The sequence below is a fragment of the Nuphar pumila genome, chromosome 14, assembly GCF_984573655.1.
Source record: "Nuphar pumila chromosome 14, dmNupPumi1.hap1.1, whole genome shotgun sequence".
NCBI classification, from domain to species: Eukaryota; Viridiplantae; Streptophyta; class Magnoliopsida; order Nymphaeales; family Nymphaeaceae; genus Nuphar; species Nuphar pumila.
In genome coordinates, this window is record NC_143262.1 from 84,966,300 (window position 1) to 85,038,388 (window position 72,089).

Below are 72,089 nucleotides of genomic sequence, written 5' to 3' on the forward strand. Positions count from 1 at the left end.
AGATTAGCATTTATGTGTTTGGATGCGAAGTTTTGAGCGATTGAAAATCAACGGCTTATTTTGCATCAAACCTTGGTTAAATAGAAATTGAGGTTTTTCATCAAATCAATTTTATTCAAGGCATGTTTTTTTTTAGTGAATAAGCAATGATGATCACATCTAGATTAGGATTAAGCAAAATACATGTGCAACTATATTTTTCAAAAGCATTTAAGATTGTTAAGGTCATAAACTGTTGAAGAGCTACTCTTTAAATATATATCTGATAAATATCCAAAAATTTATAAAAATTGATAGAATTCCAAACAAATTCTAAAAATTCATAGAAAATCATTATTTCACATGTAAATTCAGATGGGATAAGAGTAATAAGCTGACTTTGTACTCACCCATTTGAAATCTCTCTCTCTCTCTCTCTCTCTCTCTCTCTCTCTCTCTCTCTCTCTCTCTCTCTCTCTCTCTCTCTCTCTATATATATATATATATATATATATATATATATATATATATATATATAGCATGGTGCTAAATTAAACATGCTATTAGATTTCTAGTGTTTTTTTTGGCAATTCCAACACCATAGATGTGTTCAGCATGATTGATTTACTGACACTTGGATCATGCGTTTTGGATGAAAAAAATGGTATTTGGAGGCTTGAAGATTTATAAAAATTGTATGCCATTGATTTTTGAAATTTTATAAAAAAAAACTATCCATGCATAGGAATCAAATGCTTCAATAACTGATTTCTATAAAAAAAAAAAAGCATATAGATCACATTGTACCATCAGAATTTAGAAAACATACTCTAAAAATCTCATATAATGTTTCATTTAGCTCTACGTCCATTTAGCACTGATGCATTACTCTCTCTCTATATCTCTCTCTATATATATTATTTATTTATTTTAAAAAACAATATTTAGATCCTTCTCAATCTCCATGTTGTTGGACATTTGGGTTTGGGTTCAACCCATAGTGTGACCCAGTTTGATACTAATAAGGGGTTAGTGGGCTTTTATAGGCAACTAGTAGGATTTAGTAGGGTAGGGGTTACAAGAATGTGAAGGGGTTCACATTATGAAACCCCTCCCCTTATCCTCTACTATAAATATGAGGCTTGGCTACATGATGAGGGTAGCCTACAACTGAAAGCCTGCCTTTTGTTCGTATAATTTTTGTTGGGTTCAGGGTCCTGCTCACCATCTACTTGAAGGCCTGGGTGTCGATAGGCTGAGGAGAACGCCGAGTACCTGCACGTCGCATCGACTATGTGTTATATATATATAGGGTAAATATTGGATACTAATAAAGGTAAGGAGCTAATGAGTCAAAATCACTCTTTTCTTCAAAAAAAAATTTAATTTCGTGTAGATCAAATGTTACGGATGTGATCTACATGGTTTGTTTAGACGGAAACTTGTTTTGAATCATGTGATTATGACAAGTAATTTGGTTTTTAAAAAGGTCTAAAAATCAACGCCATAATGTGCCAAAATTTCATAACTCAAAAGATCACGTTTTTATATCGGAAAAAAGAATGATCCAAGGCTTGATTCTTAGCGAACAAACCATGCTGACCACATCTGTGGTTAGACTGAGCTGATACAACTTGCACCTACTATTTCTTGCTCATTAGATGCTCACCTTCATTAGTAACAAATATTTTCCCATATATGGATAAATATTGGCTACTAATGAAAGTAAGGAATTAATGAGTGAAAATCACTTTTTTTTTCAAAAAATTCTAATTTTCTGTAAATCAAATGCTACAGATGTGATCTACAGTTGGAAAGCCTTTTAACAACAGCGTGCTTGTTTCATACAAAATTGTGGGAAAGTGGCCGACTGTGAAACAAATGCTCACAAGGTGGGCACCACCATTTTTTGTAGGAAACAAAGCAGCTCCTCTGAAAGTGGATTCATGCATTTTCTCCTTGGGGTAAGCAGTCCTAACCAGACCATGAAACAAATGGGCCCTAATGGATTAGCCAAAGAACCATCTCTAGGCCTTGTTGGGTCCTTCTGTGATGAATATATTCCTCTGAGCTTTGAGAAGATCATTCAAAGATCCACATGATGCTGTTGGTTGACAAAATCTATGACTTCTGCTTAAAGATGAGCAGTGACACCAGTTGTACTGGTCTGGCTGTAATGGGAAACAATGAGAAACCACATGTAGTGACATTTGTTGGGACACCCTACTCTAGAGTACCACATTCAGAATCCCTAGTATCTGGACCTTTGGCCCAAGTCTCCTATTGTCCTTTTCTGCTCCTGGACTGATACCAACTTGTTCCAAAAAAGTTTCAAAATTTTGTAGACCACTGAATGGAGAGATTGATATTCTTAATGTCTGCTTAAAGTACAAATCCTTTCAATCATACAGTTTGGCTTTAGATTATTCTGTTTAACTTTTCAGGATAGAAGCTCTTGGATTCAAGATTTGATGTTGGTCCATTGTTGGACAGTGGCCACTTTTATGACTTCTCTTTGATTGTATTTGTTAGTAGGAAATTATTTTTATTTGCAAAAAGGAAAGGACATGAATATACATTATAAAAGAAACACATGCAAATGGTTAAGAAGCAAAACATGCACAAAATAAAATGGGGGCTTCCTTTCTGTCATATTGGCAGCTATAATCTTTTTCTTTTTTCTTTGGCAAGGCCAACAGAATATTCTCCAACTGACTGTACTCCAAGGTAAAACCCTTAAGGTCCCCCTACCCACCAGGAAGTACATTCAGCTTTGACCTTATGGCAAAAGATTTTGCATGGGTTTTGAACTCGTGACATCTCGTTACAAGTTGGCCCCTACCAGATGAGTGAGGCCCTTGTGGGCATATGGTCTAATTTGATCACTAAATTCAAAATTATAATGCTTCACCGCCAAAACGGTTTGTGTTTCTTAGGGATGTCAACAGGTTGGATATCAGATATCCAACCCGATAACGAATCCAATTAGTTGGAATAGGTTAAGAAAACTGAATCAAATTCGTAATTGGATTCGGATTCAACATAAGGATTTCATGTCCGAATCCAATGGAATTTTGAATCTGATTACATGTATTTTTTTCCAGACTTGGTATTAGCTTTTTTTCTATCTGAATCCAAATTTGAGTCCAATTAGTCAGATTTGGTATTGGTTATATGGGACCCAAACCCAAACCGTTTACATCCCTAGCTTTTCTCATAAATTTCATAGTTAGTAAAGTAACCCTTCGTGCCAAGATGGTTGACAGCTCCCATTGGAATTCGAACCTGAAACCCCTTTGTTTTAGTCTACTCCAGTTTTCTGGTTCTACCTCCCGCTGCACCTGATCTGCCATCCATTTTCTGTTGGGCCCCACAACTGACAGGTTATACCCCAGAGATGGAGGGCAGTCAGGTGCAGCAGCACACTCAAAGTGTGCAATGTGTGATTGCGCCTGATCCGTCCTCTTAAACTAAGGGGGAGTTTGAATCGCAGTACAAACCCGTGTGGGGAACAACACAGTCCCCTCGCACAGTGTGTACAGCATTTGAATCAAGCGGACAATGCACACTAAACGGGACACGCTGTGTCCCGTGCAGTGTAATTTGGTAGGACGCAACGTGTCCGGGGACAAACATCGTGCATTGGTGTTTGTCCCGCGAAGCAAACACCCCCTAAAGTTTCTGTTTGTGTTCACGAAGGGAAGAACAATTGATCATTCTATATTGCTTTGATGAAATGAAACAAGTACTGCAGAAAATGAACCAAAACATAATCGTAAAAACCAATTTCTCGGATATTAAATATCAAATGGCGTTGCTTGTATCATCCATGTTTATGTCTGGGCTTCCATCACATTGAGAAAGGATTGGTTATTCCTGTAGGGACCTTAATAACTGGTGTAATATGCAACTCCAAATACAACATGCAGAAATGCCTAATCCTGCTTGATGGCAAATGCAAGGGGATAGTTAGCCCCTTTGAAAAATCACAAAGTATAGAATATGGAAAACAGTGTGTGATTCAGGCCTATGAAAACAGAAAGTTTATAACACCTTCTAGTTGCTCATATATTTAGGGTAAGTGTGTAAAATAAAGGGATGTCACTTTAGTACTGTTTAACTGGTTTTTTAAATAAAATTATTATTCCTTCTAAAAAAGAAAATTCACTTCAAAGAGAATTGAAGGAACTCACACACTGAGAGAGAGAGAGGCAAACCACAGATGCACTTAGGGTGTGTTGGGCTTAAGGAAACTCCCTAAATCTAAACACATCACTAAATTCCCTCATACCAAACAGACCTTTAAGGTGTTCAATTCGGAGGCACAGCATACCTGACTTCCTTTGCTTGAACAAGCTAAAATATCTTGGCAAGCTTGATTATGGACAAGAACATGATCCTTAAGGATGACCTTGATGTAAACTAGCCCCAAGAAATTCAAAATTCTCCATTACCATAACATACTGATTATTTGGATTATATAAATGAAAATACTAATTTTTAGTATGATATTCATTTTTTTACAAGAATAACCGGGTCACTTAATGGGCCCACTCCCTTGCAAAGTTAACTCCGGGTGGGGTCACTGACACCCAAACCCTTATGGAGCCCACCAGTTAAAGGCACCTGCACACCCGGTCAGAGTCAAACCCGGGACAAAGGGGTCAGCATCTTCTCTCCAGGCCTACTGCTACTTAGGCGACACAGGCAGGTGTAGTATGGTATTCATTATTACGTAGGAATATAATTTCACAGATTGGTTAGTAATCCAGAACCCTGAGTACACGGCATTGGACACCCAAAGTTTGTTGCACCACTCACCATATTTGAAATCAGTAATAGCCTTAAATATAACTTGTATCTGGGCCAATATCGACTAGTTCTACTCTGTACCTGATTCAGTAGTTCATCACTGAGAATTTCTTAAGTTAAAGTAAACCTGTTTTAACCAAAACATGCTAGATCAACGTAGCCACTCATAACATCTCTTCCAGACAAAGAGGATCATTCTTTTCTACATGCTCTGACCACATTTTCTATAAGTCCTTTTCTTCTACAAGCTCTTATGAAAGAAGGGCCCTAAAAAAAGTATCAGCAGCAACTGCTTCTATTTTGAGATAGTTATAATATTCATATTAACCTATTATCTGCCCCTGCATCTAGGATTGAGTAAACCCTATACACTCAACTGTCACGGTACCAACTGTATCTTTTGCTTCATTTCTTGTTCTTCGGGAACCATCAGAAATCCCCTTTAGATCATAGATCTACTTATGGGATTTCATTCCCAATCTCAGCATTCAACACATTCCTGAATAACACACTATCGCTGATAGTAGTGTTGGTTGGGAAATCGCAGTGTGCTCGGGCAGGAGAGAGAGAGAGAGAGGTGTCTACTTTCATGGTTATGAGTAATAGGGTCCATAGATGGATGGTTGATTGGACTCTATATCCAACTCGAACACGTTCAGTTTTGGATCTAATTAGAATCATTAGATAGGTCTAGACACGATAGATGACAATGACCAACACAGTTGATCTGCCTGGACCTATCAACATTTTCAAACCTTATCAATCACCACATCTATAGATTAAGGCGTGAATCTTTAAAGGTTACTTTGAATGAAATAGATTGAGAGAACCGTACACACACAGGAGCTACACCATACACCATCACATGCACAAACCAAGGATTTTTAAGAACTTTGGCACTAAATACAAGTCCCTTCTCCTTTAGATCTAACTTGTTTAATTCACCTTTTCATTTTCTTGAAAATCCTATTTTACAGATTCATATGCAGGCATACAGGCTCATGCTTGGTAAGACAAGAATGAAGTAGGAGGTAGTTAAAAATAATCAGTTTATGCAATTTAAGCATTTTTCCTGATAAACCTGTCGGTTGGCTCTCATTTTGAAATAAACAAAAAATAGATCACAAGCTTTATGCGCATGAACCAAATCTAAGTGAGATAAGAAGACAGGAAGCAATGCCTATATGCATTTAATTTACATTCGTGTTAGTACTAGAAACAGGTCTCAACATGGAATGAGAAACACTAGGATTTGGAGGTGTAGAATTAACCACCACAGAAGCAACCGGTGCAGCTGGTGGAGGGTGCAACGCAGAGAGTGGAACACGAGGGCCAAAAGCAAACATTTGCTGCCGAGGCATGAAAGACATAGCCGGATGATTTACCTGGTGATTAAATGCAGGAACTGTTGGTGGTGGAGCAGAGGTTGGCATCACTGGCTGATTATTGGTTGTCATTGCTGCTGCTGCTGTAGGAAGAGGCGATGAGACAGTTCCAGCCAATCGCCCTGATAGCAGACGTGCACGGTCAGCTGCAATCCTCTGTCTAGCCCTATCAACCTGATCACATTCCTTTAACAGCAGAGTCTCGATTTCACCAATTTGCTTCAGCTTGAGCTCAATCCGTTTCAGCTGCATTAAGTCTCCATTGAATTAATAACAGGAGAAACAAAACCCATCAAAATAATTCATAGGCAAAACTTGGTATGGCTATTTTTAAGCACAGCAAAATTGAAGCCTGATGTAAGCAGAGTATGAGAAATCATCCTGTTGTATTTTTTCAAGGCATTGAATTCCATGTTCTTATTGTTACTTCATAGTCATGAATTTTACCAAATATTTATTTTAATTTTTTTGGATAGGCAAGCTGGGGTTAGGCAGACCCCTACCAGATTACAAGAGCTGATTCAAAACTCATAATCTACATATTTGAAGGAAACCAATCAGGTGGTTTGTCCTTCCAGCATTTACTAAACCAAGCACTCCTAATTTTTCAAGATTATCGGCAACATGAAGCTCGCCTTTAGGAGTCCAAACACATTTTAATTCCGGGAACCCGGAAAAGAATATGCTGAGCAACACGATAGTGAACAAACATAAAGGATAGTACTGTGATCATATTTCACTCTGATTGATGATTGTCTATATCGCTTATGACTTTCTAGCTCCAAGATATCTGCACTTGTCATCAAGTTTTGTTACAATATGCAAGTCCACAGTAAACATTATGGATCAGAATATTGCATGATGCAGAAAGCAAGTTAATTACTTACTAAGACAGATATATGCGAAAGAAAATTGTTAGAATAAATGATCAATCCAGATAATCCTGATGAAACAAATGCAGACTATCAGCAAAAAGGGAGTGTATCAGGTCTCGTACAGAGTCTGTAGAATGAATAGAAAGAAAGTAAATCCTTAAGGATCAAGAAAAGATTCATAGAACATGGCTCTTGAATTAATGGGGAAAGCAAACCACACGTAAACATGGATAGCAGACGTTGAAGACCAGTTGACATTTGAAGCCATCATGTGCATGCAGAGAGAGAGAGAGTTGTCCTCAATGGTTCCAAGCATCAGACACCAAGTTAAACAATGCAAGCACATCAAAGTGGAAATTGATGTTTTTTGTTCAAGGCATGCTTTGCCAATATGGGAACATGTCAGGTGGCACAGAAATGAATAGATTCATTATTTCATATTCATTGGCAGTACCATGTAAACAGTATAACATTTGAGGTGAAACAGCCAAATCTCGAACCCCAACATGCACAAAGCATCTCTCTCTCTCTCTCTCTCTCTCTCTCTCTCTCTCTCTCTCTCTCTCTCTCTCTCTCTCTCTCTCTCTCTCTCTCTATATATATATATATATATATATATATATATATATATAGAGAGAGAGAGAGAGAGAGAGAGAGAAATTGTTAGCTGCTCACACATTAGGTGCTAAATGATAACGTGTTAAATAGGTTTTTCTACCCTTCCGGTGTTTTTTTCGCAGCTCCGACCCCATAAATGTGTTGGGCATGATCGATTTACGAGGAATCCACACCTGGATCATGTGTTTTCGATGAATAAAATAATATTTAAAGCCTCAAAATTTTACAAAGATTTTAGACCATTGATTTTTCGAACCTTATAAAAACCCACCCATGTGTCGGAATTGAACGCTTCAACAGCTGATCCCTATAAAATCAAGTACATAGATCACATCTTCACGGTCAGAATTTATAAATAAAATGAAAAAAGACTGAAAAACCCATTTTTCATTTATCACATAATGTGTAAGCAGCTACCAATCACTCTATAGAGAGAGAGAGATTGGTAGCTGCTCACACGTTAGGTGCTAAATGATACGTGCTAAATGGGTTTTTTTGCCCTTCCAGTGTTTTTGTCGCAGTTCTGATCCCATAAATGTGTTGGGCATGGTCGATTTATGAGGAAGCCACACCTGAATCATGTGTTTTCGATGAAAAAAATGATATATGGAGCCTCAAAATTTTATAAAGATTTTGAACCGTTGATGTTTCAAACCTTATAAAAACCCACCCATGTGTTGGAATCGAACGCTTCAAGAGCTGATCCCTATAAAATCAAGTACATAGATCACATATGTACAGTCATAATTTATAAATAAAATGAAAAAAGACTGAAAAATCCATTTAGTACGTTCATTTAGCACCTAACATGTGAGCAGCAACCAATATATATATATATATATATATATATATATATATATATATATATATATATATAGACACACACACACACACACGTCCTCCTAGTGACTTGGAGAGGTAGATGAAGCAACACAAATTAAAAAAATAACCATGCACCCATATCCTTTTTTCTAGTCATCCCATCAAAATATAAAAAGAACAAGATTCTTTTAATTTCTTCATTCATCTTCTAATCTTTTCCTAGTATTTATTTAAGACAAGGAAATGATCAGATGCAATGCAGAGCATCTGAACTAAAATGTTCAACCAGTGATGTGGGTTTTCAGCACCAAGAGACCCACCACATGGATATCGAAAAGGAAACAAATATAATACTTTGGAGAAGATTAGGACACAGGAATGTGTCAAATTGAATAGAATAATTGATTAAAAAAGAAAAAATCCCTAATCTGTCTATTTTAGGGACTAATAGTCATTTGGTTGAAACAAGTGGACCCAATAAAAGATCTAGAAGTAAAGAAATCAAACACTTTTAAAACTTCAGAGAGAAAGAGAATTGCTGCAATTGCATATATAATGTCATATAAGAGAATCCATTGTTAAAATATGTATATATAGGGAAACTGGAATATGTTTACTGACCAAATATGTTTGCTGGTATAAAACGAGAATTTCATAAGTTTTTTTGCAAATCTAACCCTGCAGATGCATTCGGCATGATCAATTTGCTAGGAATCAAATGTTGGATCATCGTAATCGGATTAAGAAATGTGATTTTTTATGCTTGAATATTTATGAAAAATTTAAACCATTGATTTTCAACCCTTAAAAGATCATTTTTGTACAATTTAATAGGATGATCCAAGAGTCGGTTTCTATAAAACCAAACGTCTAGATCACATCCGTACTGTGAAATTTAAAAAAAAAAAAAAACTTATGAAAATCTTGGTTCACACCAGTAAACATGTTTCAGTTACCCATATAGGGATACTGGAACTATATATATTCGTAATATAATAAATTATATATATATATATATTTGTTGCAATAAGTAATGCCGATTAGGGGCATTTTAGTCTTTTTACTTTTGTATATAGGTCTGCCCTATAGGGACAGTTTTGTATTTTTTTTTGTTTTTTATATTTTTTGTAATTGTCTTAGTTTTTAAATTCATTGGATTATATAAACTATAAATCATCAAGTCACAAGAAGAGCCTAGGCCCAAATTCATATCATAGAATTATGGGCATTTATATATTTTTTGGGTCCTTCATTTGCACTTGTGAATGGTGTAACATTCTCATTTTGGAGAGTTTTGGACAAATAGTTAACATTTGGTTGTTAATGCTAATATGCATTTTCTTATGATGACATGATATTGAGAAATTTGATTATTAGTGATTTTGTTACTTAATTTTTTATTGAATGCTCATATTTTACTTCTTAGATACTTACATAGATCAAGTTGTTGTATTAATGTTACTTTTACATGTTAATCTCATATTTGTCGGTATTTATTTGAGATTTTTTATTTCTTATTGGTTGTTGCTTCATCAATAAATTATTTCTTTTATTTATTTATATTTTTAGATATTTTTTAAAGGATTTTTTTAAGTTTTAAAAAAAAATTAAGGCTTACGCTTTACACCTCACTTCAGTTTTTGGTAGAGCGCTACGCTACATCTCAACAGTTTTCACAACATTTTTTGAAGTCTTGTATATGCACTTTGTGCTTGTGTAGTGCCTTAGTGTTTTGTATTGTTCTTTATTGGACTTGTAATAGTGCTTGAGCACTTTGTATTCGTTTTTTCCCATATTCCATTACACCCATGTTGGATACTTGTATACTAGTGAGAGAGACTTCCCTATTCAATTTTAGTTATTTTTAATCTTTATCTAAATTATTTAAAAAGTTTTGACAAATGTAATATTAAACACTACTTTGATTGTGCTTGACATGGCCGACCACCATTGACTGAGTCAAACGAGGTTAAAATCATGTCCCAATCAAGTCATTTGAAGGTGCCCAGTGACAGTGGAACTATCAAGGCAACCTACTTATTTCTGGCTTATGTTGGATAAAATTTCCATCTTTCTCTCGGCTAATGCATCCAAACAGGGATGTAGGATTAGTATATCAAATTAAGGCTTGGGATATGCAGTGTGAGTTCATTGGTTTGTCAGGTAGTTTTCGTATCTTTGTGATAGCCTTATTCCTCTCCTTTTGTCCACCTTTATTTCTTGTTCTATTAGTTATCTTCTTTGAAACCTACTCACTCTTGTCATCTTCTTTTCTTCCCTTTTCCCTCTCTTCCTATGAAGGTTTTCCTCAGATCTCAACCGGATGCAGGATCAATATAACTTCGGTGCATTGCTAGAGGGAAAGCAAATCTTGATGTCATTATCCATTTTTCTTTTCCTTATTGTCTTATACTTTTTACACTGAACCACTAAAAACAGGATAAGGACAATCTTTTTGCAACATAAATACAGGATATGAGACCATTTTAAACACTATCAAGCAGCAACTTACCTGGTGGTTTATAATAGTGGCACTCATACGCTGAATATCACGCTCCTCATGATCAGCAAAGAGCTTTGCTTTCATTGCTGCAGCAGAAAGGCCAGCTATAGCAGCAGCTTTCACAATTTCTTGTGGTAAGAGTTCTGCAGTTTCATCGTTGTCAGCTTTTGTTTCTTCTGCATCCATCACAGAAACCAAAGTTGTAAAGAGTATTGTAACCTGTATCAGCCCAGCCCAAAATAAGATATGTATCATATCATAACTAAAAAAATGCACTTTTGATTACAAATTTCAAAAAATCTAAAAAAAATCATGACACAAGAAACAATAATGAATTGCACAGGATAAAACCATAATCTCACATATCAAACAATTATGAGTTACATAAGACATCGAACACCCAATAAATCCAATAATCAAGATAATATGCTACAAATGGCATGCATATTTCACAAGCTATGCAACATGGGCGCTTCTGTACTCCTGAAGCACCTGTGTCGACACTACTGGGTGCGGGTGCGGCACCCGACACAGCTGGGTGCGGGTCAACAAGTGTCAGGTGTGATCAACCTTGCACACGACCGTTTTCATCCAATTTTTAACTTGGTCAACTTTGACCAAGTCCAAAATTGTCTAAATTTGAAAAACTAACGTAAAAAACTAAAGAAACTTATACTTATGTGTGTGTATAGACTATGAATTTGCTAGTCGTTTGTACATGCAATCTAATAGAATTCACAAATTTTGTAAATTTAAGCTTACAAATGTTATCTATATAGTTTCTTTAGCAGATAACAAGTTTTACAACATTTTTTTGCAGAAAGTTGGTTTTTCAAGGGCTTTAAAAATCAATGGCCCAATACCAAAATTTCATGACTCAAGATCTTACTTTTACATCAAAAAAAATGATCCATAGCATGATGCACAGTAAACAAACCATGCTAAACCTAGGTTGTTTGTATTGTGCTGTATCGGTACGATACGTATCATTTTTCTGGGGGTTTACAATACGATACACACTTGTATCGTGATACGAGTGTGTATCGTACCTGTAGCGGGTGTATCATACGATACACCCAGGTATTGACCCGTATCGTACGATGTGGGTCTGGTGCACTTAAAAAGACCCCAAAGTCTATTTTTTCAATTTGGGTTTAAAAGCCCTCTTGAGGGCCGAGTTCTCCATATGTCTAGAGGTTGTTAGAAGGGAATCCATGCACCATATGTTCCGTGAGATCGATTTGTGAGCCGACTCCTACGCAAGAGAGAGGGCTTTTGCGATTTTCTCAAGAGTACATTTCACTCTTTTTTTTCACTCAAGGAAGTGGGTTAAGGTAAAAAAATCTTTATTTTTTACTTGTTATTGAGTGGTTTTTGAGAGAGATGGCATCAAAAGATCCGGCATGGGAATGGTGCACTCAAGTAACGAGTGAAAACCGATTAAAAATCAAATGCAACTATTGCCAAAATAATTTTTTGGGTGGTATCTCTCGATTGAAGCATCATTTAGATGGGACACATCTAATGTGCATGCATACATGTCAAGAAAATTGTCGGATAAAATGACAATGTCAATAATTATTTGATGATTTTAGAGAAAAAAAACAAGAAAGATAGATGAATGAAACAAAAATGGAGTATGAGGAACCTTGAGAAAATATGTATTACGAAGATGAGCTCCATACTTCTGATCCTGGAACCCATATCATAGGATCAAAAGTAGAAAGTTCTACAACAAAGGGAAAATGTGTGGCTGGTGTCAGTAGTAGTATTGTGACTGCCGTTGTGGGCACAAAAAGAAGAGAAGAGAGAGAGTTCTTCGAGAGAAGGACCAAGAGGTAGAGTTAAAGGCTCTATTAGGAGCTTTTTTCTCTCCTAGTACTGCCCCTGACATTCGTACTGCTATGACTCCTCAGCATTTAGTCGAGCAAGTGGATATCAGAGTTGGGAGATGGTTCTATGATACCTGCATTCCATAACAAAAGAATAAATAAATTGGAGCTCCAAAGGCTCAATGACCTCGTCCACATTTGGTACAACTTATGAATGAGGTAGAAGTATATAAAATTATAAAGTTTATTTGCCATTTTAATTCAAAACCCAACTAATTTTAATTTTTTCATGTCATCTTTTTAGGCAAATCGAAAAGTTATCAACAAGAAAGCACAAACAGCAATTTGATCCCATCAACTTGGAACATTTTGATGAATTGGATGCATGGGTTAAAAAAGAAGCAGATACGCTTTTAAATGAATAGGACATTCAGTGAATTAGCATAGAAGGAGAACAAGAGGTAGATGATGAAGACCCCACGTATCTTGGAGATACTATAGATGTCGAAGGAGGAGGCGAGGAAGGAAAAGATAATGATGATGAAGATAATTATGATTATTGATGTATCATGTTTTATTAAAAAACTTGTTCGATGATGTTTTTGTTTATGTAATATGAAAGTATGAGTCTAGTGGTATGTTCTTAATTGCAAGATATTTAATATTAGTTGATGTTTGATGATGTCTTATGTGCCTTATAGAGACATAAATGTTTCATATGTGATTTTATGATTGTATTATATGTAATTCATCACTATTTCATGTGATGTGATTTTTTAGGAATTTTACTAAAAAATTTAGACTTTTCTTGATAATTTTGAATTTTTTTTGGATTTTTTTATTTTTTTTATTAAAATTTTACAATACGATATGTGTTACTATTGGGTCGACCGATACAGGTAACAATACACTACTTACAACCTTGTGCTAAACAAACTGTATATACATACCTACATACATACATACATATATATAAGTGCCACCGATATCACCGATATTTTGAAAATATCGCGATATAATCGATATTTCAAGGTCAACCAATATTTTCCTGAGATTGTCTCAAGATTTTCTTGAGATTTTCAAAATATCGCCATAACTAAAAATATCATGATATTTTTGCAAGGTATTCTTGAGATTTTCAAAAAACATTTTTTTATATATTTTAAGTATCTTTTTTGTTTCTTTTATATTTTAAAAGTTTTTCTAATTGTTTCTTTATATTTTTGTAAGAAAAATACAATAAAAACCTATTATTTGTTGTCTTTTTATTATTCACTATATTTTTTCACTTTTAAAAGCTTTTGAGATCTTCCCAAGAAAAATCACATTTTGAAAATATCTCCAAGAAAAACCCTTGTTGATAAATTACCTTGAATGATATAAGTGACTATGATATATATATATGCACCCCCGCATCCAAATTTTTTGAAATTGTCATGTCGTACCCGCACCCGCACCTATGTGACATAGCTCATAAGAAAAATGTAAACTATGAAATGCATATTAAACAAATAAACAAAACTAATAGATAACAAGATTCATAATAGTATGTGTGTGTGTTAATATAAAAAAAATCACAAAGTGTTTTTCAGTACTTAAAAATTTTACATAGCCAATTATTTTAAAATTCAAACAAAAATGAACTAGCTAATGTCAATCATGACTATCATCTTCATCTTGTTTTTCTTGCGAGAACTCGCCCTAACATCACTCTCAACTCTCAAGGTCTTTAGGAATGAGTACGAAGCATAGTCACCTGTATTGTTAAAGGTAATTTCTTGGCGAGGGTGTTTCTCAGAGAGATTTTCAAAAGTTGATAAATCTCAAGAATATCTCATGAGTTTAAAAAATTGAAAAAAATATAAATAACAACAAAAAAGCTAAGAAAATAATAAGTTTTGCATTATTTTTCTTTCAAAAATATAAAGAAACATGTTATAAAGGTTTTAAAATATAAAAGAAACAAAAAATGGGAATGCAAAGTTAAAATAAATAAAAAAAAAATTTCTAAAAATATTGCCATAATATCACGATATTTTGTCTTCTGGCTTTGAAAATATTGCAAGATATTACCCTTACTATCGACTACCTTAAAATATCAGTTTTTCTCATGGTATTTTCAAAATATCGCTGATATCGGTGACACTGGTATGAAGTGGCTTTAAGGGGTCTTATATGTTTCAAAAAAAATCGAAATCAATGCAACTTAAATTGCATTAATTATGTATCGTAAGATACACGATGTATTGCAGGATACATCCTGTATCGGTGCAATATACACATGTATCGAGATGCAAGTAGGTATCATATCAAAAAACCTAAAAGATATGGTACACATTGTACTATGTCACATAGACACAGCGAAATAGGCCACGTATCCGTGTCGACACGATCCGACACACGTACGGGTACCGAGTGCGGCATGGGTATGTGGGTTGGGTCGGATCCAACTAAGACCTAACCCAAAACCCACAATCTCTCATTTTTTTGTTTTTTGTTTTTCTTCCTATCGAAACCCTCCCCCTTCCCACCCTCAATAGCAAGAGGGGAGGAGAAGAAGAAGAAGAAGAGAGAGGGAGAGAGAGGTACCACCTTCACTTTCTTCTTCTTCTTCTTCTTCTTCTTCTTCTTCTTCTTCTCTTACTAGCAGAGAGAGAGGGAGAGAGCTATATATGTATCATTATATATTTTTTCCCTTTTTTCTTTAAATTATATTTTACCCTTTTTCTATTAAATTATATTCTTTATATATATATATATACCGTGTCGTCGTACCCACATTTTTTGAAATTGCCATGTCGTACCCTCCGTACCCTTACCCACAGCCGCACCCGTGTGACATAGGTATTGTATCTTATGGTATGATACACTATGATACTTAACACTGACATTAACTAAAGATTGAATATCAGCAGCAAAACTAATTGAAAGACCATGCACACTACCAACCTTTATGGTGACCTAAGCTCCCCTGCATGCCGTCTTGATGCATATTTTCTGAACTTCCCCTTCAAAGAAAACAAAAGCTTAAGTGTTTTCAAATGCTAGGAAATGGACCTACGCATATGATAGCCGCAACTGAATAAAACAAGATGTATTACCAAAAAATGTAGCAGAAGAGAATATCATAAAAACATTTTGAGGAAGAACTAACAGTTAATAAGCTTACAGTACGCATGTTTAGTGCCACAATTAGAATAATAGCTATGATAAAACTTTAAGATTTGCTAAAGGGATAAACATGTAAGAACTGTGTCTCACCTATCACCTTGAGAAGAACAGTCCAACTGTAAGAGGCTATCGGTAGATACAAAATTGCTGTCTGCCTTGGATAACAGTGCAAGTGCTTCATGTGCAAAAGCAGCTGCAACCCGTGGACCTATGGCAGAGGCCAAGAATGACACCTAGAAAGCTTCAAATAATTAGATGAACAGCACATCAAATGCATTTTTAATCAAAATTTAGAACAAATTGAACGGCTATGGCTTAACGAAAATAAGTATGACAGAGCAGCCTCTTACATACCCCAGACTACACAAAACAAGACAAAATTACATTGTCTATCAAGAAAATTATTGACAAATCACAGTCATTGCCCATCAAAGACAGAAATTCAAAACTGTAAAAGAAAAATTGCAGTAACAATAGATAGCGTCATCAGTAATTTACTTGAGAATATTTAAGCAAAAGAAGTAACATTTGAATGTTTCTTATAGAGGGATTGTAACCCATCTTGATACCAAGTATGGAAAATATGAGGGCTGCCAAAGAGAGAAATCTTTATAGGGGTCAAGCATACAAACTCATAGATACTGAAGATCTATCTACTATCAGGTCCCTTCTTGGGGGTTAGTACAATATGTGTTGCAAAACTCTAGTTTTGCCAATTGCCACTAGTTGACAATAAAAATAGATCTTATAAAGCAATGGAAACTGAAGCAGTAGAAGGATGGAGAAATTAATTGATCACTAAAAGCCACCACATTACCAACTAATATAATCAAGCACATTTTGAGGAATATGTAGTAACTCTTTTAAGACCTTTTTCAGAGATGTATGCAATTGCAAACAGCTCTTTTAATATACAACAGATCAATTCAATGGTGCCATGATACAATGACTGTTGATTTAGGTAATGACAAAAACTCTTATAATAGGTAAGGTTGCCACCATCACAAGCACATGAGGTAAAAGAGAAGCTTCCAAATCCATCAGCAGCCTAAATGATCATTCCATTTGCAGAATGGGTAATATCTCGTAAATGTTCCCTATATTTTCAAGTTTGTAAATACAATTTTTAATTAAATAATTATATTTAATATGTATAAAATTAAAAATAATAAAATATTATATATGGGCTGACATCAATATGGGTCTGGACATGGTCCAGGGCCCATTGACAAGATCCATATATATAGATTGACATCGATATAGTTCTGGACTGGTCCAGGATCCAAATCGATTAAAAAAAACATGTATATATATATATAGGTTGATGTCAATATGCATCTGGACCTGATCCAGGATCCATATTGTCTAAAATCCCATGTGTGTGTGTGTGTATAAGGGGCTGATGTCAATATGGATCCGACCGAGCATGGTCCAGGATCCATATTGACAAATATCAATTAATATAAATACATATATAAGGGCCGAAATCCGAGTGGATTTGGGTCATGGTTCCATGTCAAATAGAACTCTATCCCAAACATAATTAGAAGGGAGGGGGGCATCTCCTCCTCCTCCTCCTCCTCTTCTTCTTCTTCTTCTTCTTCCTTCTTCTTCTTCTTCTTCTTCTTCCTTCTTCTTCCTTCTTTCTTCTTTCTTCTTTCTTGTTTCTTGTTTCTTCTTCTATTCTTTTCGTGTTTTGCAGCAGTAAAGTATGAGTTCTTCTCTTTTTCTTATAGAACGAGGGTTTTAAATGGCTTAAATCGTATGGGTTTAAGGAAAAATCATGTATGAAATTTTCTGCATGTATAATACATGTATTTTTAACGTTCTTGATGCTTAAATTCTAGTTTTTGCAACCCTAATCATGTCTGCAAATTTTTGCATGCTTAAATTCAATTTTCTGCATCTCTAATCATGTCTGCAAATTTCTGCATGCATACCATGTATATTTTTAGCGTTCTTGATGCTTAAATTCAATGTTCTGCATTCCTAATCATGTTTGCAAATTTCTGCATGAATACCATGTATATTTTTAGCGTTCTTGATGATTAAATTCAATTTTCTGCATCCTTAAACATGTCTGCAAATTTTTGCATGCATACCATGTATATTTTTAGTGTTTTTTATGCTTAAATCTGATTTTCTTTATCCCTGAACATGTCTATAAATTTTTTCATATATATCCCATGTATTTTTAGTGTTCTTGATGCTTAAAACTGGATTTTTGCATCCCTGAACATGTTTGCAAATTTCTGCATGTATAGCTCATGTATTTTTTGTATTCTTGATGCCTAAAACTGATTTTCTACGTCCCTGAACATGTCTGCAAATTTTGCATTTTTTGAGGGTTAGTTTGGGGTCGTTGATCATGCATAATTTTTATGCATATTATATATATTCTCTATGCATGATTATATATGAAACAAGATTAATAACCCTTGTTTAATCGATATTTGGCATGATCCTGCAGGGCACTTTTTATTTTTTTTAAAAAGAGAAAAAAATGAATAAGTTGAACCCATTTGAGTGTTTTTGAAAATTTTAATTTTTACTAACAGTGTTTTTAGAAAATAGTTTTGGAAATGGAGGCTATTTGAATTTATTGAAAATTTGAAGAGTTTTAGAAAATTTCTTAAAACACCTCCAAAACCTAATTCAACCTATAAATAATAGAGATTAGAAGATGGGGATGTCTTTTCCCTCTTGGAATTCATGCCCCCTCCCCTCTAATCCTCTCTCTCTCCTCCTGTCGGTTCCCTCTCTCTCCTCTCTTCTCCTTTCTTTTTCCCTCTTCTCTTCCTTTCTTCCCCTTCTCCTCGCCGTCCTCTTCTTCTTCTCTCGTGGGAGGGCAGCGTGACGTGTGCAATCATTGAAGAAGACTGCCATGTTCTCCCCATTCCGTCGAAGGCGACCCCATGTACGCTTCTCCCCCTTCTCTTTAAGTTCCTATTTCGCGTAGTTGCTGCATAGGTTAGATTCATTTTTTTTAGATTATTTTATGCACAATAGTTAATTGCTTTTACTTGTTGAAAAAGAAAATACCAATATATATATATATATATATGATTTTTTTTATTGCCGATTTGATCTACTGATCAGATCAAATCAAATCAGCCTTGTACTTGCTGCACGCAGCCTACTCAACAGGCACGTTGATCAGTCTGCTAGCGCAGACTAATCTGCGAAACAAGTTTTTTCGTCCGGTCTGATTTGCCGAACTGCAAAGGATCCAATCTGGGACTAAGCCCGACCTAATCTGATCAACAGTTTTTCCCAGACCAGATCAGGTCGACTAAGTCCGATCATTTTTTTTTTAGATCTGCCAGCAGCGGCAGATATGATCAGTTTGGTGTTGTACAAACCCAACAGCCTACTAGCCGACTCCAGTGTACCAACAGAACAGGCCTGATCTGCAATCAACAACAAAGCAGACTTAGTCTGCAATCTTTTTAATATAAAAATAAGTTGATCTGCGAGCTGGTTAGCCCAGTGCAGATGAGCCTATTAGGCCAGCAGGTTACCCAACTCATCTAAAAATAATAATTTTTTTAACAAGTCCGGTCTGATCGGCCAGCCTAAAGTAGGAAATCAGATCGATGGTCTGACAGGCCGAACCTGCGTGACAGCATACTAATCTGTTTGATCAGATTTGTCTACTCAGTTGGCAGGCCTGTCAAGTCAGCCCGCTTGTGGACTGTGTGAGTATGTGCTGACTGGTTTCAAACAAGGCTCCATTAAAGTATACTGTGTGATGTAGTTTTGCAAATATTGTTTTGTTATTATAGTGATAGATTAGTAAAGTAAATTTGTTTTCTTAGGCATTAGTTTAGTATAGTTAGTTTTCAGTTTGGCTACATTTTGAAGGATAAATTGAAAATGTGTTGGAAATCACGTTCTAGCAAACTGTGAGCTGAACCAATTTGTTTTGTCTAGATTTTTCTTTTCTTTAGAATTAGATATATTTAGATTTGTGGTTTGTGGGTTTAATTATTGTTTTCTTGCAACTAACTTTAACTAAATTAGATAGTCTAGGGTGTCGTTTGTTTTGTGGTTGTGTTTTGCAGGTAGGTTCATGATTGGTGATGAAAGCATGATAGCGAGAGTCGTGCCCGTGCGAACGAGGAAGGCTACATCACGAGGAAAAGAGCCCTGCAGATTTTTTTTTCTTTATTTTTAATTTTTTTAGGGCCACTGGCCAATTTAATTCATTGGGGTTGTAATAACTTTTGTTTTTGTTCGACCTTTTGTAATAGGGTAGAATGATTTATTTACATTTAATTTAAGGCAATAAAGTTTGTTATTGCGTGGAATACGAAAGTTTTAAACATGTTCCCTCTGTTCGACCCGGACTTCACCACTAGTGTGAACCGATAATTTAAAATTTAATGCAAGGTTTTCACAAACAATTTTTAATGAAAATCTCTTTTAAAATACCTTCAAGAAAAGTTGCATCAGTCGTTACAGAGTTCTCATAATTTTTTCCTATATTTTCAAGATCGTAAATGCAATTTTTAATTAAATAATTATATTTAATGTCTAAAATTGAAAATAATAAATTATTATATATGGGTTGACGTCAATATGGGTCTTGACATGGTTCAAGGCCCATTCACGAGATCTATCTATCTATCTATCTATCTATATCTATATATATATATATATATATATGTTGACGTCAATATGAATTTAGACCTGGTCCAGGATCCATATCAATTAAAAAGCCAATGTATAAATATATATATATATAGGTTGACATCAATATGGATCTAGACCTGCTCCAGGATCCATATCGACTAAAAAACCCATGTATATATATATAGGTTGACGTCAATATAGATCTGGACCTGGTCTAAGATCCATATTGATTAAAAACCCATGTATATATATATATGTATGTATATGCATATATAAGGGGTTGATGTCAATATGGATCTGGACATGGTTCAGATTCATATTGATCAACACCCATGAATATAAATACATATATATATGGGCTTAAATCTGAGTGGATTTGGGTCATGGGTCCAGCCCAGACGCATAGCCCATCTATAAATCCTTAAAACAAAAGAATGAACTTAAAACTTTAACATTATATATATATATATATATATTTATTTATTTATTTATTTTTTTAAATCATGGTAGTTAAGTTAGGGAAGAGTTCTATGTCAAATAGAACTCTAACCCAAACATAATTAGAAAGGGGAGGGGGGTGTCACCCCCAAGAAGAATCCTTCTTCTATAAAGAGAGAGGCTAAGCCACTCTCAAAACTGTTGGAAAAAATAATAGAGAGAAAGAGAGAGAAGGGTGTCACCTTCTTCTTCTTATATTCTTTTTGTGTTTTGCAGCAATAAAATATAGGTTCTAATTTTTTTTCGACAGAACAAGAGTTTAGCATGGCTTAAATCGTATGGGTTTAATGAAAAATTATGTCTGAAATTTTTTGCATGTATAATACATGTATTTTTAACGTTCTTGATGCTTAAATTCTATTTTCTGAATCCCTAATCATGTCTGCAAATTTCTGCATACATACCATGTATATTTTTAGCGTTCTTGATGCTTAAATTCAAATTTTTGCATCCCTAATCATGTCTGCAAATTTCTGCAAGCATACCATGTATATTTTTAGCATTCTTGATGCTTAAATTCAATTTTCTGCATCCTTAATCATCTCTGCAAATTTCTGCATACATACCATATATATTTTTAGCATTATTGATGCTTCAATTCAATTTTCTGCATCTCTAATCATGTCTGCAGTTTTCTGCATGCATACCATGAATATGTTTAGTGTTCTTGATGCTTAAATCTGATTTTCTGTATCCCTGAACATGTATGCAAATTTCTGCATATATATCCCATGTATTTTTAGTGTTCTTGATGCCTAAAACTGATTTTCTGCATCCCAAAACATGTCTGCAAATTTTTGCATTTTTTGAGGGTTAGTTTGGGGTCGTTACAGAATGTGTTTGATTATGCATATGATACCACCTTTTCCACAATCATGCTGGTCAAAACAAAAATGAAGCATGATATTGCTTCACTTCTACTAGAATTTAGAATAAAATGGTGGATCCTAACGTCTTTTTTTGCATGCCTCTCACTAAGTACACTTTATGTACAACAGCACGTAATGACTTTGATGTAATTAAAAAAAAAATAGTGTTAATGTGAACCCACCCATCCTTATAAACAGTGACCAAAATTGGCAAGCAATTTAAAAAAAAAATAAGAATGAAAATTATTTAGTTTGGATTTTGATTCAACTTCATTGGCAGTGAAAGAATCAAGAGATAAAGTGAGATAACAGGCATAAGAATGCAATATGACCTACCAAAGACATAACCAGGTTACCAGAATTTGCAAAAGGGAGTCGGTCTTCAGAATCAACTTCTTCATGATGAGAAGCTGAAACCAAAGGAAAACAAACCAAACCCCAAAAAAAAGGTCATGATCATGAGATGAAAGATTTCAGGAAAAAAGAGCTAACTCCTTGCTTAATAGGTAATCAGAAGACAAACAAACACATAAATACCTGAAGAATCTCCATTGGCAATTGGAAATTTATTAGCCTTTCCCTCATTTGCAACATCAGATGAAAATATTGAGGTAGGAAGCTCAATACTTTCGAGAAAACTATCCTCCATAGGCAGACGAACAAATTGAAGTATGCATTGTGCTTTTGATTTTGTCCCGATATGTTCTGCAATTTCATTCCAATTGTCATTATAAATTTCCAAAGCCTCAAGCAACAACAGAGTCTCGTGGTCAGTCCAGCTGTCACTGTCAAGATCACTTGAATCTCTTGTTGTGTCCATCTTCAAAAAATCTATACTTGAATTGCCGACAACAAATTTTCCATTGTGAAAGCAATCTGAGCACAGTATTGCATCAGCCTGTTCAAAAAAGCCAAACATTGTGATGAATAAGCTCAGTAACTAGGTGAATTATATCAAACCAAATCAAAAGCTCCGCGTTAACATGAAACATCAGCACGCAATCTGTTGCAGAATTGTTACTGCCTGTTTACCAGGAGCCAATCAATGATTAAAGAGCAAACAAAATTTTAACTGATTCAAGAACAGAAACCAAACAAGTTCATTATTGAAATAATATTAACTGAAAATCAGTGACTTTATGGCAGGGAACTAGGAAACAAATATATAACCACCATTTTCCCAAAATGTGGCAGCTATCGCAAGTTTTACCTCACGCTTTTGCTTATCAACAATTTGCAACTGCTGTTGCATTAAAATGGGGATGTGTGAGTGTGTGTGCGTGAGAGAGAGAGAGAGAGAGAGAGAGAGAGAGACTTTCACCATTAAGTAGCTATTAATTTGTCCTTATATGGTAGTGCAACAACTTAAATGTTCAGAGAAAAGGTAGCATCTAACATCAAGAAATCAAAAGTTTGAAGGTAGACAGAATTCAATTCACAAGCAAACATCAAACCTCTTTCTTTTCATGACAGGGAGAAACCATAATTTTGGTTTGGACATCCCATTACAGGTCAAGAGGTGCCACCTTGACCATAGCCCCTTTTTAAGAGTCTGCGCTGTAAAACTCCATGAATACTCCCATTGTGCCTACTGACCATAGCCCCTCTTCCCTCTTGCTACAACAGGTAATAGGGACCTTATATGCTCCAATAAGGGAGGTCTATCCCTTCCCCCGAGTTTTCAGTAAGGAGAACAACCAGGGAATAACATCATTTTGAATAATGCATGGAATGAGTAAGAAGACCCCCTGCTCTTCTTTTAACAGAATCTGATACAATGAAGCATTTCAGTGGGTCAAGGAAACAATTGAACCTAGATCAGATAAAAGCCAATCAAACTGTTATTCTGTTTTCCTCCGTGCAGAAATCAGCTTTGTGCCAAATCTAGCAGAAACTATACCTGGTGTCTGAAGTCAGATTGCCATCTAAAAGAAGTAGATCTCATCTGGTTTTAGTGAAAGACCAGTTCAAAACAGAGCTACCAGTATCAAATATTCAAATTAAGCTATTTTCTGCAAGGGTTTTTACTGGGAGGTTTTAAAAAAGTGGTTTTCCTATGGAAATTCTCAGCATTGAAAAACAATAAAATATAGAAGTAATACAAAAAACAGAATAGGTTTTAGAAATATTTCTTACAAATATAAAAAAGCAAATAACTTCTATGATGTTATTGTGATTGTAATGGAATATTTTCAACATGGTGATATTTGAATTTTAATGTAAACATAGGTTTTTTGTACATTTGTATCCTAGGGGCATTTTGGTCTTTTCACATGTACAAAATTAATATGTATTTTTAGCTTTTCTCATTTTTCCTTTTTATTTTTTTATTGTTGTAATTATTCCCAGCCTCAAGGGCTTATTGGGAATATCCCCAAAGGAGTCGTTGGACTCTACCCAACGGCTACATTTCGTTGGGTAGGTCCCAATGGCTCCTTTGAGCCTCTTCTTTGTGTATAAATATGGGGCTAACCCCCATCCATTGTATATGTTCTCATCCCATAAGTGGCTTTCTCTTGTGTTTTCATGTGGCAACCCATAAGAGGTCATATTCTCAAGTATTCACGTGCCCATTATTAAGACTGACTGGATCATTGTACCCATTACGGGTTTGGGTCTGGACCCGAAATCCATGTATTTATCCCAAAGTCATTGTATTGTTTGTATTGGGTCTGAATCTGATGTAACATAATGTAATATCCAGACCCAATCTAATTTCAATATAAATATAACATATAGGGCACGATCCTGGTTGGTGAGGATCGTACCACTTGTTGCTGCAGCCTCCCTCTTTCTCACAGGCATCTTCTCCCTCCTTAGCATCAACCGAACGTCGGTGGATAAATTCTTTCATGGTATCAGAGCGGGATCACATCTGACTTCAGTTCAAGGGCGTGAATCCGATTCCAGAAAGTGTCTCGAGAGATTCGTCTTCTGTTCCAGGTTAGTAAAACAACAAAAAAAAATTTATTGTTAACTCAATATGGTTGTTGGTTGATGCCTCCCTTTATGTAATGTGAGGCTCTATCACCTCCTCTTGTATCTTCATGCTTTTCTAAAGCATTTGATGCGCCTTAATACAAATATCTTTTTTGTTATGCTCTCGCGAGCTTTATGCTTTTGTGATCTTGTGGATTTCATATTTTTTATCTCTTTTATGAGATTGTTGTCGGTCCATTAGAGACTATATTTTTATTTGTGCACTCTTGTTTCATTATATGGTATTAGAGTTTAGCTCTTGAAGTAGTGAAAGCAATCTTGGGATTGTCCTACTTGTGGTGGTGCTCTTTAATCTTTAGTCCTCATCCAATCCTTATTCACAAGTATTCTTCATCGTAAGAGAAAGAGATTCATCTTCTCTTACAAGCTTAATGAAAACAATTATTTGATGTGGGTAGCTGCGATGGAGAACCATGTCAAGGGTAAAAAGCTATGGGGTTTTGTTAGTGGAACCATTAATGAACCATAACTCAAATTGACAAAAAGAGAAGGAGATCAAGTCAAAACTCTATCCGAAGAAGAAAAAAAAAGTTTTGTAAGAATATCAAAACAAGTTGGAGGATTGGGAAGCTAGCAATGCTTAAATTCTCTCATGGTTTATGAATATCATGGAGTTCAAAATCGCCACCAACAACATCAAGTTTAAAAGAGCATGTGATGCATGAATTTTTTTAAGGAGTACCTTCATCCAAATGGCTAGGCTATATTATCTTGAAGACAAGGTACATAATATCAAAGAAAGAGATAAAAGTGTAAGAGACTTTTATGATATTTTATCTCCTATTTGGGATGAACTAGCTATGTTAGAACCAAAATGGGAAGGTTCGGCTATTGAAATGAGATCACAAATAGAAAGAGAAAAAAAAATTTCGTTTCTTTATGGTCTTCGACCTAAATTTGAGCAAGTTACGTCCTTGCTTGATAGGACCGACTCTTTCTATAAGTGAGGCTCTAGCTCAAATTTGCCAAGAAACAAGACTTGGAATGAACAAGTCAAATGATGAGGCTCTTATCATATCAAGACCCAAAAAATTTTGTAAAAACATATAAACTACATCACTTTGAAAGAAAATTCAATGGTGAAGGACATAATGAAAGAGGATAAAAAGGAGGATACAAAAGTAAAATCATTTGCCATCATTGTAAGAAACCGGGGCATTCAAGACCAGATTGTCCCAAATAGTAAGTCTTCTTGGATTTTGGATTCGGGAGCCTCTTTTCACATTACTCATAATAAGTCTCTATTATCTGATTGCACTAATTCATATTTTTCGTGTGTGTCAACCACCGATGGTACTTCTTTAAAAGTTAAACATATAGGAAACCTCAACAATATTTCAAAAACATTTTTTGTTCCAAATGTGAGGGTTATTCCAAAATTAGACTTAAATCTTTTTTCAGTTTCTCAAATTTCCTATTATGGGCATAAAGTATTCTTTTCATCTAAGGTTTGTTGGGCACAGGATCTCAAGTCATGGAAGCTGATTGAACAAGGTCATAGAAGAGGAGATCTTTACTATATGGATTCCTTATGTTTACCCAAAAACTCTTTTTGTAATCATGTCAAAGATATTAATTTAGATCTTTGGCATTAAAGATTAGGACACCCACATATATCTAAATTATCTCATTTTTCCATTTTTGAAAAATATTTGTAAAGATAAAGATTTTGTACGTGAAGATTGTAAAATTGGAAAAATGCAAATAATGCCTTTTGGATCTAGAACCTCCTTGTCTAAAGAAATTTTTGAATCAGTGCATTCGGATGTATGGGGTCCTGCTCCCGTTATATCAAAAGGTGGTTAATCATATTATATTAGATTCATAGATTATTTTAGTAGACATACTTGGATATACTTCCTTAAACTCAAATCCGAAGTTTTTTTCATGTTTTAAAAACTTTCATAATCTTATTAAAAATCAATTTGAAACAAATATTAAAGTCTTCCGCTCCGACTCAGGGAAGAGTTTCTTTCAAATGAATTTCAATTATATCTAAAAACCCATGGTATTGAACATCAAAGATCTTGTGCTAGGACCCCCCAACAAAATGGTATTTCCGAAAGAAATCATCGTCACATTATTGAAACTACTAGGACCCTACTTATTTCAAAAGAAATTCCAAAAAAAATTTGGGCCAAAGCCGCTCTCACTGCGGTATATCTAATAAATAGAATGTCTTCTCAAACATTGAGAAACAAATCTCCAATTGAAAAACTTTTTAAAATTTCTCCCGACTTGAAAAGGCTAAGGGTATTTTAATGTAAATGTTTTGTGCTTCTTAAAAAATATAACAAACTCTCTCATAAAGCTATAAAATGTGTTTTTCTTGGATATGCCAAAACTCAAAAAGGCTATCGGTGTTATTATCAAACAAATGATAAACTTTATGTTTCTAGAAATAATACTTTTCTTGAAAATGAAAATGGATTTGATTTTGAAAAATCTAAGAATCTGAGTATGCCTTCTTATTTGATTTATTACCTAAATCAAATAATGAAATTGTTGATGATAATGACATTAGAAATTTTGAGTCTATTAATGACTCAAGTGAAGAAAGATAACTAATTCATAATCTCTTACAATACTCTCGACAAGATAATGGAGAGTATCCATGTGCTTTTAAAAGATATAATCAATCAACAAATGTTGAAGAAACTGGTATTAGAAGATCTAAAGGAATACATAGTCCTCCAAATAGATTTGTCTCTTATGAATCCTTTTCTCCAAACTACAGGGTTTGTCTTCGAGCAATTCATTCATATCATGAACCATCTAACTACAACAAAGTTAAAGACATAAAAGAATGGTTTGAAGTTATGAAAATAGAATTAGATGCAAGGCTCATACTTAGACAATTCAACATCTTCTCAAGGGAAATAAGACAATAGGGTATAGATGGTTTTTTAAAATCAAAACAAAAAGTGATGGGTCCTTAGAAAGATATAAAGCAAGATTAGTTGCAAAAGGATACTCTCAAGAATATGGAACAGATTATGAGTAAACATTTACCCTATTGGCTCGCATGACCACAGTTAGGGCTCTAGTTGCAGTAGCATCTATCAGAAAATGACATATATATCAGTTAGATGTTAAGAATGCATACTTAAATGAAAATTTAAATGAAGAAGTGAACATGGATCATCTCCCTAGTTTGACTATTAAAAATGGTATGGTTCTTCGTCTTCAAAAAGCTTTATATGGGCTTAAACAAGCCCCTAAAGCATGGTATGATCGGTTTAGTGGTACTCTGTTGAACCTTAGATTTAAATCTTGTTTCACTGACACTGCTCTTTTTGTAAGATCTACAAGTACCTCACTTATCATTCTTCTTTTTGTATGTTGATGATATGATCATCACTGGGAATGATCAGAAGAAAATTGAACAAATTAAACTTAAAAAATCTTTTGATATGACTGACCTTGGTTTTTTTAGATATTTTTTAGGAATTGAAGTAGCCTACTCGTCAAGAGGGTACATTTTGTCTCAAATCAAGTTTGCAGTTGATATTGTTGCGTGTTCGGTAATCACTGACACAAAATATGCCGATACTCTTAAAGTGATAATGCAAAAATAAGAGCCCAAGATGGACTGTTATTAGATGATTCAACTCCTTATAAGCAACTTATCGGATCATTAATTTACCTGTCTATTACCAGGCCAGACATTGTGCATGCACTACACACTGCAAGTCAATTTCAACATGCACCCACATCGGTTCACATGAGTGCAGTATTAAGAATAGTTCGATACATCAAGAAAACTATATCTAAAGGGTTATTCTTATCATCTTCCTCGTCTTTAAAACTTATTGCTTATACTGATTCTGACTGGAGAGGAGATTCCAATAACCGTCACTCAGCTACAGGTTTTTGTGTGTTTATAGGTGATTTCCTCATTTCTTAGCGATGCAAAAAACAACAGAAAGTGTCGTTATCTTTCACGAAAGTTGAGTACAGGGTAATGGCTACAACAACCACCGAGGTCGTATGGATGAGATTATTATTTTCAAATATGGGTGTTGATGTTTCAGAACCTTCAAAACTATGTTGTAATAACAAAAGTGTCATATATATAGCCAGCAATCACAGATTTCATGAGTGGACGAAACATATTGAAATGGATTGTCACTATGTTCGCGAAGAATATTTGAAGGAAACGATTACTTTGCCATATGTTCACTTCGAGTTTCAGATTGCGGACTTCTTCACCAAAGTTCTTCCTATACCAAGATTCTTGTACCTTCTTAGCAAACTTTTGATGATTTCAATGTAAGTTTGAGGGAGAGTGTTAAAATATTGTGTACATATTCATTGATATACGTATATTTATAAATACATGTATATCAAGGATATTCTGGTCATTTCATATAATGCATTTTAGTACAGTCCATTAGGGACTGAAAAGTCTTTTTCCTTTTTTTCTTTTTGTTTTTTATTGTTAAGTCAATATGGTTGTTGGGTTGTCAGTCCAACAACGGTTGGACTGCCTCCCTTTATGTAATGTGAGGCTCTATAAATAGAGCCTCACCTCCTATTGTATCTTCATGATTTTCTAAAGCATTTGATGTACCTTAATACAAATATCTTTTTTGTTATGCTCTTGTGAGCTTCATGCTTTTGTGATCTTGTGGATTTCATATTTTTGTATCACTTTTATGAGATTGTTGCCTGTCCATTAGAGACCATATTTTTATGTGTGCACTTGTGTAGCCCTTTGTTAGCATTGTATTTGTGCACTCTTGTTTCATTACATTGTTAATGTAAACATAGGTATTTTTATACACTCGTATCCTATGTCACATGGATGCGGGTGCGACACGGGTGTAGCACAATTTCAAAAATTTTGGACACGGGGACTCAGAATATATATATATATATATATATATATATATATATATATATATATATATATATATATATATATATATTAAAGTGCACAGTCTGTGTTGCACAGCACAGACTGTGCACACAGCACTGTGACTGTGACTGTGCAGCACAATCTGGTTATATATATATATATAATCATTTTTTTAGTTTTTTACCCTAAAAATGGACAAATATAGACTCTGTCAACGTTGAAAGAGTCCAAAACATGGACGAACTAGGCCCCGGTGCGTTGATAGAGTCCGACTCTTTGTTGACCATGTCCGAAGCCGCACCCGTGTCGGGGCATGTCGACCCCGTAGCCGAGTCCGTGTGACAGCTCGTATCCTAGGGGCATTTTGATCTTTTCACATGTACAAAATTAATATGCATTTTTACATTTTCTGGTTTTTCCTTTTTTATTTTTTGATTGTTGTAGTTATTCCCATCCTCAAGGGCTTATTGGGAATATGCCCAAAAGAGTCGTTGGACTCTACCCAACGGCGCCTTTGAGCCTCTTCTTTGTGTATAAATATGGGGTTAACCCCGATCCATTGTATATGTTCCAAAAGGGATTGTTCCCCAATAATATTGAATATTCCTTATGTATGAGGCTCCCTCTTGTGTTTTCATGTGTTGACCCATAAGAGGTCATATTCTCAAGCATTCTCGTGCCCATAAGTGGCACATCAAAGCTTATACCTTAGTTGGTGACATTGAAAGCATCATGATGTTTTTCATTTTTGTTGTCTGAAAAATGAAAAATATCAAGGTTTATTCAAAATATTACTGATATGGGTGACTGGTTCAAACACAACTGTTGTAGATCCTACAGATTATAAAGTGCATCTTGATACACATCAATCTAGCCAAAATATGATCAGCCTAGTAGCAATTCAACATGTAGAAGTAATGTTTAATGACAAACTAGAAGGATCAGGGGCAATCCCATCATTATGATATAAGAATTAAATATGGAGCCAAGAAAAGTGAAGGTAAGCCTCACAGAAGCCAAGCACCATACTATTTCAAGCTCGACTACAAGTTGCTGTTCTGAGCTTGAAGAAAGCCAGTAAATGATCTGAACTAGACCAGCAAAGAAGTGGCTTTGCTTGCTTCATCAGAAGGATTTGTTTCCCACCACAGATCGTCTACACAAAAATATTTTAGACGATGCATACAGAAATATATCTTAACATTTGAACTCAAACTTGTGAAGAATTAAAGCATAGTTTGATTAAAACCAGATCCATTAAACCAAATAAGATTCTTCACCCGGCATATAAGGTGATAACAGTGGGTCCATCTCATTTCCAACACTAGGAGTTTCTTCGCAAGGAAATTTCATGAGATTAAAAACTAGTAATCAGAAAAAGAAAAAGAAAAGAAAAGATTCTACTGTATATCTTACAATAACATCAAAATCAAAGTTGAATATTTTGGGTATCATCAAAAGATTAGTAACAATAAAGGATTTAGAAAGAATAATCTGTTGAAATAGGAAAAATAAAAAAGGGAGAAAATGGTGTGATTTTTTAATTTTCTTTGTTTTACACTTTCTGCTATGTTCATGACATTTTAGTGACATTTTGAGAATACCAATAATGTTTGCTACTATGAATGTTAGATGAATGCGTGCAAGCATATCATGTGCTGTAAACACTTCATGTTGGTAAATGTTTACTAAGATAGCAAACATGAACAAGGAAAAGTTTAGGTGCAAATATTAGAAATCGAGCATATTCCAAATGCTCATGAAAACAAGCCGGATCTGCAATCAATACTTGACACCTCTATGTTATAGACTAATACACACTAATTCCAAGTATTGAGTTCCCATAAATGAAAAATACAATCAACTGACAGAGTTCTGGTTTTTCAACTATCTACTACTTATGGCTGATTATCAATACGTGCTCTCAATTGAGTGCTAGAGCACACACCTCCGTGACTACTTTATCCCCACCGATGGGGATACCAGTCCAAGTCATTACCACTCAATCTCTGCACTTATTACAATAAAGTCCTCTACCAAGAGAAGAAATAATGTAATGTAATACATCATTACAACAAGTTCCAGGTTCTACGCTTTTGCTTCCTCAACAATACTTTCAAAAGGCATGCTAGATGCTCTCATCATTATATCACATAATCAGAATTTGTTCCAACACGTGCTAGCAAAGTACCAAGTTATAACCTCCTTTTCCTACATTTACAACAGTTGTTGTTTGTAACCTCCTTTTGCTACATTTACAACAGTTCCTAAACTGCAACTTCTTTCTCTGTTAGATATGTGAATCACCTTCCATTTCAAGGCAATGTGCTTGTTAGCCCCCTGCTCTAACCCAGACAAGAAATCCTGAATTCACAATAGCTGACTAACCGCAAGAACTGCCAAAAACCTTCAAAGTAAGACTGATTAGAAATGTTTACCTAAATGCACTTTTACTGGATTAATGTGCTGATATTCACAGGCTATGTCATACTCCATTCTGTGTCCCCATATATATTACTCATTTTAGAAGCTTTAAAAAAATGGATGTATCCCCACATAGGCAACCATATTTGTGTGATGTAGATCATAGTACACAAGCTCTAACAATGAAAATATGGAACTGTTCAAAATGAACAGAAAGATTTAATATTCATGTACAAATACATATGATAGTATGTGCATGTGTATGTACAGTTTTGTGATACCATTGATGGGTAATGCATAGGCATACAGAGGGTTGTGAGAGTACCCCACAACAGCAGCGTGCGGAGAAATGACACTAATAATACCATCCTAAAAAAAGAGAAGGCACTGATTTTAGACTGCTAACAAATCATATTGCATAGTTAGCTAACACATACATTCCCAGCTCCTCAGAAATTCTTGAAATAGTGACAAGGTACCACTACAGCCTAAATAAAGGGCATCCATCAAAAGTTCCCAACTAAATGTGGAAAATCAGATTGAATCCAATTAAATAAACACAACATGAGAAAGAAACAAAAAAAGAGAAAGGCATCCTTCAAAGGAATAGAGATTGAGGCGTGTGCACACACACCTCCTTCTGCGACTGGTAATAGATCTGGGGACAAGGCCGTGTACAGTGATGGCACCAGTTTTCGTATAGTCGTTCCCGAATTCGCTTGTTCAAATCAGGCATGGCTTCGACAGAACCTACAGAAAGTGATGAAACATCTTCTCTCAGCCGACTCCTTGGTTTATCAAAATGAATCAGGCTGTCAATGGACCTAAGGTACGCAGATGGAATATGGATCTCTCCATTATAATCCTCCTGAAGAACTGGAGCACCACCTGAACCAGAATAGCCACTCTTGTGCGCACTTGCCGCCCTGTAATTGATGATTCCCCAGTGGTCTAAAAATCGTACTATCCTGCTCAAATCTTGAATACTAACATCGACCAATCCCTGGAAATCATTGACCATAAGCATCTTCTCAGGACACTCCAAATACTTTGCAATGATCTTATTCCTTATGTCCATATATCTTTCTGGCGTGCAATCACTTGTTTTTCCAGTAAAATATCTCGGAACTACCTGCCTTTCTAGTCTATGTATCTTAGTCGAGCAAAACCAACCTGCAACAATATCCCGCGAAAGGATTGATCAAAAATAAGCAAGAAATAGATTGATACTAAGACATAAAGGTTTCACATACATTAAGAACAGCCAACCTTTTCCAAAGGGAAAACACACACACGCGCGTGCGCACACACGCACAGAGGCAACTCAAACTACTGAATTGGGCCAATATTTGAGATGTAATGGTCTAAAAGTGGACTGGATTTCACAACAGACTTCAACCAACTAAGATTCAGGAACAAAAAGAAATACCAACCAGCGTGTGTGGGCAATATTTGTAGGAGCTCACGCTCTTGTTCACGAACTTTAAACCATTGAAGAATGCCTCTTCCTTCCATGATACTTGGAGGAGTGCAGACGAATGACGAAGACTCCGGCTTCTCCTGATCCGGTGGAACAAGGCCAGGACTATCAGCAGGAATCCTGGACAATGCTTGGAGCTGCCCATGAGAAATGTTCTCAAGAAAGAAAGAATGAATCTTCATTTTCTCATGGGCGGGATCCGCCGAGACAATAGCCCTCTCTGCCGCTACCAGGGCGAAAACAGATGAATGCGGCCGGCCAACCTTCTGCTTCATGACCGCAGGGAAGACTGAGATTCGAACTCCTTTATCTGGGAAGACCTCCGGAGGAGGGCCGGTACAAGAATCCGAGTTGGGTATGGGAGAACCCTCTCTCTCTTGCATCTTGGCTAAAACAGGTTCATCGTCCTCAGAAGTTCCTCTGTGTAGACCTAGGCTGTTCTCTCTCTTTCTCTTGAGCTTTATTCTTATACCTGATTGTATTAAACCCAAGAAGAAAGAAGAAGAAGCATCCCATTAGGAAAAAAAAACGGTACAATATAGGAAAAGTAGATGAAATGTCGGAAATAGTCCATGTTGAAGGGAGAAAAATAAAGTGTTTCTGGACATGCCCAAAGAAATACATCCACAAAAAGGGAAAAGCTTACAAAAATATTCATATAAGACCAAATCAAAATGCGAGAGAGAGAGAGAGCAGGAAAACCGGAAAGCTTAACTATGGCAAGAGAATACTCTAAACAAACAATACCAACAACCAAAATACAAATATCGTGCCAAAAGGCCAAAACAACACACGGCCAAAATCAAAATGTAAGTCCACCAACGGATCCACACTAGGCCTAAAAAACAGATACCCGAAAAAAAAAAAACACCAAGAGAAGGTGGAACACCCAACCACAAAAAGATACGGAGGAGGGACAATAAAACTACTCCGAGATTCAAAACACCTAAAACCTTAAAAAAACATGAACACCCAACAATAGAATTCACACAAGGTAGACTGTAGACAACATAGACGGCAAATCGAAGGCAATAACAGTAACCATGGTTTTGGAACTCACCAACAATAAAAAAGAACATAGAAAGCCAGCAAATTGTTCTAAGGAATTGGATGTAGGAATTTACCAGGAGGAAGAGAAGGGGAAGCAGACATAGTGAGGAGCTCTGCTGTTGATATATGGAAGAGGAAGAAGTTTCATAAATTTCCCCCTTTTTTCTTTCCTTTTTTTTCCTTGTGGGGGGGAGGAAAGCTGACACCAAGTTGAAATTGGATCCCTAACGGCTAGCAAAGATCAAGAAGGTTTGTCCCCATTTGAAGGGAAGATGGGGAATTACGATTCTTGGGGTGTTTGCCCAATCATGCTTTTGGTGGGGAGAGGAACAATCACCAGGCAAAAGAGACACTGATGATGAAGCTCCCCATGATTTTTTTATCCCCTTATTTTATATAGTGAAGCTTGAAATTACAAACAGGACCTTTGACTTATTGGTCAATGGCTTTTAGTGTTAGATCTTCAAGCCAATGAGCTGATATGCTTTGGGTCAGGAGGACCAAGGGCGAGTTTGGCAAGCTCAGGTTTTGAAGGGTTTGGAGGTGTGGTCCACGTTCAGGCCGAGCCAACTTCATCGACCTGTTCGTTTTCTGTGCTTAAAATGTTGGTGCTGTAGGTCTGGGAAATGAGATGAGTCCCCCGTGGCTAGGCTCGTAAAGAGCTGGTTCCAACTCGTGAAATAAGCTCGAGAATGAACAATCGATGTTCATCTTGGCTCAGCTTGTATGGGGTTGTTTGTTAATTATAAATATATATTACATATATCATAGAATGAAGATGGTTGAAGTGTTTGGCCGGACAGCTTTAAGTTGCAAATCTTATTGCTTACAAGTTTGAAACAATTATTTATTTATAAATGTACTTTTAAAAAGATATATTTATTTTATAAATGACTTATGAGTTTAGCTTAATAGGTTTAGGGTTTACATTTTATTGTTTTTAATTATATATATATAGCTTCCAAACCATTTATTTCACATGCAATCTCAAACCCCTTTAAAAAAACATACTTATATGTATTTTTTTGCCTAATTTAAACTTCTAAATATGTTTATCATTGTTTATTTACTAAAAATCATGCTTTGAACTTAATTAGTTTAACAAAAAATTCTTGATTTTTACTTAATCAAGTTTTTTTGTGCAATATGAACTGTTGATTTTTTTTGTTGAGTTAAAAATACATTTAAATATAAAAATTATTTAAGTTAATACATGTTTTCTACTAAAATAAAGCATATAGAGATCACATATATAGGTTTGAGTTAAACAAACATATATAGGTTTGAGTTAAACAAAAAACACATGACATGACCTTTTCTAAAAAGGTCTGGAACACCATATAAGATAAGTGGTATGGAAGACTATATATATATATATATATATATATATATATATATATATATATATATATATAATCACTAGAATATGAGAATTAGAATATAAGAACTAGAAATATAGGTATTTTCAACACTTTTTTTGCAAATCCTACCATGTGGATGTGCTTGGCAAGGTGAATTTGCCGGGAATCAACCATTGGATTGTGTATTTTTGATGAAAAATGTGATTTTTAAATGCTTGAATATTTATGAAGATTGTGAGCCATTGATTTTAAAGCTTTTAAAAAAATCTTGTTTATCCATCAAAATTGAATTATTCAAGAATGGGTTCTTATAAAACCAAGCACATAGATCACATCCATATAGTTAGATTCAAGAGAAAATAACAAAAAATGTACAAAAATCACAACCCATTAGTTCTCATGTTTTCAGTTCTCTTATTCTAGTAACTATAAGTATATATATATATATATATAGGAAAATGAAAAGCTACCCTATCTTATCCACAGATGGGTCTTTTTCAAAAAATTTAGGGTTTTTTTCAAAATTCTAACCTTAGAGATGTGTTCTACGTGCTTGTTTTCATAAAAATAAGGTCTTGGATCATTTGATTCCGATACGTGGATAGGTTTTAATAAGGTTCCAAAATGAACAAATTTTTAAAACTTTAAGGCTCCAAAAACCATTTTATTCATCTAAAATGCATAATTCAAGAGACAATTTCTAGTGAATCGATCATGCAAAACACATCCATAAGGTCAGATTTAAAAAAAAAAAACATAAGCTACAAGGTCAGGCAGGAATTCAGTTCTCTCTCTCTCTCTCTCTCTCTCTCTCTCTCTCTCTCTCTCTCTCTCTCTCTATATATATATATATATATATATATATATATATATATATATATATATATATATATATATAAACCCTTGAAGTCCCCAACCAATCAGAAAGTACACTCAACTTTAACTTTGTAGCAAGGGACGCAAACCCCATCATGGACCCCACGTTGGCAAGATCCTTGAAGTCCCCCTGCCCTCTTAGGAGTATACTTAGCTTTGACCTTGCACCATGCCGCAAGGGACACCCTACAAGGATTCGTAGGCACACGCTATTTTTGCCGCATGTCCGGGGCGACACGGTCATACACACTTTGAGGTGTTGATTCAGACATGGATTCGTACAACTATTATTTGAACATTTTATGTAGTTTTTATTGATTTTTAATAATATTTCAATAGAAATACATTTTTAATATTAAAATATCAAAAAAAATTAATTAATTAAAAAATACAAAATCCTTGTCTCCATATGCTATATTGAAAAAAAAAATGAACTTGTAAATCGAACCCGCATCACATGTCTCCGTGTCCTCGTGTCTTTGTGACAGCAATATTTATATGCAGACGAGCGAACCACAACCAACTTGTTTCATTTTTCCAGCCATCCACGGCTGTTTTTTGGCAACTATGGTTAAGCCACAAAATCTGGCCGTTGAATATCCCCTAGGCAAAGTATTTGACCACTTATACTGGCCATTTATAGATTTTTCTCTTTCTGTTTTATATGGCGAATGGGTACTATCAAGCCTGGTACCAATCTGGAACCATGATGCAAGTGGTGCAAACGGATCGGATCTGGTTGGATGTTCAATCTTAGTCTGACACAGTACTTTGCGACAAGAGATAGTTAATACAAGATGCAAATGTGGATTTGGATCGGATTTAGTGCGACTTGCTTAGACTACTTTTGGACTCAGATTTGATTCAGATCATCTGCTTTTTACTGGATCCAGGTTTGGATTCAAAACCAATCCAACCATTTTCATTTTTTACACGTAAAAGCCTTGTTTTTCTCCTTTTCAACCAGATCCAGTATTAACATTTATATTTTGGGTCCAGATTCAACCCCACCTTATTGGCATCATTCAAATCCAGATTCATTGCAGACTATTCAGATTTGGATCTGAATTGCATCCTTAGGACGCAGCCTTGGTCTCAAGACTACACCTCACATTCTTGTTTGTTTTTCTTCCCCTTTTAGATCCTTTAACATATTACTATATAACATAATGTCACCCGGTTGAGTCAGACCCAAATCCTAAAAATTGTTATAATGGGGGTACTCCGCTTGTCTGGTAGGAACAGTGAGTGCACGTCACCTTTTATTGGGACGTCGCAAGTTCAAATCCCAATGGTACGGTTGTACATCTGATGGAAAAAAAACTTGAGCCAAATGGGAAACTATCTTCCACAGGCAAGGGAAAGTACTTGCAGAGATTTACAATGTGGACATCGACTCTGGTCCACGGGGAATGTCACACGTTTAAGTCGTATGGGACATCTAAACCAATGTGGTAAGAATTGCTTGGAATAGAGCGATTCCGATTCAAACTGATGATCCTATGATCAATAATTGGTACAAATATAATGGATGTTTTTATGATTTGATTGTTGTTGCCATCAGTAGGATGGGCCACTTTTTGATGTGTGTGTGTCCTGTGCTTGCATGTGTGCAAACATGCACGATTGTGTGTAGCCTAATTTTCTAAGAAAAACTCCCCACAAAAAAAGCCCATGTATTTGCACTTTCAGTCTATTCAGGATAGAGAGGAAACAATAATACAATGACATCCACTGAAAGGTTCAAAGAGATCACTCATCACAAAAAGAATATAAGATCCTACTACACCCACAAATCAGACGGCATGTGAAATATGACAATGGACGTGGGACAAGCGGCACAGATGGAGCCACCCCCACTTTACTAATCTACAGGAATCAGCAAAGGAACTTACAGATGATTTCCCGTGCAAGAAGATGCACAGCATCACCATTTGCATCAGAAGAGGAATTCTCAATCCGAGCAGCAGCAGGGATGGCACCGCAGAACAAAGCACACCAAACCAAGCACACGCCATGATGGCTGGAAAATTGGTGATCAGCGTCGCAGTCCACTACAATCGCCCTCCCGTAGAAAGTGACACAACTTCTGAGCTGAGCTATGGAGTTCTTGAACAATTATATGACTTTAAAAGAGCTCTTCTGAGTTGAACTTATTTGAGGCTTCCTGTTTTTACGCCAAAGAAATGAACTAGTACGTTAATAATGAAATAAATGATAGCTTAGTCTGTCAATTTCAACGATTAAATACCAAAACAGAAGCTCAAACATAAGTGTCAGGGACTAAATATGGATAAAGAACCAAAATATACAAAGCCCAAACATCCGAAGCTGCAACAAGCAACCTGGATCGGTGTCTAATATTTTGAGTATCTTACGACTTTTTCCCTTTTACCAAGATACCAAAAGAAAAATCAATATTTTTTTTAAGTGACTTCAATGTCTCCAAAGTTCAATTATCACTAACACTAACATAAGAATTTGAAACAAATTTCATTTTTTATTTCTCCTTTTCTTTTCCTTCTCTTAAACCTTGAAATTATATTCTCAAGACTTCTACAAAACGTTTTAATCTACGAAAATGATGTCAGATATACAAGGCTAGAAACTGGCATATGACTAATTCCATGAGGTTTCCTGCAGCAACTGCTTTTTCTGCCTGAACATTTTCAGCATAAATATTTTTTCTCTTTTTCATGGGATGTTTTCATGCTTTATCTACAACATAGACAGAAAATTGTGGCCCCTTTTAATAAACAGGCATCACATTGTAACACAGGAAAATGACAAATTTTCACGAGGAAAAAGTCCTCTTGATACGAGACAGATTAAAGCCAAGGTACTTAATCGATTTATTTTGGTCAATGGTAAGGCTTCAATTATTCCAGAATCCAGTCTATTCACTTCATGATAGCTATATGAGTAACGAATAGCTCAGCTATGGCTTCCATTCAGGTAGTATCCCTTTCATTGTACCTTGGCAAATTGTACACCCTCTTGAGCACCTTCATCTTTACAAACTATGGAATTCTAGCCAAGATGGATTCAAATAAACATTTTCCTAATTTGTCATATTAGCATTAGTCTTAAGCCCCCTCAAATATTTGCAAAGTTACCACGGATCTCATAATTTCCAAGTAATTACAAAACAGAAATTCTGATATGTGTGAGCGTGTGTCGGAAAGCTTATTCGTCTATAGACTCTATACTGCAGTACAGATTGAATTGTTACTATATGGCCATCAAAGAAAAGACCTAAAGTACCTGATAGTGCAATTACTTGAAATGGAAAAGCAACATGAAATGCAAGGGGGATACATAAAGCATGAGGCTGATGCTAATACACGTGCTGAACAGAATATCTATGTTAATACAACACTTGAAGTGAAGCAACTCTATCATAAATAAAGTACCTTAAGCAGGTCAAACACTTTCTCTGCAATATACTTTTGCTGAATAGTTGCACCCTTCTGTTGCACCTTATCAGGGTGGACACACAAGGTTGCTTTCCTATAAACTTTCTTCACAGAGGCAGCAGTAATCAAATCAGTCAATGACACTGGTTGCCATCCACTTTCAGGCCAGAGAACCTGTTCATTGTCAAAAACATACACCAGTCAGCACATGACAGATGATAAAACATGGCAACTTCGAGTTCGGTTTCTCTTCCAAGATGATTGAAGTAAAAATTTTCTAAATTCCTTTGTAAGCCTGTTAACACCCAGTATGATCAGCATGAGACAGGCGAGTTGGAAGGACCATTCAATCAAGTCCCAGAATGACAGACTAAGTATACAAACAGACTGAACCCAGATAAAATACCATTATAGACAGCAATATTCTGAAGACATTCCCAACATTTATCACCATGCTAGCAAAAAAGGGTTTGTTTCTTTGCAAATGAAGTGCTATCACAATGTTGGCCATTCCCATTCCTCTTCCTGGGATAGTATGCTTGTTTCAACACACATTCATTATTCATGGTCAAATTGATTCACCAACCAGACTCAATCTTCAGCTCCATTTTCTAATCAATGCGGCTTCCACGAGACCTTTGGGAGAAAAAGGAAGCAATGATGATCGATTTCAGCAGTACAGAGTTTGACCAAAATGAAATAAACAAGTTCTTTTCACAACGAAAGTCTACCACCATTCATGTTTCAGTCATGATCATCGAAGGTACTCCAATATCACGCTGTCTAAAATAACCATGTCAAGCCTTGATATGCCTTGAAAATCCCATTAATGCATGATGAATATTTCTACATTTCTATTTCTAGTTCAATAGATTGTCTTACAACAAAGTTCACAATAGTGCAGTTCATTTATAAAGTTCATCTAGTGTCTGGCTCAGTTTACCATGATAATAATGGGATTCAAAATAGGCTGATTAGCTCTCCTAAATAAGAGAAATATTCACTCATATTAGGCCATTAGAGTCATAGATTGCATCTTATTGAGGAAAGAACATGACAAAAAATAAAATTCATTCACCACCTTGGGGGTCGCCCGCGTGACCAGCTGGGGGGTTGTGAAGGTGTTGAGTTGAAGACCCCTGATCAAACACCACTAGCACATGGGTGTGTCCGTAGCTTTCAGAGGTGGACCACATAAGGCAGGGTGGTCGTGGGACTCCACCCGGGATTTTCCCTCGCTTTGACGAGGGTTCCTCGTCATCAAAAATAATAATAACAATAATAAAATTCATTCACAGAGATTTTATCCACCTTTTTCTAGCTTCCCCAATTCCAATAGTCAATAAGCCATTGTCTTACTTTTTTGCATGAATCAGTATTCCAATTACTATCATGCACTATAATATTTCATAAATATAAACCATCCAACTAGTGGTCTATCAATACTCATCATTTTGCAATTGCGCCAACATTACATGGTCTAATTCTTGGCTTCTACCAGTTTCCTTCTATGTTACATCCACAGCTACTTCTTACTTCCTTCACAGGAATAAAATTAATTCAATCTGATTCTTGAGTTAATGCATGAATGGAATAGATATTTATGTACAATGTTTAATTAAGTTCCAAAGTATGAATTGAAGTACCCAGCAAAATTCATAACTACATATAAACCACCTCGTAGCACAGATATCACAGATGCCAAAATCCTTTCTGCAAAACATTTCCTATAGATGCAGCTCTCATCAGAGCAGCATTTCGGATAACACTAAGAAATAATCATACACACTTAACAGTTGATTCTTATAGAAACAAGGAACAATGTGTTGCAAGAAGAACAAGGCTAAACTTACATATTGTAATGTTGACAATAAAGCACGTAAATTTCCTTCTTTTCCTGCAGCCCACCGTTTGATCTGAGGATCAAGTTCTTCTGCGAATCTCTGAAGCAGGGGAAAATATAAATATATATAAGACTCATGCCATAAATGAAAGCAAGAATCATGATGAAAGTAAGGAAACATTCTTAGCTAAATCACAATCATCAAGATATAAGTGCAAGCATAATAATATTACCTTAAGATAGAGTGAAAATTTTCTGAAAAAATAAAGCAACATGCTCTTGGTACTTTTCACAAGCACTTAGTCTAACAGATATGATAAACACTTTCTTGATGTATTATCATGTCTGAAATACATAGAGAATTTGGTGTAAACATCTTGATGGCTTACATGTCTTTCTGCTTGGTCCTTCTGAGTTTGCATGTCCCTTTCGTTTTTCTCAGCCAAAGCTTTCGCCTACACAAAAACATGCTTAATCTGAGAACACAAGCAGATCAAACAGTACATGACATACAGGTTATTGAATTTTCTCTCCTCTCAAAGCTCATCAGGTTTAGCTTTTGAAATGCTATGCCATAAAACATAAGAATGAAGAAACATAATGGGTACATACAGCACGCTCGAGCGTCCGCTGGTGCCGCTCGAATCTAGCTTTTCGCCTTTCTTCATTTTCTCCTTCCACTTCTGGAAATTCTCCTGAGGATGGAACACCTGCAGTGGCCAGAAAACAAAGTGTTACACTAAAATAGATCCATAAATCATAGAGGAAATCATGCAAATAAAATTTCCAAATGTGATGATACTTGGTAAAGCACCAGTACCTCCAAATATGGAAGTCAAGTCATCAACTATATTTGTTGTGGATGATGCTTTCCTCATGGTAGATGGAGTTGCTGCAGGTGGCCTACGTGCTGCATCAGAAGCTCCTTTCTTCGGAACTTGGGTGTCAAAAATACTCTCCTAAAACATGCAGATGAAAATGATGAGTTGTGGATAAATTACCATAAGGTACACAAGGATATCAACAGACAACTCTTACCGAAGGAGTGGTCCGTTGCTTTGGTGCACTATTGGGTCGAGCACCCATATTAAAGAAAGATTCCAAGTCATCTTCATTTTTCTGCTGCTTTTCTTTTGCAGTAGCAGCCGCCCTTTCAGCAGCCCTTACCCTAGCTTCAGCATAAGCTCTATCTACTGCTGCTCTCTCAGCTCTCAGCCGAACCTCAGCAGTAGCCCTGCCAACAGCAGCTCTTTCCCTTGCCTCTACGGTCGCTCGATCACGTGCCTCAGCAGATGCCCTTTCAACTGCAGCTCTCTCAGCTCGTTCCCTTGCCTCAGCAGCTGCTCGATCACGTGCCTCAGCAGATGCCCTTTCAACTGCAGCTCTCTCAGCTCGTTCCCTTGCCTCAGCAGCTGCTCGTTCCCTAGCCTCTGCAGCTGCCCTTTCAACTGCAGCTCTCTCAGCTCGTTCCCTTGCCTCAGTAGCTGCTCGTTCTCTAGCCTCCGCAGTTGCCCTTTCAACAGCAGCTCTTTCAGACCGTTGGCGTGCTTCAGCAGCTGCTCTCTCACGAGCCTCTCTAGTTCCCCTCTCCACGGCTATTCTTTCCCTTTCCTTCTCAAGCTCTTTCTCCCTCTCTACTCTCTTCATTTCTCTCTCCTTCTCCTCCTTTTCTCTCAGTTCTCTTTCACGCTCCAACTTTTCCTGATGCTCCTGTTCTTCACCCTCTTGAGCCATTTTCTCATCTCTTTCTACTCTTATAGATTCTCTAGTTTTAGCAGCCTTAGCATCCTTTTCTCTCTCCCTTGCTTCTTTGGCTTGTTTCATCTTTGCTTCAGCTCTCTCCATTGCTTCCTTTATGGCAGCCGCTGATGCTGCAGCTGAATTCGCCTCCAAATCTTCTTCTGTGGGTATCGCAGCTGCATGTTCATCAGTGTAGGTTCGAGTTCTGCCCATGGCAAAATCTTCAAGTTCATCAATTTGAGATATGCCCGAACTTTTCATAGAATCAGCAGTAGCCTGGGTGAACTGGTGTTGTTGAGCAGATGTAGTGAAAGATGAGTATTCATTATCCTTTCTTTTTGCATCTGAAGCAAAAGAAGAGCTTCTCCCTGATTTTGATGTTGCTGTTTTCTTGGCAGGTAGTGGTGGTGGTGGCCTTGAAGGTGGTGGAGCAGTTGTAGGTTGCGTGAACAGAGGAATTTCATTCACTGTGAGCCATATGTCATCAGCAGATTCCATGTTTTCATTAGACTTGGGAGATGAAACCTGTGCATGTGTTGCAAATGAACCTAAATTTACACCTGAAGAATGACCACCACTTCTATTACCCATTTGATGAGAATCGGATGAACCACTAGGGACATCAAACAGTGTTTGATGAGAATCTCTGTAATTGCTACTATGGTCCTTCTGTATGTTGTTCTCAAAGATTTTCTTCACAAATCTCTCATCATTATGAACTTTACCAGTAGTAGTTTGTGCAGGACCACCTTGCTGTCGGATTCCAGATGAGTTCATATCCTTTTCAGAAGAAAATAAAGGCACACTTTTAGGAAAACCATCAAAGGCATCATTCTCATGAAACAATCCGCCATTAATTGAAGAAGAGTCCTTAGTGCTTGCTGAGTTGCTGGGCACGTTTATATGTTCAATAGGATCAGTGAATAACCCTGAGGAGTGTGCTGGCATTGAATTTGTTTCTAGAATAACAAAAGGGTCATCTGATGCACTGGCAGGTGATTTATCAGAAGTTGAATGCTGAAAGCGGTTTGTTTCCTTAGCTTCCCTGCACATCATAAAATGACCAGTAAGATACTGTATAGGCATAATTTAGAATTAGGCAAAGGTGCCACCACTCAAAACAGGAAGAACACACAAGCTTTCTTGAGAAATGGCCACAAGTTCATTAAAATGCCAACAATAGTGTAGAGAGCTACACATGAAGGCAAACAGTGAATGCAATAGAAGAAATGCCACTCACTGGAATTACAACCTCCATATACAAGTCTACTTCCTATTACAAACAGAACACTGATGCTACTGACATGATAGAAGCACTTTGCAATTGCACTGTCATTGATATTATGTCCCTCTACAAATACTCCAATTCATCATGCCAACAACATCCATTCTAGTTGTGGCTAACGATCTGTCCATCATTAACCCTAGTTACAGATGACTTTTCAGAGCTGAGTGATGCCATAATTATGTCATATAGACACAGATAGAAGTATGGTACACGAGGATACGGTTGGTATAACATGCAAGTGTTGAAAAATTACACATGATATCATCTTAAGTGCAAATTCTTGATCAAGAATAACAAATCAATATAATTAAAAACATTAAAGAATAAACCAAAGTTGAAAAGAGAAATGTAATGTAATCAATGATATTTAAAATAAAAAACACAGAAAATAAAAAAAATAAACGGTCAGAATAAATAAATGGATAAAGTTAAGGGCACAGTGTTGACTCTGTTCAACACAAGTTTGACTGTGTCCATCAGGGATGTGATTTGTCTAGGTGTCGTGATAGGTCGACAGGGGATACACATGCTAAGCCAAGTGCCCATGTGACATAAGTGATACTCCAAGACCAACACTGCAACATTGAAGCAAAATGAACACCAGCTCATCCATGGTTATAAATCTCTCAAGCTAGACATTAAAAAATAAAAAGTAAAGGAAAACAGTATGAATAGAAACTCTTTCTCAGACCTCACCCTTCATGCACACCTTGATGGAAGAAACCACTACAAGGAGTCAGTTTCCCAAAAAAAAGGCATTTTATCATGTCAGAAACAAAACAATTGAAAGAGTGAGGGAAAAAATTCTGCAGGAGAAGAGGTGGGATTGTAAGCAGGGAAAAGTAGAAAAGAGGAGGAAAAAAAATCCAGCAATAGGTGCTCAGACTGTTTCCTGCCAACCTTCATAATGCAATCTGGATCTCATTTCAGAACAAAAGAGTAATTTGTAACTGACATTTTGGGTGGAATCAAACCAAAACAAATGTTGAAAAAAGCAGTTTTCTGAGATAATCATGCCTGGCTGCCCAAACAGAGGAGCAGAGACAAACCAACAAATATCCTCAATGGCTTAAAACATCCTAATCAGGTTGTGATTATTTCCCCTATTTGTACAAACATAAAGACCTAATCATACGTCATCCATAAAATAAGAGAGATAAATGCAAGAATTTCTTCTAATTAAGTGATAGACTGAAAACATGAATATGAGTTCAACAAAAGTCAGTAGCATAAGCATGAACACACAAGAAAGTTCCAACTTACAACCATAGAAAACCCAATGGTTGGATCACGGATCATCACAAAAACTACAGAACCTCATAAACATGGATATTAGAGTTACCCCTAACAAAACTCAAGTTAGAACAACACATAAAACACTCAATACCCCATAATCTCCATATGTTGGACCGCAATTACCATGTTCTCTACCTTGAGCCAACACCTGTGAGCCACATTTGGTCATCTCATTTGATGAAACATGGTTTCATGCATACCCAGAAACCATTGAATACAATACATCAAGAAACAAACAAATTAACGTGTACTTGATGTGCATTATTGGAATTAAATATGCATCATACTATCTCACCTTTAGAACCCGAACATATTTAGAAAGTTGTGTACCTCTAAACCACAAGAAGTGATCTGATCACTAGCAATCTAAAAACCACAACCATAGTGGCCATATATGCAACATTCCAAGGGCTATTAAATATAGGAGTTATAGTGTGATCCTAGAACTGATAAAATTACTTCACTTTTGTGATCTGTTTGTTGCTTTTTTCCACTTCCTATATCATTTACTGTACCTACTTTCTGTTTTTACTTTTTACTGCTCGACAAGAATGAGAATGTGACACCCTGAACTCTTTGTTCCTTATTTTTAGCAGGATGGACTCAAAAGTAACTAGCATACTATTAATGAAATAGAGGCACGCCTGAGTTGAAAAATGATGGCATATTGGCTACACTTGAAAGCAGTAGTGAAATATCAGATAAAAGAATATTGAGTTCAAGTCACATGCTAGTTTGTAAAGCAAAAAAAAAGGAAGAAAAGAAAGTAAAGAAATTGAGAAGATGCATACTAACAAAATCACACACTCAAAAATTCAATTAAGGAAATTGAGAAGATGCATACTAACAAAATCACACACTCAAAAATTCAATTAAAGAAATTGAGAAGATGCATGCTAACAAATTCACACACTCAAAAATTCAATTAACTGAAAATTTTGATCTCATACTTGAACATGGAAAATTGCAAAAAAAAGAAACAGAATAGCCTTATTAGGGTCCAACACATGAAATAACTAGCATGTTCTTAAATCAATAAATGCAGTCACAGCTTCATAAATCAGGTACACGTGATGAGCCAATCGAACATATCAGATTTTCCCATATTTCCACTTAAAAGTAGCTTCACTTAGAAGGTCAAACCACAATTGCTGCCATTCTTCAGATGGGTATCCCTTTAACTGCTTTCTGTGCTGACTCTGATGCAGTATATAATTCAATATCAAGTTAGTGACAGACGATGAATCAAAAAACACAAAATCAAACCAAACATAAACAGAATTTGTACTGATTTTTTCATAAGATAACCAAAGAATGGAAACTCTGTCAGAAAATTAGCCAATCAATGGAATGCAGCAACTTAATAAACCAAGAGTGCATACACTTTTGCTTTAAGAAACGGCCGAAAGCACGAAAAGAGAAGACTACTCTTCCAAATGAACCTGGTGCCAAGGAAAGGGATCACAATGCACACAAATTATGCTAATGAACGCATAATTGGCTCAATCCCCAGCTCATGGATTTAACGCTTGTGAATCCCATCAATTGATTACACCAATCAACGTAAAACTAAAAAGATCATAAAACTAAATTCAAATGAATCAGATGGCCCATGCATTTTGCACACATCTAATAGATTCATTGCATCACCACATTGATTCGTCACACCAACATAAACAATAAAAAGATCACAAAGCCATTTCAAATGAATCAGAAGGTCCACGATAGATGGCCTCATTCTCAAATAATCAACATCAACAGAATAGTTCATTAAAAACAACCAACATTTCTTCATGAAATTTAATCTTTCATGTTCTCACAACGCAGTCCACATACATACCAATCTACCATTACATTGGGAAGTCAACAAACAAATTCTCAATCTGATGGGATGAGCAATAATTGGATCTGATTTTAGTGAATTTCAATGGATCAATCACCCTTTATCAAGTCATGTAAACCACCATACAATTTGCACCAAATTGAAGAATTCAAATACAGAACAGTAACATAATTGAACATCAAAGTCAATATAAGGATGCAAGTACATAATTTTTACCTATTCTTCTTTGTAGGTGGATCGCTGAGTCCGAACCCCGGGATCAGATCCTTGAAAACGTCTTCTTTTGGCTTTGTTTCAGATGCAGCCTTCTTTGGCTCCGCCCCCAATCTACCAAACTCACCGAGAAGGTCATCATATTGTGGTGGCGATGGATTAGGTGCCCCTGAGGACATCGACGCAAACACATCATCAAACTGGACCTTAGCCGAGCTCCGCATCCCTGGAACCCCCTGGAAGATATCATCATCGTAGACCGGCTTGTCGAAGGCAGGCAACGACGAAGACCTCGGCGGATCCTTCAATCCCGGGAAAACCGAATCCAATCCAGAGGAGGAAGATGGGCTGGAGAACTTGGGCGGTCGCCCGAAGACATCGTCGTAGGCTGCCGGATCCGGCCGGGCAGCACCAGCAACCGGAGGGCCGCCGAAGAGATCGTCGTGATTGTCAAGGAAGGAGTTCGGCGACGTGTTCCAGCCAGATTTTGTCGGGGGTGGAGGAGGCGGCCGCCTCGCTGACAACATCGGGGACGATTTTCCCTGCGGCTTGAATCCGAAGTCGCGCGGCAGCAGCCCTGGGAAATCCTCCATTGGTGGCGGATATCGGACGGTGGGGGATCCGTTGGGGGGGGGGGGGGGAGGATCGAATTAGGGTTTCTTCCGTGCCCTAATTTCAGCAGATCAGGCGATCGGGAAGAGAACTAGGGCAAGAAACACAAGGGAAGAGGGATTTCATAAGCTTGGTAGGAGGAGAGGGAATGAGAAAGAGTTCCCCAGTGGTGGAATTGGGAAGAGGAGCTTGAAGGGTCTTCTTTTGTCTCGTTTTATCCAGAATTTCTCCTCTAATTTCTGGATAAATGGAAGGAAATTGGGCATGGGAAGGTGGGGAGGAAATGGAAGGGGGAAAGGAGAGAAGATCTCTCTCTCTCTCTCTGAAGGTGGGAAGAAAATGGAAGGGGGAAAGGAGAGAAAATCTCTCTCTCTCTCTCTTTTAGGTACATATTTTGAAGATTTCTTCATTATATACATTATTGACTTTTCTTTCATGTTTTATTTTGCTATTTAATTGGTTTTAATTGTTTTTAGTGTTAAATTATCTGGGTAAGTAGAACTGATTATCGAAATTATTGAGCATCATATTCAAGAAAGCTTTTTAAGAATTAGGATAATATAATTTCTTTCATCTGTCTATTTTTGCTATGATGACCCAGACGAAATCCAAACATCAAGTCTCCTTTTTTTCTACTGCCAGTTTTGGGAGCATAGTTGTCAATAGATCGGATTTATTTGATATTCCACAAAATTTGATTCCGGTTAGTTGGATTTAGTAAAACAAAACCATATTTGATTATAATCGGATGCGGATATCGTTTTGATCTTTGGCTGTTGAATTTAGCTAATATCCAAATTTGGCAATGTAAAAAAACAGGTATGACCTTTTCATTATTAGGATCCCAATTAAAATTTGAATCACTTTAACCAACAGCCGAATTGATCCGATATGGTATTAGTTACATCCTATGTGAACCCGAACCATTTACAACCCTATTTTCAAGGGTGGTCGTGGGACCTCACATGGGGTTTTACTCAGAGTTACCGAAAGCGTCTAGGTAGGTGGAGAATCGTGAAACATCGCACTTCTAAAACACCCGAGAAAGCATCAATTTTAAATGGGAAGCGCGCTTCCCTTTTATGGGAAACGCGCTTCCCATCACGTTTCCCCATGCTTCTTCCTCGCTTCCTTCATTTTTTTAAAAATTTTTGTATTTTTTATTTTTTTCGCTTCTCTCTCACTTTCGGTTCGCTTCTGAGACAATTCCCAATTCGCTTCTAAATAACTCTACGCTTCCCGCTTCCTAAAATTTTGAAAGTGCCTCACTTTCTGCTCTTGCTTTCCGCTCCCGCTTCCTCAACTGACAACCATGGTTTTACTAGCTTGGACAAGGGTTCTTTGTCATAAAAAAAAGAAAGATACCTTTTGAACTTAACGTAATGTTAGTCACATATACCAGAAAAATAATAGCAAAGAAAAATCTCCCATAGGAAAAAAATTTAATCCTAGAGTTAAGAAAGGGCGCGTTTGGAAGCAAGAAAAAAAACTATTGTGAAAAAAAAAATGAGTTTTGACATGATAATTTTTTTTAACTTGTTTAGATAGAACGAGGAGGATAAAATGATTTTTTTTTTTAAATGAGAGAAAGGAGGAGGTGGTGGTGGTGGTCTGGAGGTGGTGATGGTGGAGCTTCTCTAACTTTATTTTTTAGGATGTGGGTGATGAATGGTGGTGATTGATGCTTGAGAGGGCAGTTTTCTGGGTGGTGGGTGATGGTGAGAGAGATGATAGTGGTGAAAAATCATTGTGGGTGGTAGTGGTGGAGATTCTTAGATGTTATTTTTTGGGAAGTGGGTGATGGTGAGTGATAATGGCGATGGATAATGAAAAATCATAGTAGCCAAGGCTGTTTTTTGAGTGGTGGATGATGGTGGGTGGTGGTCAGTGGCATAGCTAGGATTCATGGGGGGGGGGGGGGGAACAGGGGTGTAGAAAAAAAAACTGGTTTGATTGTCGGGGTTCGGGGGCAGCATCCTCGGATTTTTTTTTTGAGATAAAATAAAAAATGGCTACAATTATTAATAAAAATCTATTTCATATGGACAAATCAAACTATTTGCTACAGTCATGGCTAGGCTGGGCTACAAAAATGGATAAAAATCTATTTCATATGAAATCAGGGTTGGACTAGGACTAGGCTTTAAAAAAAAAAATTAACTGTTTCGGAAGGCAGGACTGGCACTATAAGAAAAATGCTAATTAGCGACGAAAATTTGTGACAGATTTTTTTCGTCGTAAATTTGCGATGAATTAGCGAGAGAAAACTATTTATCGCTAACATTCGAAATATTTGCAAAATTAGTGACGGAAATATCTCCGTCGTTAAATCCGTTGTTAATTAGCGACGGATTAACGATAACATTTTTCTGTCGCCAAAACACTACAAAAAATGCTAATTAGCGACGAAATTAGTGAGAGAATTTTTCCGTCCCTAATCCGTCGCTAATTAGCGAAGGATTAGGAACAGAAAATTTTTTTAACTAATTCTGTCGCTAATTTTCGATTTAAACCATCTCACCTAAGGCACGAAATTTTCCCTCCCCGCGTTCAAAAATTTTCTCCCTCCGTTTTTTCCTTCCCCCATTGGATTTAAATCGTCCCCACCTGAGGCACCACGGAGGGCAGTTGGAAGAGGGCGTTGAGCCGGTTGAACCACAGCGTGGGCAGGAGCAGGGTGGGCCACTACTTCAAGCTCGAGGAGCGCAGGTCCAACTTCACCATAGAGATGAGGGCGGGGACGACCATGTTCCTCACCATGGCCTACATCATTGCCGTTAATGCCAGCATCCTTACCGACTCCGATGGGCCCTGCTCTGTCTCAGATTGCGTGCCGCTCTGCAGCGATCCCTCCGTCCCCGTCTCCTCCTGCTCGGGTACCAACGACACCTCCATCCTCAGCGTCGTCGTCCAGCCCGACGCCTCCTGCAAGTTCTCCCCCGTCAACCCTGGCTACGTTGCTTGCCTTGACCGCTCCTCCCGACGGTGCCCCCCGCCAGTCTCCACCACCCGTCCCGCCTCTCCCTCGCCGGATTCTGTGTCCACTACGACCCCTTCTCCCGCCATGACTGGCTCGTTGCGAAAGAGCGTCCCGATGCTGGAACGCGCCGTTTTTGTACAAAAAAAATTGCTCCCGGTCAGAGAACGTGCCGGCAGCGAGCACATTTTTTTTTAAATTTAACGACGGATTAGCGACGGATATTATCCATCGCTAATTTAAAATAGCAAAGGACTCGCGATGGATCATGTTTGTCGCAAATTAGCGACGAAATTAGCGGCAGATAAGTTCTGGCACTACTTAGCATCGAAAAAATCGCGATGAAAGTTATTCGTCGCTAATCCATCACTAAACTGTTTAGCGACAGATTAACGACGAATTTAGGTCGTCTCTAATCCACAGGTTTATTGTTGTGTGAGCTACATCCTAGTCCTGTCCCCCCCCCCCCCCCCTATGGTGGTGGTGGTGATGGTTGTGAATTAGATGGTCGTAGTGATGGTGAAATGGTGGGTGGTGGTGGCCCTGAGGAGTGAACCTCAACATTTTCTTTTAGTAAAAAACAATCATCCACCTCTCTCACGAAGGAATGTTTCGAATCAAAAAGTGTACTTTTTGAAAAAAAACTCTTTCAAGCATAATTTCTCTGATTTTGAAGGATAGAAAAACAGTACGAAATTTTTTTATTTTGTATCTGTTTCCCTTTATTTTTCTCGCTTTCAAACATGAAGTATTTCCAAGGAAGAATATTGGTAAATATAAATATATATAATATAAAAATAAACAATATTTTTATATTATATATATAATACTAACTGTTAGACAATCATGTTCATTTGAAAATTAAGCCAACTTGGTATTCCAATGTACAACTGTTTATTGTAATTAACAAAAGAAAATTATAGTTGGTACACGCACATTTACGGAGCCAAGATTTGAGCGCGTGACTCGACTTGTGCTTCTGTTTAACCAGGCCGAGCTCAAGCTTGGCTCATTCCTTAATGAGATGAGCCGAACACAGTGGCAGAGCTACATTGAGGCCAGGTTCGGCAAGTGACCACCCTGACCAAAAATCCCCACCAATAAGGGGTTTAAGGTTGAAAGTCAGGTGAGTGCCCACCTTGATGAGAGACCGGGTCAAGGTGGGCACCACCCACCCCAACCTCTTTTTCGTGGCCCTTGCAAGACCCTGGTTCTTCTCTTTCTCAATTTTGCGGGAGTTTGCCATTCAACGGGCCTCTCAGGTACATGCCGCTGCTGGCTGACCATTGGGTCATCTTCTTTTTTCTCGTCATCATCTTTCTTCTTTTGTTTCTTTTCAAACTTTTTCATATCATAAATGAAAGCAACATGATTTTGATTTTAGGGGTTTTATTTATTTTTCAATAATCATAATGCAAGATGTTGTATTTAGTCTTTATTTTTAAATAACATGAATATTTAATTAAGATTTTAAGTTTTTTTTGTATTTTTAATTAAGATTAGGCATGCACTGAATGCTTTATTTTGATTAGAATATTAAGGGTTTTATTCTTATTTTTCAATTAGCATAAATCTATGAATGTTTTAGGAATTAGGATATTGATTTTGGATTATTTTTCAAATTATGTGAAAAATTTATTAGGGTTTAGCTTTTTTCTTGTGTTTTTTTTAAATTTTCAATTATCAATAAGTATGATTTCATTGACGTTATCACTTATTAAACCCCTAAATCTATGATTTTTTTTAGGATTTAAGTTTTTCATTTTGGTTTTTGAAATGAAATGAATATTAATTATGTATTTTCGTGTTTCATTAAACATGATTCCATGAATCCGAGCTTGATTTTGTTTAGAATTTTAAGGGTTTTATGTTTTCAATTAACATATATGTGAATGATTTTTTGTCACGGTTTAGGGTTTTGCTTTAATTTTTTTTCATAATAACAGAAATGTTTGGTTATAGTTTTAGAGTTTTTTAAGGCATGAATATATGAATCATAAATGCTTGCATTTAGTAGAATATTAAGGGTTTTTTTTATCAATCAACATAAATCCATAATTTATGATGTTTGTACGGATTAGAGTTTTGATTTTTTAAATTTTTTATGAACATTTAATTATGGTTTTAAGGTTTTTATATTATTTTCTTTCTCAATTAGCATTAAACATGAATTCATGAATACTGAATGTTTGATTTTGGTTAGAATATTAAGGTTTTTTTTATATCAATTAACATAAAAGAGAGATCCATGATTTTTAGCAATTGCTATTTTTTTTACAATTAGCAATGAATCAATTATCACTTGTTTTTCAAATATAAAACAATTGATGATGTCAATGGTAAAAAGTACATTTTAGAATAAATTTTTTATGTTTTTGAAAATATACTATTATTACAATTTATTAGTATTTTTTCTTTTTACTGTATATTTGTGCCCTCCCAAATTTAAATTCTTGGCTTCACCGCCGGCTGAACAACAACTGGGCCGTGTATAAACATTCTATGTTATTTGTACATTTTAAATAAATTATACTTAATCGTTCATATTTTTATGTATATGTATTTTTTGCATTATATATATATATATATATATATATATATATATATATATATATATATATATATATATATATATTATGCAAGAAAAATATTTGCTGCTAATGAAGGCAAGGAAATCAAATGTGCAAGTTGTATTGACTCAATCTAACCACATGGATGTCTTCGGCATGGTTTTTTTTGCTAAGAATTAAGCCTTGGACCAAACTTTTCTAATGTAAAAACACAATTTTTGAGTTATGAAAGCTCGGCATATTTTGGGTCATTGATTTTTTAACCTCTTTAAAAACCTAATTATTTATCATAATCATATTATTCAAAAATGTTTCTACTAAACGAATCTTGTAGATCACATCCACAACATTTGATTCACAAAAAAAATAGAAAAAAAAATAGTGATTTCTACTCAAAAGTTTTGTACCTTCATTAGTGGTCAATATTTACAATATATATATATATATATATATATATATATATATATATATATATATATATATATATATATATATATATATATATATATATATATATATATATATATATATATATATATATATATATATATATATATATATATATATATATATATATGGTCACTAAAATATGAGAACCCAAAATGTGAGAATTGTTGTGTGAATCACCAGTTATATAAGCGGAACTGAGTCAAGTCATGAGCTGCTCAGTTCATTTACCAGCTCTAATAGTCAGGTAGTAGGGTCTCAAAAGGATCGGATCTCGGATCCCAAAATACATTGGGAAGTTGGATCAGTTTGGTTAAAGGACAGCCAAATTTTGCGAATTTGACTTCTTGAATCGATCCTATCAGGTAGGGTGACACCCGGTTTGGACTTTCACCAGAACTGGGTGGATCCAAAACCAGATCCAACTATGAGGTGCTGGTACTAGGTTCAGACTGCAGTCTGGCCAGGCCAATGTTGTCAATGTAGTATCTGGCCTTGAATCATTTTGAAAACAATTCAGGTGAATTGGCCAATCCGGATTCAAAGCTGAATTGAACTGAATCAGCCAACTTTCAACTAGAAAATGACACGTGTCACAAAATATTAATTTTAACTATTATTCAAAAATTTTAGAAAATAAGCTGAATCAGCTAGGGGTGGCCAAATCTGACACAACCCGCCAACCCGCTTCTTAGGCGGGTTCAGGCTTGGCTTAAACGGGTTAGTGTCGTAAACGGGTCGACCCGCCTAACTCATTTATTAAACGGGTCAGGTTCGTGTTAGGGGTATGCCAACCCGCCAACCTGACTGACCCGTTTAATAAACAGGTTAGGCGGGTGGGTCAACCCATTTACCCAAACCCGACCCGCCACCCCCGCTAACACGAACCTGACCCGCCAACCCGTTTACCCAACCCGACCTGTTTATTAAACGGGTTAACCGTGTCGTGTCGTGTCGGGTTACCCGTTTAATAAATGGTTCGGGTTCGTGTTTGCCACAGCCGACCCGTTTAATAAACGGGTCGGGTTCATGTTGAGGTATGCTGACCCGCCAACCCACCGACACGACCCACCGACACGACCCACCAACCCGACCCGATTGCCACCCCTAGAATCAGCCTTGTATCGTATCGCTCTGGTCGATTATACAAACTGGCCGATTCAGGCCGAGTCACACCGATATTGGCAAAATTGGACTGGACCGGACCTAACATAAGAAAAAACATACCTCGGTCGTGTAAGTTTTTTAAACCCTATTCACACCAATATATTATTTTTTTATTTTTTACATTGAAAATTTGCTGATCCTAATCAGAACTTTAGTTAAACTTGGACTGGTATGAAGTTTCACAAAATGTACCTGTCTCCTACACTAATTGGATTCTATAGGTCCAACCCGATTTTTTAATCAGACCTCATTCTTTATTACTGAACCCAGGTCCAATCGACCTAATTACACGAGGGGTTCCTTTCATGCGTGATGCTTTCTGATCCCTAGGCTCGCCACACAAGATAAGGGTGTCAATGGGTCGGGCTTGATCCAGACCCGACTTGTACCAAACCCTATAGGGTCAGGGTTTGGCAATAGAAAAAGAGGTCCATTAGAAACCGGGTCAGACCCAAAGGGTCTAATTAGTATATGGAGCCGGGCATGGTTTGTGAAATTTCATACCAGACCTGGGTCTCACTCAAGTTACGATTAAGACCCATGATTTTCAGTATAAAAAGGATAAAAAAATGTTATTTTACTGGGTATGAACTGGGTCCAGACCCGATACTATTACCTCAAAGACATATCCAGGTTTGGCATCACCTGGGTCTGAACCAGATCCGACCTGTTGACACCGCTAATACAAGATAAGGTCATCTGCTGGGCAGCTAACCCCTCCTCTATACTACAGGGACACGCCATTTTGATGGAGTGTCCCTGGTGACACAAGCGCCCATGCTCGGACATTGACATGTATGAATAATATTTTAAGTTTTTATTTTAGTAATAAATGTATTTTAACATTAAAAAATATATATATATATATATATATATATATATATATATATATATATATATAAAATATTCCATCCTCGTATCCTATTTCTCAAAAAAAAATTGAACTTACTAGTCGAACCCGAGTCACGAATCAAGCTGAGCTCAAGAAAAAACTGAGTTAAGCAAGCCCGACTAGGATATGATTTGGTTCTTATGCAGCCCTACCTAGGGTGGCTCAAGCAAAGTTGTGTTTAAAGGGATAAAGTTTGAACGACCCAAACTCACACTTGGCTCGGCTCTTGTGCAGCCCTAGCCCATGTCACAATGACACACCATTTTGGGTGCGTGTCTCTAATGACATGAGCCGATGTGCCGACACGGACACCAACACGTGCAAACATTATTTTAATATTTTTAATGCTATTTCAATAAAAATGCATTATTTAATATTAAAGTGTTAAAAACAATTTTTATTGATTAAAAATTAAAAAAATTCATGTTCTCTTGTCCTATTTCAAACTTGTGAGTCAAACTCACGTTACATGTCTTTGTGTCCACGCATCTTTGTGATATAGGCGTAGAACAATAGAATTACTTAGCAGGACGTCCTGATACAATATAATAGTAGTCTTTATAGTTGCCCCGCCACCAAACTTATAAGTTGGTCTCCCTATAAACCAACAAGCAGCTACATTGCAGGGACCCAACGGGTCGAATATCTGACTAAATCTGGATCTGTTCAGATTTGGTAAAACTTGGAGAAACCGCCCCAGGTACAGAGACCTAGCTGCGCTGGCTCAGCTTGCTGTACTTATGGTCTCTGTCTATGTTAGCGGTAAAACTCCGAGGGCTTATCCCTCGACCCCGGGGAGTCGCCAAGCTTGGGCTTACGCAAGGGTCGATGCCATGGGATTTGAACCTAGACTGCCCGTCAAATGGTCTAGGCCCATCCCACTACGCCAAACCCCTTGGGTCAATATTGGGTTAAAGTTTGATACAACCGTTTGTATGTAAACATGTTTTTAGTGAAAATCAACTTTTGAATTGCCAGAATCTGATCTATGTAAATATTTTCAGGGAATGCAAAATTTGATGGTTGTAGATGCACCTATTGTTTGACCCCAATTTTGTTTTTTCGACTCAAGATTTTTATTTTTTTTAAAGCATGATCCCGGGTCGGTTCTCACCAAATCAATGATGCTGAACATATCCATGAGGTTAGATTGAGTAAAAAAACAACATGCATTTTGAGATTTTAACTAATTTGTACCTACAATCGACTATATTAAATGTATGCCCATTAACATTTCTCACACAAAATATTTAGGCTCAAAAGTTATAAAGGGCATTTGCATATGCTCCAAGAAGGCTGGGGCTGTCTGTGAAAACACTCTAAGAATAAGGTGTCTCACCAAGTATCACTGTGTCCACCCAAACAGAGGCCTCTCTTTTCTCATGAAAAGAAAACCTCAAAATCAACACTAACTGTTTTCCATCGAGGGTGATTGGATTCATTTTCTGCGAAAGGAGGCTCCGCGTAAGTGTTGCCATGGAACTCCCTTCTGCGTGATGCAAACATGCATTTAGAGAGCAGTTGGGGCAAATTCGTTTCCCACCTTCTTAAGGCTTTGCAAACTGTTTTTGTGAGTCCATTTTTTATCACTTTTGAAGATCTGTCCCTTGTCTTTTTCTTTTTCTTTTCTTTAACTTTTTTTTTTCTCTTTTGGAGGTTTTCGAGCAACAAAGGGCAAGATGTGAACACCCAAAATTTTTCAAAAAAAATAAAAAATTCTTTTTTTACCCCTGTTCCCCAACTTCTGAATAATTGGGTCAACTTCTGATCAAATTTCATTCATTTCTCGGATTCACTGGTTGAAGATGCGATACCCAAATTCCAAGTGTTTTTTGAGATAAATTTTCAAATACAATTCTCATTTCTAAATTCAAAATCATTTTCAACTTTCATCTACAAATTCGAATTTATCTTCAATTTCATTTAGTTTTAAATCTTATTTCAAAATTATAGCTTTCAATTCTTATTTCTGAGTCTCACCTCTCTGAATTTCATATTTTAGATTTCATTCAGATTCATTATCTCCATTTTCAAATTCCATTTCAAATCTTGAGTTTTTATCCAACTTCAAATCAAAGTTTTGAAATTCATTTGAGATCCCAAATCGAATTTTGAGATTTACCTTGAAATTCAATCCAATTTTCAAATTTCCTTCTGATTTCAAATTTCAAGTTTGAATTCAAAACCTATTCTCAGTTTCAAAATCCAACTTCAACTTTAAATTGAAAGTCTGAATTCAATTTCAATTTCCAACTTCCAATCCCATTTCTCAGTTCAATTCTGATTTCAAAATATTAAATCGAATTTCAAAGTCAATTTTAGATTCCAATTTCCATTCTAAATTTTAAATTTCAAACTCCAAATTTGATTTTGAACTCCGTTTTCAAAAATTCAAATCTTTTCCAACTTTATTCTTTTTTAAATTCCATTTTTCAAATCTTTCTTTTTAATTCAAAGTTTCAATTTCAGAAACTCTCAAAATAAAAAATTTCGTCTCAATCCTTGTTCTCAGTTAGGATTTCAACTTCAGAATTTCAAGTTTTCTTTCTAAAATCTCAGATTCATTTTAAAGTTTCAAGTTTAGATTCAAATTTCAGTTTTTCAAAACAAGTTCAATTTCTGAACCACTTCTTCAAAGATATGTTCAAACTTGTTTCAAAATCACTTGAAAAAATCCAAAATTCTTGAAAGCATTTCTCAAAAGGATACATCTTCATAAGCACAAGCAGGATTCAATGTGCATTTTAGGACTTTAGAATAATCATTTAGACAAAGCAAAAGGCATTAATTCGATTCTTGGTTCAATTACCCCTGGTAAAGGGGTTAGGAACAGTTGAACCTTGTACCGACGAGCGAATCCTGTCTCTCCATTTTTTCTACAAATTTTCAAAACGGAGGCGAGTTAATTTTTCAAAATCTTTTCAAACAAAGGTCAAGTGAGACCTTGCAAAAGAATTTTTCTTCCTTTCTTTTTCTCTTCTCTCTTTCTTTCTTTTTTCCCTTCAAAAAGAAAAAAAGGCTGAAAGGAAAAGAATGAAAGATTTTTTTTGCAACGACCATAGAAGTGGCGACCGTGATGGGGCATTTTTAAAATTTGGTGTATTTTTTTTGCTACTAAGCTCAACTTTCAACTGGCTTAGCAGCAAAGAAGGGCATCTGTAAACACTCCAAATTTTTCAAAAAAATTCAAAAATTCTCTTTTTGCCTCTCACCCTAAACTTCTGAATAATTGGGTCAACTTCTAATCAAATTCCATTTATTTTTCAGAGTCACTCGTTGAAGATCCGAAATTCAAATTCAATTTCCATATTTGACCCAATCTCGGATCCAAATCTGATATCTAAATCCAATTATGAGCCCAAATCTTCTATTTTTTAAAAATCAAAAAAATCAATCCTCTGTATTTTCTCAGATATTTTATCTAGATCCAATCTCAATTCAAGATCTAAACTTGATATTTTCTCAAAATCTTGGATCCAGACCCATTTTAAAACTCGATTTCTGAAATCAACCATGTACTTTTCCAAAAACCTCATTTCAGAAAATCTTAAAATTTTAAAACAAATATTTTACAAAAATATTTTCAAAAACCTTATCTAGATCCCATTTCCTAAAATCCTTTTATTTCCCTCATATTTTTAGGTTTTCTTTCAAAAACATAAAAAGATTTCAGAAAAAAATATAGCTTTCACACTATTTTTTGAAAAACTTGGTAAATTACAACCTTACTTTTGAAAATTTTTGAAAGTTGAAAGACTCCTCTAAAATTTTTCCTAACGGCCTCTCGTTATAAAAGAGACCGCAGGGGTCACTTCTTCGACATCCATTCTCATCTCTCCACTGCGCATCCCCTCTATCACCTTCTTCTCCTCTCTTTTATTCCCCTACTCCTTCCTCTTCCCCCATTTCTCTTTTGTTCTCTTCTTACTGTAGAAGGAGACCCGATCCTGCAACAGTAACATCCAGAGAGAGAGCCTCTCTCATCTCAGCCTTTGTCGATCTACAGTAAGACCCATCCCTCTTTCTTCTTTGATTTTTTGTAAATCTCAATTGTAAGCACCTCTTTGATTTGATTTTGCACATCATTTATCTTTCTTTACTTTTGTTCTTTGTTGTTCATCATCAACATAATTTGTAGGATCAATCTGCATATAGCAGCATCGATCCACATGTTGCGATATCAATGGAATTCTTATATTCCAACATTTTTTTCTTTCTTTCTTTATCTGCGTTTTGCTTATACTTCAGTCTTCCTTTGCAATTCATCTTCATATTCCCTTTGTTTCTGCTTTTTCTATGTCATTGTGGTTGCATCTGGAATATGACTCATCTATGCCCCCTTCGTGACATTCACCATCATTTGCTGCATAGCCTGCACTCCATCTTCATCAGAATTCATATTCATGCCCCTACGTATAAATCACCTACATGCTCATCGGTCCCTCTTAGGAACCTGAACCATCCCATTCCAATGGTTTTAACTCTCGTGTGCCTACGAGGGTTGCTGATGGAAATAAGGAAACTATACCAAAAGTTTTAACCTCTATTTTTTTTTATGATGGAGCAAACCTAACTGGTCATGTAAATGATATGGTGAGTTCTTCCAATGGGTTCATTAGAGAGACAATGTAAGTTGGAGAACGCATCCATTAAATGCATGAACTCTAGCAGTGCTTACAGATCGAGTTGCATAATTCCTAAAGAAATTGCCATTCAGACCCTTTCTATTTGCACCTCTGAATTTTGGAAAACAATCCTGATTTTATTCAAGTCTAGATGGCCAGAAATATGTCTCATAACTCTGAACCTTTTTCTGGATATTCATTCAATATTTCTGATTGTACTTTTCATGTTAAACTGCCTTGGTCTTCCTCTACTCTCGTAACTCATTTAATTGGTGGTGTACAATACCTAGAGAAAGGAATACCTGTTAATGGAATTGCCTTACTCCCCCTTTTTGAAATACTAGATGACTCAACCCCCATGAGTGATATCAATAATAGTGTCAGGAAAGATAGCACTGATCAAAATTCTGGAACTAATAAAGAATTAAATAATAAATCATGCATATCATCATGAGCTTTTGGAAAACCTGTGTGTTGCATTGGTCAATCAATTAGGCAAGATTAATTTAGTGTAACATTAACACCATCCAATCCAGTGGCATGTGAATAGGTATTGAAACTTTACCTTTCCCGCTCAAGCATCATGTTCTTATGCTCTGATTTTAGTAATAGTTTGCTATACTCAATGTGCCTCCAGAACCCCAGGATGTGCCAAGAGAGTTCTTGCTGCTTGTCATGCCTTAATATTTGTGGACAAAAAAAGGGGGGGGGGGGCTGGTTGATGATCCACTTGAAAAGGCAGTACTTAATGGAATAGAATGGATATGCATATCCCGATAAGTGGGCCATGCCTAAAAGGGGAATGTAAATGTTGTATGAATCATACAAAGGCATCATTTTGCATCTCCTTTGAAACGAATGGCAGTTGTTTGGGTTCAAGAACAATTTTTGTTTTTGCCAAGGGTGCTCCAGAAACCATCCAAGGGATGGCTGATTAAATTACCACCAAAATATGTTGAGACATACAAGCGATTTACTCTGCAGGGCTCTAGAGTTTTTGTATATAAATCTATTCCTGAAATGACAATCAGTGAGGCCAGGAGCTTGGATAGAGATTTGGTGGAAAATGATTTGATTTTTGCTGGTTTTGCAGTCTTTAATTGTCCCATTAGAGCAGGTTTTGCTATTGTTTTGTCTGAGTCGAAAGGATCATCCCGTGATTTGGTGATGAGCACTGGAGATCAAGCCTTAACCACCTGCCATGTTGCAAGACAAATCCTCCATCATCTTCCCGAAACAATGTCATGGTTTTGCTCGAGAATACGTCTGCTGATAGCAACTTTCCTGTTTCTGCAAATGTCTTTGTGCATCTATGTTAGATTAATTGATTTTCCTGCATTTTACATATGTACTTTCATATATACTCCATCATATGCATAAACACCTACATTTTCCCTTGCACGCAACATCTGTGCATCTTTTATCACATATTGCATAAGCACTTTCATTACCTACTTACTTCTTTTCCACACATGTTGCACTTACCCACAACACCTGCACATCAGCTACACCCTCTCACTTGCAATCATCATTGCACATTCCCTACATTTCCACATTGTTGCACCTACTACAACATCCATACTTCGCTGCACACTTGCTACATCTTTACATCCCTGCGTTCTTCAACACTGCTACCTGCTACTTCATTCTATTTCCAGCTCCTCCACTTGAACTTGCATTTACACACTAACACACTTTCACAACACTTACTAGTTGCATCCTTTCACTAACTACATTTACACCCACAATCACCACTGCACATTATCTGCTACTTCACCAGCCTCTTTGGCTGCACCTCTCACATTTACTCCACTGTAGTATATACACCACTATATTCCCTACGCAACCCTTCACTCCCCGACCACCTGCCACTTTATTCCACCCATTACCTGCACTCACTGTGCTAGCAGCATCACTTGCCCAACACACCTTTCTTCACTGCTCCACCAATGCATCACTCAGCACCCATATGAGTTACACAGCAAGTCAATCATCTACACTTGCACACCCTGCATTTTTCACTCCCTCACCCCTGTAGCTATGTCATAATAGCACATCACCACTTCATCTGTACATATGTTTCACCTGCTATTTCATCTGCCCATCAGCCACCAAATCCACTCAGCTGCCATGACTTCTTGCCCTCATGGCACCTTGCCATGGGCATTCACAGTAGCTTGAAAAGCTATTGTGATTCTTTGCCTTCGTGGCACCTCGCCATGGGCATTCACAATAGCTTGAAAAGCTACTATGGCTCTTGCCTTCACGGCATCTTGCCATGGGCATTCACAGTAGTTTGAAAAGCTACTGTGGTCTTTTTGCCTCCATGGCACCTTGCCATGGGCATTCACAGTAACTTGAAAAGTTATTGTGGTTCTTGCCTCCATGGCACTTTGCCATGGGCATTCACAGCAGTTGGCGGCTGCTGTGACTTCTTGCCTTCATGGGACTTTGCCATAAGCCTTCACATCAGCCTGTGATTGTTGTGACCTCATTCATAACACTTTGTCATTCACAGTTGCCTACAAGTTGCTGTGACCTCTGTAATTTCCATTAACCTAATGCATCTCACACACATTCTCATATGCATTTAGGTAGATGCCTTCTCATAAGCATTTAGGTAAATGCATTTTCATAAGCACTTTGGTGGATGCATCCTCATAGGTATTTCGATAGACACATTCTAGGCATTCTCATTTAGCATAAATATAACATTTTTGCATATGCATTCTTCATTAGAATATGTATAATCATATGCATTCTTGTTTTCAATGTAGCATTTTTTCATATTTTGCATTTTGCCTCGTGCTAACTCATATTTGTAGGAGAAGCTCAGAAGATGTTGTTATCTTTTCCTAGATTAGGAATTTCATAATTTCAATTTCAATTCAAGGTTGTAATAATTAGATATTAATGAGAATTTCTACTTTTCAGCTTAGAATAGAATGTATGAGCATATATTTCTCATGATTGTCTGTAACACCACATTTTATTTTTATTTTTATTTGAAAAATTCATGAATGGTGAAACACGAATGGCACGGGCACCTTTCTAATAAGAGGTAAATAATTCTAAGTAAATGATTCACATTTATGGTCATAGTCAAAATGTGAACAATACTTAGGATTTTTTTCTTTTATGGAATAACATTTGACCTCCACTTAGGTCTCTTTTGAAAATCATCATATTTTTTTGAAATATTTTTTTCTTTTTTTATCAGAATTTAATATGTGAATTAACTTAAGATATATTCGTGGCCATAGTCATAGATATATTAAAAGATAATTTCGTTTTAAATCCTATAAAGGCACAAAAATTTATTTTATTCTTTATTAGAATTTAAATAAAGATTATATTCTAATATATTTGTGACCATAATCATGAATGTATTATGATTTAATCCTATTTCAATTCTATTAAAAAATAAAATTTGCTTTTAAAATTTCAATCTTTAAATAAATTTCAAAGCATTCATCATTTAGGAAAGAATTACATTTCTTTTTAAATCATCTTCAAAATTCTAAGTGATTTTTGAAATAAATCTTCAAAAACATAGTTTTCATTTCTAAAATTCAAAATCATTTTCAACTTTCATTTGTAAATTCAGACTTATTCTTTTTCTCTCAAATCCATTCAGCCCTAAATTTTCAATTCACCTTTCTGAATTTTGTATTTTAAAATTCATTATTTCCATTTTCGAATTTTATTTCAAATTCTGAGTTTTAATTCAACTTTAAATCAAAGTTTTGAAATTCACTTTGAAATTTCAAATCAAATTTTGAGATTTACTTTGAATTTCTAAATCAATTTTCAAATTCAATTCTGATTCCAAAACCCAAATCTAAATTCCAATCCTATTTCAAGTTTAATTTCAAATTCTAATTTCCAAATTCATTTCCCATTTTCAGAGTTAAATTTCAATTTCAAAATCAATTTAAAGTTCCAACTTGAATTTATGAATCCAATTTCCAAGTTCAAATTCTGATTTCAAAATCAATTCTGAAGTCTCAAATTCCAGTTTCAAGTTCAAACTTCAGAATTCAGTCTCGTATTCTTCAATTTTCTATTTTCGATTTTCATTTTCAATTCAAATTTTAAATTCAAAACTCTCAAAATCTCAATTCTATTCCAAACCTTTGATTTCAGTTGCAATTTCAACTCCCAAATTTTAAATTTCCTTTTCAAATCTCTAATTCATTTCAAATTCCTTTAGATTCAAATTTTAGTTTTCCATAGCAAGTTAATTTTCTGAATCATTTCTTCAAGAATATTTTCAAACTTGTTCCAAAGTCACATGAAAAAATCCAAAATTTCTGAAAACACTTCTCAAAAGCATACATCTTTTCATTTTCATAAATACAAGCATGATTCGATGTACATCTAGGATTTCAAAATAAATACTTAGACAAATTTAGGCAAAGCAAAAGGCATTGATTCGATCCTTGGTTCGATTACCCCTGGTAAAGGCGCCAGAAATGGTTGAACCTCGTACCGATGAGCGAATCCAGTCTCTCCATTTTTTCCCATAAAATTTTCAAAATGGAGGCGAGTAAATTTTTAAAATCTTTTTTCAAATGAAGGTCAAGTGAGACTTTGCAAAAGATTTTCCTTCCTTCTTTCTTTCTTTCTCTTCTTTCTCTTTTTTTCCTTCAAAAAGGAAAAAAGAGCAGAAAGGAAAAGAGAAGGAAAGAGAAAGAGAAAAAAATTTTCAACGATCACACAAGACCATCCAAGTTTTCAGTGTTTAAGTATATCTTTTCCAAAACATTTGTCATTGTTATGAATATGCTAGAAAAGTTTTCCCATGAATTGGACTGTGTGCATGAGCTAGCATCCAAGCTTATTAATAAAAAGGAGTTGAATGAGATAGCTGAATGGTTAAGGTCACACTATCATAACTGAGGGGTCTTGGGTTCAAATCTCGATGTTTCCCACGGTTCATAAAATCAAAAGGCAAAAAAGGTGAAAGTTATCTTCTATGCACTAGTGAAAGTAAAGTTTATTCTATTACAAGTGTCAGACATGATGTAGTGTCTACTAAACAAGCCCAGCTTGGGCTGTTTGGGCTCGTCTCATTAAAGGTACACCACTGCTCAGGCTCGGCTCATGATAAACTCACCAACCGAATAGAGTGAAGATGTTTTTTTGAAAGAAAACTAAATTTGAATTAATTGAGTTGAAAGAATTAATATATTCGTTTGCTGGAAAAGATGAGGTATCTAATTTTGCATGAGTTGAGCTTCTCACGAACAGAGCCTAACCAAATGTCAAGTTGCTCATCTCATTTTTCATCCCTAGTTGTGTCCTCTCCAAAGTTGAGATAAAAGTAAAATATTCGAGAAAAAATAGTCATTGTATGAGAAATACTTCAAGAAGTTATGCAAGGCATCCTCTATTGCTAAATAGAGCAATTATTTGTTGTCCAAGAATGAGTTGATAAATGGAATTCTTACATCGATCAAAATGTTCTTTCAACAAATTGCAACCATGTTTTCAATGTAAAACCCAGTCTTTGAAGGCTACAAAAAGAAAGGAGGACAAATAAAATGAGACAACACCTAAAATTCAGCTTTGGATATTTGAAAACCTAAAAGTTTCCACCATGAACACTTGAGGAGACAATGAGGTGGCCTTCACTTGTGGCATCCATGCCGGAGATGAGTTTCGCACCAACTGAAATTATTGAATGAAATGAGGTTAAACACGTAAAAGGGTGGGTCTAACGTGTGTTCATGGCATAATCCAGCATCAAGCTGCTGTTGCTTTTTTTAAAAAATGACCATATTGTCTTTGAAAAATAGTGAGTTCTTTAAAATGCCTTATAATTTGCTGAAATCCTATTAATATCTAAAATCTTCGATTCCTAATTTTTTAGGACATTTTTTCCCTTTCACAAATATGGTACGATCGTCATAAATCATTTTTGTGAATTGTCACCCAAAATGTGTAAACCTCTAATTAACCACTCTCGATGTACGTCAGCAAATATAGTACGACCTTTACAAATAATTTATGTGAATGTTCTTAAAATATGTGAACCTCCTTTAACTAATCACTCATAACGTACGTTCGCAAATATAGTATGATCTTCGAAAATAATTTATGTAAATGTTCTCAAAATGTGTGAACCTCCTTTAACTAATCACTCTTGATGTACGTTCGCAAATATAGTGTTGCCTTCGTAACTTTTTTGTGGGAATGCCACCAAAAATTGCAAACTTCCTTTAACTAAACACTCTAAACTTACTTTCGCAAATATAGTACAACCTTTCGCAAATCATTTGGGCGAATGTCCCCAAAATTGGTGAGCCTCCTTTAACTGAATACTTAAGTCTGCAAATATTGTGCGACCTTCACAAATCATTTTTGAGAATGTCTCTAAAAGGTGTAAAGCTTAAAAACTCATTAAATGCAGTGATTCATATGCAACACTTCACATTTGAGGGTTATTTTCATATAAAATTAAGGTTTTTGTGGTCCATAACCTATTTCATCTAATAATATTTTTTAGTGAGTTTTCCAATGACTATTTGCGGTGAATCTCTAGCATAATTGTTTTATCTATGATGCTCAATAACATATCATCGATGGCTTTTTTAGCGTCTGACACATCATCCCCGACAAGATATTTTGGTAAGCATATGTTTTGCTCCCTGTAACAGTTGAATCAACGGCATGAATTGTTTTTTTTTAAAACATTGGCGTTAAACAATTATGTTGTGAAACAATTATATGATTCTCAAGGTATCTTCGCATGTTCAATAGCTTAGTCCATTTTTTAAAGTCATTTTCATGTGTCTCCTTGGCCTTTTTTTTTTTAATTTGGTAAGCCTCTATTGTCAAATTTAGTTATTTATCTGTTGTTTGTTTTGTATTATAAAGATGACTAGAGAACACTTGCATGATTTTCAAGTTATTTTTTCATTTTTAATAGTCTATGTTGTTTATTTCTTGTAATTCAATTCCATGTAAAATAACTTATTTTACAAAAGACAGGTATAAAAAAGAAGCATTCATACGAGACAAACTTGATGGAAAAAGTAATAAATAAAAAAAGGCCCTTGATATGCTTATTTTCGTGCGAGTGTAGCGGGTCATCAGAGTCCTACTTTGGCAAGAGCTTCGACACGCATAATCACTACTCCTACCGACAATAGCTGGTAAAACTAAAACTCATGTGAAGCTAGACCATCAATACATGGCACCTTTGGGTACACAAGCGTGATGTATCTCAACACACTTGCCTCATTTTACCCTACCTAAATTTCAAATACGATAAAACTACCATTGGGTCATTTATCATTTCATGAATCTAAGTACAACAATAATATTGGCTAAAACTACATGATAGAACAAAAAATTTGACAACATGCGTGTATTCAGTCACTTTGGTGACATGAATTCCCTAAGTCATCTTGCTATCCTTGATGCCAATATTATACATTCATTTATACATGCATAATTACAAATAAATAAACATGTTAACAAAATATGAACTTTAACATGCTACAACTTGATATTTACGCCCATGAAATGAAGAAAAATTAGCGTCCAAATCAAAAACATAATGAACCGACAAAAAAAAGCCTTAAACCGGTCCTAAACTATATGAACCAGTCACTAAGACCCTCGAACCGGTCCTAAAACCGTTTGAACCAGTTATTAAAACTTTGAATCTGTTCAAAAAATCATTGAACTAGGTTTATAACAGTCCAAACCGGTCCCTGTAACAGTGAATCGATCTCAGATGACTGAAAACCGGTTCCATAGAAATCTGAGTTGGTTCAGAATCAATCCGAATCGACTGAAATGGTTCTGGCATTGTTATAGTGTACTGGATCTGGTTCTGTCATGCTATCAGATCCAAAATCTAAAAATCTATTTCATAAAACTTACACTAGTCCACACACTAGTTTTGCAGCCACTTGGTGATCGCTTCCCAAGACTTGTGCCGAAGTCACTTGTCAAATCAGTTTACTTAGAATACCTTCACATGTATAATTTCTTGTGCAAAGGCTCATTTTACTCAACATTTGGGCTCACAGAAGCAATATTTCTTGTGAAAAGCTTAGTATGTCCACTACTGCACACAGATAAGAGTAGTTTCAAGTTCACACTGATGCCTTGAAGAGTGCAGGTGTTGGCGCAACCTTTGGAGGTTGTGCAATGATACACACATGTGCTATTGTTCACTCAGGTGCGTGGAAGTGTTGCTGGTGTGCATGGGTGTCGTGCCACTCACTACACATGGATGTCCCACACAAGGGTATGATGACACTGCAGTGTCAAGCACAACGTGGTTACTTGATCGTGCACATGCAGACACAGTGCGAATAAGCATTGCATATGCACATAGTGCTGATGCTATAGAGATTTTGTGCACGCAGATGCATGGCTTTCAGGCAATTAGCTGGCTATACGCTCACAAGAACTCATCTTGTTGTGCTGTGACACTAGATCTTTCAATCAGCACTGATGCACATAAGGCACAGTCAGTCAAATCGATTATTCAGTAAGAACTAAGGCTAGCTGCAACCTAGAAACACTTAGATCACATTTATTTAATGCATAGGTTGTGGCTTGGGATGTTGCAGGCTTGATGTATCTAGCAGCATAAGAAACAACGGTTGTTGCGGCAGTGGAGCAGGTCATGCACTCGCTGGCTCAAGATATGCTGAAGACATGCTTACTGCTGCAACAATCTTGCTCATGCTGTAGACACATGTTCAAGATCTGGAATAATGGAGAGGTGAGAAGGTGGAAGAATAAAAGAAAATCCCTTAGTGAGGCTTGAGTTGCTCACTAAAAGCCTACTCCTCAAGTGAGGATCTAATTATCCAAAATGAAGCCAACTCTCAACTTATTTCATTTCCTGGATGTCTGTTTACAAAAGATGTGCACTATTTGTAGGGCATACATGAGTTGGCGTCAAACCACTTGGGCAATCCACACTTGAATGAGAATGTCTATAATCATATTCAACATGAGAATCATGCAAAATCTTTGTGGATCAAGCTTGAAAATTTGTACGCTTTGAAGATTGGCAACAATAAATTGTATTTGCTTAGATAGACGATGCAACTCAAGTATAAAGAAGGATGCTCTATAGCCGACCACTTGAATGAGTTTCAAGGGCTTATTAATCAGTTGTCTGGCATGAGTATTAAATTTGTACATGAAGTTGTAGAGCTTTGGATACTTGTCACTCTATCGGATTCATGGGAGACATTTAGAGTCTCACTCACCAACTTCATTCTAAATGGTGTTGTTTCTATGGAACTTGTTAAAGCCAAAGTTTTCAATAAAGAGATGAGAAGAAAGTCTCAAGGCTATTCTCTACAGTCGGAGACATTGGTCACTGAGAATAGGAGAAGAAGTAAATTCAATGGTAAGAAGGGTGGAGATAAAAGCCGAAGCAAATCAAGATCAAGGTACAAGAATATGAAGTGTTATCATTGCAGAAAAAAAGGGGTACACCAAGAAATATTGTTTTCAGTTGAAGAGAGATAACAAGAATGCTGAAAAGCAAGAAAAGAAAAATAATAAGAATGGTGATCGTGTTGCCGCGACTACTTCGACTGAGTTAGTTATTGTCTATGATGATGATATGATAAACTTGACTAGTTATGATACTAGTTGGATGATAGACAGTGGTGCCTCCCTCCATGTTACTTCAAATAGGGAGTTCTTTTCTACTTATACTCTAGGTGACTTTAGAGTGTTGAGAATGGGTAATGATGGTGTGTCTAAGGTTGTTAGTGTTGGTAATGTAAATTTGTAAATCAATAATAAAACCCTGTTGATGGTTAAAGATGTTAGACATGTGTCAGATGTTTGCTTGAATTTGATTTCAGTAGAAAAGTTTGATGATGAAATCCTTTGTAATACATTCAATGATGGTCAATGGAAGCTTACTAGAGGCTCATTGGTTATGGCTCGTAGAAAAAAGTGCAACAGTTTGTATGTTTTACAGGCATCAATTTCAAAGGATGTTGTGAATGTAGCTAAAAATAAGAAGTCAGATGAATTGTGACACAAGAGGTTGAGACATATGAGTGAGAAATGCATTGAATACTTGATAAAGAAGAATCTACTTTCTGGGGTGAAGA

The 72,089-nt window shown here is 36.1% G+C and overlaps 2 protein-coding genes across 4 annotated transcripts; both read right to left on the reverse strand.

Annotated features, from left to right (window-relative positions):
• Positions 1 to 5,672: 5,672 nt before the first annotated feature.
• On the reverse strand, positions 5,673 to 35,185 carry LOC149817199 (SWI/SNF complex subunit SWI3C-like). 2 transcript variants are annotated; one of them, XM_089986688.1, is made up of 10 exons: positions 34,889 to 35,185; positions 33,718 to 34,236; positions 33,173 to 33,457; positions 32,919 to 33,034; positions 22,537 to 22,897; positions 22,336 to 22,409; positions 16,088 to 16,230; positions 15,776 to 15,834; positions 11,004 to 11,170; positions 5,673 to 6,422 (listed from the first exon to the last, which is right to left on the reverse strand). In XM_089986688.1, the coding sequence occupies exons 1-10, from the start codon at positions 34,914 to 34,916 to the stop codon at positions 5,982 to 5,984; spliced, it is 2,193 nt and encodes a 730-aa protein (XP_089842814.1). In that variant the 5' UTR covers positions 34,917 to 35,185; the 3' UTR covers positions 5,673 to 5,981. The 2 variants fall into 2 exon arrangements, with proteins under 2 accessions (XP_089842814.1, XP_089842813.1); XM_089986687.1 differs by having other exon boundaries at positions 32,919 to 33,457.
• A 3,545-nt stretch (positions 35,186 to 38,730) lies between these two features.
• On the reverse strand, positions 38,731 to 49,689 carry LOC149817200 (auxilin-related protein 1-like). Of its 2 annotated transcripts, XM_089987440.1 has the most exons (8): positions 48,694 to 49,689; positions 43,349 to 45,095; positions 43,131 to 43,269; positions 42,923 to 43,020; positions 42,700 to 42,765; positions 42,321 to 42,410; positions 40,465 to 40,641; positions 38,731 to 39,218 (listed from the first exon to the last, which is right to left on the reverse strand). In XM_089987440.1, the coding sequence occupies exons 1-8, from the start codon at positions 49,281 to 49,283 to the stop codon at positions 39,180 to 39,182; spliced, it is 2,946 nt and encodes a 981-aa protein (XP_089843566.1). In that variant the 5' UTR covers positions 49,284 to 49,689; the 3' UTR covers positions 38,731 to 39,179. The 2 variants fall into 2 exon arrangements, 1 of the variants encoding a protein (XP_089843566.1); XR_016427653.1 differs by lacking the exons at positions 38,731 to 39,218; positions 40,465 to 40,641 and having other exon boundaries at positions 42,328 to 42,410; positions 42,544 to 42,765; positions 48,694 to 49,679.
• Between the last annotated feature and the right edge of the window lie 22,400 nt (positions 49,690 to 72,089).

What these genes read in the sequence shown, in the direction of transcription:
- LOC149817200 (XM_089987440.1), bottom strand. Translation starts at nt 49,283, where the DNA reads ATGGAGGATTTCCCAGGGCTGCTGCCGCGCGACTTCGGATTCAAGCCG. An exon ending in CTTGACTTCCATATTTGGAG is followed by an intron (nt 43,021 to 43,130) that starts GTACTGGTGCTT and finishes TGGCCACTGCAG; the next exon opens with GTGTTCCATCCTCAGGAGAA. An exon ending in AAGTGTTTGACCTGCTTAAG is followed by an intron (nt 39,219 to 40,464) that starts GTACTTTATTTA and finishes GCGTAAAAACAG; the next exon opens with GAAGCCTCAAATAAGTTCAA.
- LOC149817199 (XM_089986687.1), bottom strand. Translation starts at nt 34,916, where the DNA reads ATGTCTGCTTCCCCTTCTCTTCCTCCTG. An exon ending in TTCCCCTTCTCTTCCTCCTG is followed by an intron (nt 34,237 to 34,888) that starts GTAAATTCCTAC and finishes TAATACAATCAG; the next exon opens with GTATAAGAATAAAGCTCAAG. An exon ending in GAGCTTAGGTCACCATAAAG is followed by an intron (nt 11,171 to 15,775) that starts GTTGGTAGTGTG and finishes TGATGGATGCAG; the next exon opens with AAGAAACAAAAGCTGACAAC.